The sequence below is a fragment of the Podarcis pityusensis genome, assembly GCF_964106645.2.
Source record: "Podarcis pityusensis genome assembly, chromosome: 3".
Classification (NCBI taxonomy): domain Eukaryota; kingdom Metazoa; phylum Chordata; class Lepidosauria; order Squamata; family Lacertidae; genus Podarcis; species Podarcis pityusensis.
The window spans coordinates 48,736,107-48,808,195 of record NC_138026.1 but is presented as its reverse complement, the minus strand read 5'-3'; positions in this window follow the sequence as shown (position 1 = coordinate 48,808,195).

Here is a 72,089-nt window from a genome sequence, read left to right as displayed (position 1 = left end):
TATTATCCCTAATTACATCAGCTGTTTTGCTGTCTTGAGAAGTCTGGAGGAGTAGAGAAACCTGGGGGGAGGGGATGGAGTTGGAAGCAGAGTTTGAGAATACGACTGTGGGATGATCACAGAATCAAAGATTTGGCAAGGACCTCTGAGGGGCATCTAGGCCAACCCCCTGCAATGGAGGTACCTCAACTCAAGCAGCCTCAACTTAAAAGAACATAAGGCTTTCCTGCTCCAATATGGCTTCTGCAGTTCCCGGCCATCAGGGACATGCTCTTGTTCACACGCTCTCTCACGCTCAGCTGCCTGGCTCCGCACCAGCTCCACCGCCGCTCCAGTTGGCTGAGGGGATCGAGGTCATCTCACCCCTTCATGCCTTGCCCAGCAGCGAAACCCCGCATCTTGCTGTTGGAGATTCATTCCCCTTGTCTGCAGTCATGGGATTGTTGTCTATCACATGACAGTGTATGTTTTCATTCCACAGTGTGGGAAGTGACAGAGATAGGATGTTTGTGTTACTGTGTTCCGTGAAGTGGAACTATTGTCCTTTGTTCTCTCATTTTGCTGTCTGATGAGAAAGAGGCAGGAGCTAAGTCAGAATCCTCTGAGTGTATTATATGTAAATAAAGTAGATTAGCCAAAATGCTGTGCTATTGGTTCTGTTACGCAAACTGCAAATACTCTGCGGATCCCTAAGTGTGCTAATGCCTTTTGGCATTAGTTGCTGTGATGTTTGGGCAGAAGAAAATTTTTGAAGCTCCCGAACGATCAACCAGGAGGGAGAGAACATGCCAGTTGGGCATGTGTCTCTACCAGGGTCCTACACGAGAGTAGGATGCTCCTAACACTTGCACCCCTCCTGGGCAACTGCACACTGCCCACCCGTGACTCCTGAGCCTCCCCCAATCTCCTGCCCCCTTTGTTTTGACAGATTGGGGAGGCTTCAAACCCTATGTTACAGTAGAGTGCATTCTGCCTAGGGTTGCCACCCGTCCCTAGAAAAACGAGAAGGGTGGGAAGATAAGTTTTTGTGCAGGCAGAGGTGGTGGTGGGGAGATCGAAGAGTGTGAAAGAAGGGCTTGCACCTTGCCCGGCAGAGAAACCACATGCCTTGCACCCCTCCTGGGCAACGGCACGCCACCCACCCATGACTCCTGAGCCTCCCCCAATCTCCTGCCCCCTTCCCCCTTCATTTTGAGAGTTTCACAGGGTGCGAAAGAAGAGCTTTGCACCTTGCCCAGGAGAGAAACCATGTGCCTTGCACCCCTCCTGGGCAATGGCTGCCCACCCGCAATCTCTCAAAACAAAGGGTGAAGGGGGCAAGAGATTGGGGGAGGCTCGGGAGTCACGGGCAGGCGGCGCGCCGTTGCCAGGAGGGGTGCAAGGTGCACGGTTTCTCTTCTGGGCAAGGTGCAAAGCCCTTCTTTCACACTCTCTATCCTCCCCCACCTCTGCCTGCGTAAAAACTATCTTCCCACCCCTCCAGCTGCATATTACTCCAGGAGAGTAGGGTGTCACGTTTCCCAGGGACATTAAATGAAATCCGGGGACATTCTGGGAATGGAATTTGTATGGGGACAGATTTGCAAATCCAGGGACTGTCCCTGGGAAACGGGGACATCTGGTAACCCTTTCTTAAGATATATTAGCTTAAGATCACAATGAATGACAGGGCAATGCATGCGCAGTGAGTCTTCTTCTATTCTTCTGAAGCTAGGAGATTAATGTGAACTTGAAAAACAAGTGACTGCTTGGGATTGGGATTTGGGTGCCTCTAACCTGAAAGAAGGGCACTCTAAGCAACTGGCCTGGATTGCTTTCACTCTCTTGCCCTCGGCAGGGTTTCTCCAAAACAAAGCAACTCATCTACTGAATACTTTGCTTCTCTTAAAAAGAAAAAGAAAAAAAAGGATGCCTAGCTGTCTAACCTCCTGCATGCCACCACAGGCCATAACAGGTATATCATGAGCAAATTCAATAATATTAATATTTATAATTGCACTCTCTGCTAGGAAGACAAGTCTTTCTGCCCTCTCAGATCCACACATACAGTATAGTTCTGTGGGACCCTAGAGCGGGAGTGGGGAACCTTTCCAAGCCAGTGGGCCAGATCTTTGGGTTACCCAGCAACCACGTGGGCCATTTTGACAGGTGGCTGGGATTGGCTCCTGTCAAGTAACTGACATCACATGTCACATTTTCCTTTGCCTGTGTGGTATGAAATGCTTGGGCAAAGGCCCGGGGGGCTTTGCAAATGCTAATGATCAGTGATCCCTTCATGTTCCACTTTAGAAAGAGTTTCTAGGTGTAGGGCAAGTGGGTATAGTTTGTGGAATATTGTCTCATGGGCTATCTTGTGATGAGTTCAGAACCTAATTAGACTCAAGGAATACTTTCTCCTGCATCAGCACATAGCTGCCATCCTCTCTCAAGGCGCACCAGAGAGTGTCCTGACACACAGCTATGATCTTCTTCTTGTGGCAGCAAGAATTATTATGACTAGCAAAACATATTTTGTTCATTACAAGCCTTCTGAAAGCATATTTCATACACTAGTACGTGTGATGGTCTCCCACAGAGAGCTAGTTGGGCTTCTACTGCCTGTATTACTCCCTTTGCTCTTCTCGACTCTTCTGGAGAAGAGACAGACAATCACACAGTGAAAGACGCCCATAAGCCAGAGGGGGAAAACAAAATCTGTCATTTCACTGGCATAGTCTGTGGAGCATGAAAGCATACACGAAAGCATCAGGCAATTATCCTTGGCTGGAATAATTACCTTGTAGTAAAGAAGAATGTCAGGTCTTATCACCCCAACACTTACTCAGGTGAGTGAAATTTATGAAAATAAAGCCACAAAAATGAAACGTGAGGTTATTAGCATGCGAGGGGATATCTCACAAGTGTAGAGCCACAGAAAATGTACCGGTTTGTCTGCTTTGCTCTGGCTTTTAAAAATCGCAGCCATACCCCTTTAAACTATAAATTAAATACCCCATGCTTTTTATCTTTAAATTCTAAAATGTTGACTCTGGAAAAATTGCAAAGAGGAAAGAAGAGAGTCAGGGCAAAGAGAAAGACCTTTTTCAATCTCACTTTTGTTTTCTTTACCTGATCCTACATAGGGGGCAGGGGGTCTACACCAAAAGCTTGATACTATATAAACTGGAGGTGAGTAACAGATGCATTAAATGGAGTGCATCTAAATGTCAATGTTTTCAGTGCAGTGTTTGTTGCACACCCAGGATGGGGATGAGGATCCACATGCAAATACTGCTTCATCCTCTCCCTCCCTTCGTGTTTATAGGAGGGGCAGTAGCTCTGTACTTGGTCTCCTGGGAAGGCAATACAAGAAGAGGCTGTCTGCAAAGCCTTATGCAGCTAATTGGATATCATTAGAAATCCCACCTTTCCTGACCAGGCTTGGCCCAAGACATTTTGGCACCTGAGGTGAACCACAAAATGGCGCCCCAACCCCCAGCCAGGCAAGATGGGGTGAGTGAAGCTCTACAAAGACATTCCCCTCCCCCACCTCCAGATTATGGCTTCAGCCCAAAGATGTCTTGTGTGAGCAGAAAGACACTTTCATAAAACAGTGCTGCTGAAAAGCCCAAAATTCTCCATCCTGCCGCAGGCCCCCACTGCCTCATCATCACATACCATTGCAGAGGATCCCTTCACTCTCAGGGGGCTGTAGTGTCTTGGGGGAGGAGCCAGGAAAGCCCTGTTGCACAAGATGAATTTTAGCAGGGAGAAATGTAAAGTATTGCACTTGGGCAAAAAAAATGAGAGGCACAAATACAAGGTGGGTGACACCTGGCTTGAGAGCAGTACATGTGAAAAGGATCTAGGAGTCTTGGTTGACCACAAACTTGACATGAGCCAACAGTGTGACGCGGCAGCTAAAAAAGCCAATGCAATTCTGGGCCTCATCAATAGGAGTATAGCATCTAGATCAAGGGAAGTAATAGTGCCACTGTATTCTGCTCTGGTCAGACCTCACCTGGAGTACTGTGTCCAGTTCTGGGCAGCACAGTTCAAGAAGGACACTGACAAACTGGAACGTGTCCAGAGGAGGGCAACCAAAATGGTCAAAGGCCTGGAAACGATGCCTTATGAGGAACGGCTAAGGGAGCTGGGCATGTTTAGCCTGGAGAAGAGGAGGTTAAGGGGTGATATGATAGCCATGTTCAAATATATAAAAGGATGTCACATAGAGGAGGGAGAAAGGTTGTTTTCTGCTGCTCCAGAGAAGCGGACACGGAGCAATGGATCCAAACTACAAGAAAGAAGATTCCACCTAAACATTAGGAAGAACTTCCTGACAGTAAGAGCTGTTCGACAGTGGAATTTGCTGCCAAGGAGTGTGGTGGAGTCTCCTTCTTTGGAGGTCTTTAAGCAGAGGCTTGACAACCATATGTCAGGAGTGCTCTGATGGTGTTTCCTGCTTGGCAGGGGGTTGGACTCGATGGCCCTTGTGGTCTCTTCCAACTCTATGATTCTATGATTCAACCCTATGACTGGGAACCAACATTGTGCAAGCAGACCTTTGGGTCTTCAGCTTCTTTCCCTCCCAACCCCAACCCCCAGGATCATTCAGAGTAGATCAGGGAATCCTCCAGAACAGTTTTCTTTTTTCTTTTTATAAGATATTTATTAAAGTTTCAACATATTACAAAAATAGGCGAAAAAAGAAGAAAAAAAGAGAAAAAAATGAAAAATGAAAATACAAAATAAAAACAATTAAAAAAAACAAATTAGTCTTTCCATATCTTATCTTTCATTTGCTTGTTTCCCCGACCTCCTCACACCTCCCTTTTTTTGTATTCCAGTTCAAATTAGTTAATTCAGCAAATCCTTTCCCTCTTTGATTCTATCTTAATCTTTTATCTTAATATATTGTAGCTTTAGATTATCACCTGTTAACAATCCATTTTTACATATTCCTTTATAACATTGCTGCTAGAAACCATTTAACTTCAATCCAACATTATTCTAACATTCATTAATTTTACAGTATTTCTGTAGATAGTCTTTAAATTTCTTCCAATCTTCTTCCACCAACTCTTCTCCCTGGTCTCGGATTCTGCCAGTCATTTCCGCCAGTTCCATATAGTCCATCACCTTCATCTGCCATTCTTCCAGAGTGGGTAAATCTTGTGTCTTCCAGTACTTTGCAATAAGAATTCTTGCTGCTGTTGTGGCATACATAAAGAAAGTTCTGTCCTTCTTTGGCACCAATTGGCCGACTATGCCCAGGAGAAAGGCCTCTGGTTTCTTCAGGAAAGTATATTTAAATACCTTTTTCATTTAATTATAGATCATCTCCCAGAAAGCCTTAATCCTTGGGCACGTCCACCAAAGGTGAAAGAATGTACCTTCAGTTTCTTTACATTTCCAACATTTATTATCAGGCAAATGATAGATTTTTGCAAGCTTGACTGGTGTCATGTACCACCTGTAAATCATTTTCATAATATTCTCTCTTAAGGCATTACATGCCGTAAACTTCATACCTGTGGTCCATAACTGTTCCCAGTCAGCCATCATTATGTTATGTCCAACATCTTGTGCCCATTTAATCATAGCAGATTTCACCGTTTCATCCTGAGTATTCCATTTCAACAGCAAGTTATACATCTTTGACAAAATATTGGTTTTGGAATCTAACAGTTCTGTTTCCAATTTTGATTTTTCCACCTGGAAGCCAATTTTCTTATCCAAATTATATGCCTCCATTATCTGATAATAATGAAGCCAGTCTCGCACTTTATTTTTTATTTTTTCAAAACTCTGCAATTTCAATTTATCTCCCTCTTGTTCCAAAATTTCCCAATATTTCGGCCATTTGGCCTCCATATTGAGCTTTTTCAGAGCCTTCGCTTCCATCGGTGACAACCACCTTGGGGTTTTATTTTCAAGTAGGTCCTTGTATCTTATCCAGACATTAAACAATGCTTTCCTGACAATATAATTTTTAAATGCTTTATGTGCTTTGACCTTATCATACCACAAATATGCATGCCATCCAAATACATTATTAAAACCTTCTAAATCCAAAATGTCTGTGTTTTCAAGAAGTAGCCACTCTTTCAGCCAGCAAAAAGCTGCTGATTCATAATAAAGTTTAAGGTCTGGCAGGGCAAATCCACCTCTTTCCTTTGCATCCGTTAGTATTTTAAATTTTATTCTAGGCTTCTTGCCCTGCCAGACAAATCTAGAAATATCTCTCTGCCACTTCTTGAAGCAATCCATTTTGTCCAAAATTTGCAATGTTTGAAACAAAAACAACATTCTAGGCAATACATTCATTTTTATCGCAGCAATACGGCCTAGCAGTGAAAGCTTCAAATTTGACCAAATTTCTAAATCTTTTTTCACTTCAGAACAGTTTTCAATGAAGTGCAGGGAATTATAGTGGAGAAGATGTTTGAGAACAGTATTTGGATAATGCACCTTATCAGTGCAAGGATTTACAAATGCACAATAGGGCTTTCCTCCCTCTTCTTCCTCCATGCCCTAAATACATTTTAGGTGTTCCTGCAATGCTCTGAAGCAGATTTGCGGTGGTGGGCTTTGTGTGTGTGCACGCACACATGCAGGGAGAGTGGGGAAGTCCCACTGTGCAAGCATAAATCATTGCACTGACAGGACATATTAGTTGGATACCTCCCAAAGTGTGTTGAGCAAAGGTTTGTTTCATCTGTACATTGACGGCATTGGATATAGCCCTAGATTTCCGTAGATTATGACTGCTGCATTATGTGTGATAAAAATGGGGCAAGTGCTCTTCTATTCAGGCATTTCATTGTTAACTATGATGACCATTAATCCTGCGGGCACAAACCATGAAGAAATGACAGTCTAAAACATTTCAGGGACAAATAAACTTTTGTTCATTCTATTTGCTGTAACACAGAGAGATGTGATTAGGCGTGATGTTCAACTGACTGTGAAGAAGGTGTCATGTATCACTTTTCACAGTTGTGATAATGATACATGATCAATTATGCCTTGCACAGTTGCTTTAGATCAGTTGTATAATTAATCTGCCTGTGTGCAATATTTGCTTCCTTTCTGGTGTGATAAACATATTGGCATTACTACCCTATACAGAAGGCACTTAATTTAATTTTGGTTGTTTGCTTTTTATAGATTCTGCAGCAAAGAATACATTTTGCAAACATATTTGATTTTGTCTAAATGAACGTGAGATCATTTCATCCAAACTAAAAGCTCAGTTGTGCTTTTCCGTGACGATGTTCGCAATCTGCTGGGGTCTCTTTTCAGCAACTGCGGCTTCAATATGAGCATAGTCTGTACAGAGCTAGATCTACCAGTGTCTAAATCCTTGGTTAGAGATCTGCGGAGACCTGTGGATACACATGCAATTCAGTATTCATACAGTTTTTAATATTCATATTGCTTTCCACTGCTGCCAAAGCGCTACCCTTTGTTAATTTTATGTGTTTGGTGTCTTCTGCCTTTGTAGCCTGGTACTTGGGATGCCAGGAAAAATTTGCTTCGGTTCACATTTAAAGGCAAAACCTAATTTGCACTTCCTGAAACTGTGTGTGAATCAAAACATAGACATCCTTTGGAACTCACAGGTCTCCAGATTTTGCAATGCAGTTTTCCAGCCGTGTAGTATGTACAAAATTGCATATGCTGGGATAACACATTCATTAAAACACATATATTGGTGAAAATAATGTATAACTCATTATGTTAGGTAAATTGCTCTGCAAAAAATGGGCAAAACATTTTATAAACAATTGTATACTAGGAGAACTTTTCACTAAAATGCTGATGAATTTTCAGGAGAACTTTTTAAAAAATCTGTATATAAAAACTGCAAATGTAGCAAACTGGAATTATGATTGGAAAGTATGAGAAATTAAGAGAGCCCAGAATGGATGGATCCACATACCTCCTTATTTTCAACACAACAGTGACATTTAAAAATAAAAATAAAAATCAGTTTTCTTGTTTTTTGTTTCTGGGGTTACTGGATGCGAGGCAGGGCAGGATGGCTGTATATTTTATTAAAGGGATGGGGAACCAGAGACCCTCCAGACATTGTTGAACTTTAACTTCCATCAGACCCAGCATGGGCAAAAGTCAGGGATGATATCTGGAGAGCCAAAGGTTCAGCACCCCTCCTTTAATAAATGCATAGAACAGTGGATTGAGGTGAGAAAAGTCATGCTCTTCTATACAACAATTAGAAGTACAGATGGCCTCTTTCTCCCCACCCCTTTAAAATAATGGTAGAGATGGCACCACTGTGACCCACCTTATGCTAGGGTCCCAAGGAGCCCAATAATCACGTTGAGTATCAATTCCAATTGCCAGATGCTATTCAACCTGATCGTCTCCTTCAGTGCCATACAAATGATATTCAGTGGGTTCAGAGCAGAGTAGAATAAAATTCAGCTTGCCAGGAGTTGCATTCATGAGAAAAGACATTTTATCTTCCTTGTTTTCAGATGGACACTTTTAGGGGTTTATATCTCAGGATCAGCAATTGTTTGTCCAGATTTAGAGCATCTGGTCAGAGGAGGATTTTCCATTATAGCTTTATTTAAAGCCATATATGAACATGTAATGAATATGGGTTGCTCGTGCGTAAGTTGCCGCCTCTCCTGGCTTTGTTGCCTGGTTAAACCTTTCAGTCTGGACAGCCCTTCACATCGTGGCTGCCTCAGTCGCTAGCAGAATCCGTCAGTGGGCGTTTCTTAAACCTTTTCCAACATAAAAGTTGTTTGACACCCAGTCTCCTCCTACTCTCTCTGCGCGGAAGTCTTCTGCGCAGGGAGGGCGTGGGTAGCGGAGGACCCGTGCTCTCCCCGCTGGTGTCCGGTGAAGAATCTGGGAGCCCTCTTGCCGATTCCCCCATCTGCCCCCCTTTATTCCTGGTGTTGCGCTGAATTGCTTCCCCATCTGCTGAGCTGCCTCTCTCCCTGCTGGGCCCTTCTCCAGCATCATTTGAGAGCCTTCCCTCCGCCTCTAGCTCCAATGCCAGTTCCCTGACAGAACATGAATCCTGATTTTAGGCAAGTCTGACCTAATAAATACATTTTATATGTTTCGGAAGAAGATTGCAAGGTTGAGGAATCTGGCAGTTGGGATCTAAACCACTGAGACTCTTGGGCTTGCCGATCAGAAGGTCAGCAGTTCAAATCCCTGTGATGGGGTGAACTCCTGCTGCTCTGTCCCAGCTCCTGCCAACCTAGCAGTTCGAAAGCATGCCAGTTCAAAGTAGATAAATAGCTACCGCTGCAGTGGGAAGGTAAATGGCGTTTCCGTGCACTCTGGTTTCCGTCACGGTGTCTCGTTGCGCCAGAAGCGGTTTAGTCATGCTGGCTATATGACCCGGAAAGCTGTCTGCGGCCAAACACTGGCTCCCTCGGCCTGAAAGCGAGATGAGCACTGCAACCCCATAGTCACCTTTGACTGGACTTAATCGTCCAGGAGTCCTTTACCTTTTTAAAAATACCTTTATTGGTGATTAGACTTATTTCTCTATTGAACTCTACCGACAATATGTTGAGAAGTTTTTTTAAAAAGTTTAAAACATTTCTGCATTGTATCAAAGTTCTCTTTTTTTTGTACCAGCAACAGTGAACATAGTGCACATTGCTGTATTATATTGTAACAGTTTCTTTCTTTATTTTATTGGTTTAAAAGCTTTTCTAAACCCCTTAACTTTTGTTAATTCCTAAGGGTCATAGCAACCACAATAATAATAATTGTGGGCACCGGGCACCCATAAAGTCAATGAGAAAAGCCGGCAGGCAGCAGCAATGCTGCCTCTGACAGAGAAGCAGTTCAGCTCCACCCTCCTCTGCCAGAGAGTGAGGCACACTTTTTTGGGAGAGGGGAGGGGGCTCGGACGTGGAGCCAGAGTCTCTCTGTCTCTGAGTCCGAGTCCCTTCCCATGGAAAAGCTTGCCTCGCTGTCTGCGGAGAGGACGAGGAAGAGGAGCTGCTGCCACAACACGGACATGTGACGTCACACACACACACACACACACACACACACACACACACACCTGCACATAGTGCATGTGATGGCACACGCATTGCATGCAGGTGTGGGTGTGTGACGTTGCACATTCCTGTTTCAGTGGTGGGCTCCCACAATCCTGAGGGCAAGATGGCACACCTGCTGAGTGTTTTCCAGTTCCTGACACTTACACTGCTTTGTTGTTGTTTTTTGATTAGCGATTTCTCTTTGTGCTCTTAGGGTCTTAACACACCAGCTGAATACATGGAAGGCCCACTGAAGTGTTGGTGATAATTGTTTTTCAGTGTGTAGAACTGGTAATCAGATCAAAGGTGTAATTGCTCCTGAATAATCACATGGAGCCTTCAATATTGGTGAAAGGGCATCTTTCCCCACATGGCTATATAAGCCATGGCATTGGACAGATATAATATTCTATCTTTCTATCTCTCTATCTCTCTATCATCTATCTATCTATCTATCTATCTATCTATCTATCTATCTATCATCTATCTATCTATCTATCTATCTATCATCTATCTATCTATCTATCATCTATCTATCTATCATCTATCTATCTATCTATCTATCTATCTATCTATCTATCTATCTATCTATCATCTATCTATCTATCTATCTATCTATCTATATCTATCTATCTATCATCTATCTATCTATCATCTATCTATCTATCTATCATCTATCTATCTATCTATCTATCTATCTATCTATCTATCTATCATCTATCTATCTATCATCTATCTATCCATTATTTCTTACATTAATACCTCACCTTTCTTTCATCATGGAACCCAAGGCAGTGTACACCTGCTTCCCAGGTGGTCTCTCATCCAGGCACTGACTCCAGACCTGCTTAGCTTCAGCCTCATGTGCTTTCCATGTCACTCTTCAGTTTGAAATTTTGGGATAGTTTACAATAAACAATCAAAACAAAATAATATAAAGCAGTGCTAAAGCCATCACAGTTTGTGGCTGTGGGGAACATGAATTACTCCAGAATTTAAAAGGCAGAGAACAACTGGTTCCTAAATTCATTACTACAGGTATTAGGGAAGCCTCGCCAGGGAGAAAATTCACATACAGGACACCACAGGACACCACAACTGAAAAGGCCATGTACCTATGCACTTCCTTTCAGATGATAAGGTGCTCTGAGAAGGGCATTTGAAGAAGGGCTTCTGAAGAAGACATTAGTGTAAGGGATAGTTGATATGGGCGAAATGGATACCCTTACATTTTAAGGTTCTAAACTTGGTAGATCCTTAAAGATAAGCACTAGAACTTTGAGTTCTGCTTGGTAAGCTGATGAAGTGCTTTGTTGTGAAGCCCCTAAGCCTCAGCAGTTCCATACATGAAAAGATTTCTTTGGAGAAAGTCATACTCAATGCATGGTCACCAGAGGGTGGAGCTCGCATGATGATGCAGGGCAACAGGTATAGCTCCACTACGCCTTGAAAATTAGCAGCACAAAAATAGGTATTTGCTAGTGGGCAGAAATTTACTGTGAAATTGGTCTGAGATATTCTATGGGAAGTGGTTCAGAAATAGATTTGCAAGCAAAATAGTATACAAACACAAACACATAAACTAGTTTTTTTAAGGATTGTAGATGAATTCAGAAACAGCGTATTGAACTCTGTGGAACAACCCAGAGATGAGAAGAAAGCATTTCAGAATAGTCAAAGAGAATGCTTAATTAATTTCCACCACAATTTTTGATATTAAGGGTATGCATTTAATAGGTATTTGTACTTTTATATAAAAACCAACCAACCACAAGTCGATCAGAAAAGCTTTTTATCCTAAAGCTAACCTTAGTACAGGAGGGTAAAAAATATTAAAATGGAACAAAGAATGAAAGTTGCATTACTGGTTATCACAGATTTTTAAAAGTATCACCAAATTCGGTGGGGGTGGGCATTCTGGCTTAAGTGGTGGGGTGGTTGGGCCATGATGACAGCAGGAGAGGGGCAAGGCCTCAGGTGCTGAAATGGAATGGGCCACCCCTGGGTACCCCCCACCTCCTCAAGTTATTCAGCATTGGGGTAGAGGAGGCAGCATCTTGATTGTCACAGCAACAGGACCATTTGTCCTCGCTTTTCCAGTCCAGTCTTACTCAGCTGAGACATTAACCATGTTGCTAGAGCGATTGAGCTGTTGTGGCAGGAGCAACCCAGTGGTGGGGCACTTCCTGGTCAGGCATACATACACCTGTGGTCTCAGTGATTCTCTGACGTGCTGCTTCTGCTGGTATCAAACAATGCTTTTGTGTGGCTTCTGACTTTTTTCCCAAGGTAGTGAGAAAGGAGAACACTTAGAGGGGTGTGATTCAGAATCCTACCTGTCAGATTTTCTTTTGCCCCTGCTGTGGAAGAACCAAGAAAACAATAGTTGCTACATTCTTTCTCCACCCACATAATCTTATTGAGATTCAATTGTTTCGCTTTTGCTGCTGGGAATATATAGGATCCAGCTGGGATAAAACAGGTGTAGGACCAGGGCTTTTCTTCAGCTGGAACCCGCCAGAACTCAGTTCTGGCACCTCTCAGTTGGGCACCATTGCCATTCTAAGAGAATGAGGGAGGTGTTCATATTGAGTTCTGACACCACTTATTCTAGAAAATAAGGGACCATAGGATTGGCCTGGCTGCCCTCCAGATATTGCAGCTGTTCAGCTGCAGCTGCAGATTGTCCTGGGTATTGCTCTTCTCTCCTTATCTCCCGGGGTTTACATTTGTATTCCAAGCCTGTTTTAAGCCAAGAATTCTGTGAAGCTGCTCCATCAGACTAAGGGTAAATGAGCCTTATAAGAAATCTCTCTCTTTCTCTTTTTCATCACAGTCAGAAGATGCTTTATTATCAAGATGGGCTTCATGCAAATAAGAACACTGTTTTGCTAAAGGTGCGTTTAATATTATTGCCGTGGCAATAATAACATTTCACTGCAAGCACCAAATGCTTTATGTAGTTTGAAGAAACTTTACTGTTATTTCCAAGATGCAGCGCTGAATAAATGGAGGTGAACGGGGTTTTGTTTTGTTTTGCCTCTGTGTGATAAAATATGAATTCACCAGAAGGAAGGAAGGAAGGAAGGCAGGAAGGAAGGAAGGAAGGAAGGAGGAAGCTTTTCATTGTAGATCCCTTCCATCATGTTGCTGCCTTTGGGTACAGTATCTGTGTATTATTATTATCATTATTAAGTATTTTAAAGCGCCCCATGCTTTTCCACCAAGGCAGAAAGCAAGTAGAAATCCTAAAGAATGCAATCTGAGTAATTGCTTTCTGCCAAGTAGAAAGTTCAGGTATAGACATAATAATAGACACAAATGATCTTTGCTGAATCCTTGACCGATACTTTGTTCCAGGAAAAGTTGCTTTGTGGAAGACAACTTAGGAAGTAGGAGATAGGGAAAGAGTTAAGCAGACTCCCCCTGCTACTTCTCTACTCCATTGCCTTCTCTCAAAGCTGCTTTTTGTGAAAATAGAAGGGTTACAGTGGTGCCTCGCAAGACGAAATTAATCCGTTCCGCGAGTCTCTTCGTCTAGCGGTTTTTTCGTCTTGCGAAGCAACCCTATTAGCGGCTTAGCGGATTAGCGCTATTAGCGGTTTAGCGGCTATTAAAGGCTTATCGGTTTAGCGGATTAGCTGCTAAAAGGCTATTAAAGGCTTAGCGGCTTAGAAAAAGGTGGGGGGGAGCGAAAAAAAAAATCTCAAGACTCGCAAGACATTTTCGTCTTGCGAAGCAAGCCCATAGGGAAATTCGTCCTGCGAAGCGCATTGAAAACGGAAAACCCTTTCGTCTAGCGGGTTTTCCGTCTTGCGAGGCATTCGTCTTGCGGGGCACCACTGTATTGAGGTTTAGTTATATGTGTTTGTGTGCAACATACAGTTAGGTTTAGAGAATGGAAGGAACATAAGGGCTGCCTGTATTGGATCAGACAATGACTCTGTTACTCCAGAGTTATCTTTCCAACCAGAAAGATATTCAGAAGTAGAGCAAGATGGCAAAAGACATTAACACTGCTTAGTGTTGTCATTCAGTAATCACTTGTACACAGTGGTACCTCGGGTTACATACGCTTCAGGTTACAGACTCCGCTAACCCAGAAATAGTACCTCAGGCTAAGAACTCTGCTTCAGGATGAGAACAGAAATTGCATGGCAGCGGGAGGCCCCATTAGCTAAAGTGGTACCTCAGGTTAAGAACGGACCCCCAGAACGAATTAAGTTCTTAACCCGAGGTACCACTGTACTAGGAATCCCTGGAATTGGTCTATAATCTGATTCTACAATGAAGCAACCTTTCCCAGCCCCCTCTAATGCAGTCATGTTCCAATCCAATGGCTTTTGCATTTTAAACTTTTTCATGATATGCTTTGTCTCAGCAACCATTTAAAAATAATAGCCCTACATATGAATTTACACAGCTGTGTCCACAATTTGTAACCATCACATCTGCCAATCCTCCTTGCCCTGTTGTCCCGGTTGTGTGTGTATACAGGTGGAAATAAAAGTGTTTCAAAACTGACTCTGAATTTTGTTCATGTTTCAGTTTACAATAAATGCTGCTATGTTTTCCAGTACAGCAGAGGTAGGATAGGGAAGGAAGAAAATATTAAAGATGGCCCTTATTTCTAAAAAGATATGCAAGCCCTTGAGTGTTAATTTGTAAGTTGTCTGAGCAATGCACCCATATTAAGTTTTTAGTAATGTGTAGATCTATTATTTTAATTTTAATCAATTAATTAATTAACTGGTCAGAAGTCAGAAAAAATATTTAATTAGTCAACTGCGTTAATTGTCTTGAGTACATTTCATTGGTTTGTTGTGCAGCTAACTATCAAGTACAAGGCAGATTACCATGGAATATTAATAGGAGCCTTTTCAAATTGTAAATAAACATGTTTGCAGCAATCTAGATGAAGAGCATAACGATAAAAAATTGTTATAAAAATCCAATTAACATTTTAACTGTAAAAAGCTTGCTGCTTTGATGCCGCAAGAGAATAGTGTCAGACAGTAGATAAAATTAAGTATTCCCAAGTGCCTTTACAAGAAACAGTGTGCTATCAATATTTAATGGATTGTGGCAGAATTTAGTGCCATTTGGAAGAATGCAAATAAAGGTTATTGTAGAAATCACCTTGACAGAATCTGGCACAAAATTCAGGGCACGTTTTCTGTATCTAGCAAAGGATCTGTGCCCATATGTGCAAACCACACAGGAGTGGAGGGAATCCCACACGAAACATAAGGAGTGCATGCACAGCCTCTCATCAAATGTCTGATTGGCATAAGGCTGCGGTGAAGATAGAGACTTGTTCTAGGTATCCTTCCCTTTCCAATTTAGCATATATGTCAATACTTCTGGATCAGAGCTGCACTCTATTAAATATTCCCAGTAGCACCATGATTGCTCTCTCCTACCCTTTTATGCTAATTAGTTAAATCCGGTAAAACGTCAGAAAAAGTATGTGCTTCTTCAGTGCAGAATACTTATGCCATTTTTCAATATAATAGTACAACTGGAAGTGTGTGTGTGTGTGTGTGTAAATCCAGAACTCACTATAAAATGATTTAGATAGAATTGCATGACTCTGGTACAAGAACACTGTGGTAGATCCAGATTTCTCATTTAGTTATCGGTTAAACTTCCCCTAAGCATTCATTTTCGTGTTCTGCGCTCTTGCCTGGAACGGAATGAATTTGGCAGGTTTTGATGAACTTTGGTTCCTCCTGAATGCTTCTCCGGTATTGTGACCTAGGCTGGCAGTGCCCTGAAGGCACAATGGCGTCATGGCTGACACACATGTGCTTAGGAAAAAGAAAGGAGCGCAGCAGTAAAAACACAAACAGAGAGGAGACCCCAGAAAGCATTGCTGTGGTATAGTGGATAATGTGTCAGACCAGAATATTGTCCTCCTAGGGTTGTTATGACAACAACAAAGGGAAGGGTAAATGATGTACATCACCTTGAGCTCCTCGTAGGAAAGTGAGATAGAAATGTGATAATAAACAATAAAGACAGTGAATAATTTCATGTCTTGCTGTTCTTCTTCAATCCATTTAATTGATAACTTAAAAAAGTCCTCTACAAAATAGTATCAGCATTGCACTGCTGGGCAACTCCATACTCCGAGATTACAATACTTCTCCATCGAGCCACTCTATGTTCTGTCGGATCTTTCAGTGGCATTTGATATCATCGTATTCTTCTGTCCCTTCTATCTATAGGGTTGGAAGGCACAGTATTACAGTGGTTCTGGTCCTTGCCTGATGGTCAGTTCTGGGCTCTAAGGGATTCCTGACCATTTTCTAGCCATATTGGGTCATTTCCATAAAAGTATGTGGCTGGTTAAATTGGACACCATTTAGGGATTTTAACGAGTCATTCTGGCCTTTTTAACCCATTTTGTCCAAACGCGTTTTTCAAAGTAATCAGATAATGATTGTATAAGAATACATACCAGAACAATATTAGCTGGATGAGAATGAAGACAAATTGCCAGATTTATCAGCTGTTTGTGACTAGTAAGTTGGTAAAATAGGACTCACTACAACTCTGGACATCAGTGATGTCCAATGTCTTTTTGAGCTTCTGTGGTTATCAAAACTATCTGGTCACCGATTCTTCTCTGATCACATATGAAAAGCTGCTCAACACCACAGCAACAAACCCCCAAGATCAGGGCTACAAGAAGCTGGGCCCACTCTTTTGCATGCATATTACAAAAAGTGAAGTTATAATTATTGGTTATCACCTTACCGTACCTGCAATTTACAGTATTCATTTCCTGTGCATACACATACCGTAATTTTCGCTCCAAAACACACACTTTTTTGCTCCTAGAAAGTAAGGGAAAATGCCTGTGCGTGTTACGGAGCGAATGCACTCGACCGGAGCCATGGCTGCCGTCAGTCAAGCAAAGCGGGAGCCGCTTGCAGGGCTTTGCACGGCTCTAGCTTTGCTTGCTTTACAGCCAGGAGGAGGGGGAGGAGCTGAGGAGGAGGGAGGGAAGGAGAGCCATGGCAGCAAAGTGGGCAGCAGCCGCTTACATGGGAGGAGGGACAGACGGGAGCCATAGCGAACCGGAAAAAGCGCCAGTAAAAAAGTTTTTTAAAAGGCTGCTGGGGACAGGAGGGCACGGGATGAGGGAGAGGGGGAAATTACGATTCTCCCAGCGTCTCAGCTGATCCGCTGAGCAGGACTTGGGTTGCAGGGGATTCGCCATTAGCTGCGTAAAGCAGCAAAGAGGGAGAGAAGGAGGAAAGCGGGAGAGGAAAGGAGCTGCTTACACTGCTGTAAGTGGCTGCTGTCCGGTTGGCTCCTTTAAAGCAACAGTGCTCTTTCCCTCCCCCCTCCCCGCTCAGGTCACCAAAAAGCTCCTTTTCTACACACCCCACGCGAGCTCATTCTCCCCTTAAACCCCTCTCCTGCATCATTAGCAGCATCCTTCTCCACACACCCCATGCGTGTTCCTTCTCTCCATAGACCCCTCGCCTGCATTATTAGCCGCATCCTTCTCCACACACCCCACACGTGCTCCTTGTCCCTTGAATGCTTTTCCTTCCCTCCCCACTTAAAACGTGGTTACAAAGCACGGATCCACATGGATCCTCAGGATTTTTGCACTGGGTCACCCCAAGTTCACCATCAGATCACATAGCATATCCATGGCTACAGCCTGCACCAAAAAACACACACGCACCCACTGTTTCATGGGGCTGCAATGGCGCAAAAACGTGGTTACAAAGCATGGATCCACATGGATCCTCAGGATTTTTGCATTGGGCTACCCCAAACTCACTGTCAGATCACGTCTGTGGCCACAGCATGAACCACAAAAATCATACACCCACTGTTTCGTTTAGAATATTTTTTTCTTGTTTTCCTCCTCTAAAAACTACGTGCGTGTTATGGTCAGGTGCGTGTTATAGAGCGAAAAATACGGTAGTTCTGACTGCAAAACAGATTTTTCCTCCTCTAAATCTAAAGGCAGAGCAGAGGGCTCAAGGCTGCTGGTATAATCAATGCTAATGTTGCTCTTTAGCCAGCTTAAGATAACAGCTAAGCTGTTCCTATGGAGTCAGAGATTCTGAAATAATAACATCTACATTTCTTAGCACACAGCACATTGTTTTTAGCCATGCTTATTAATTTCCAAATGATTTCAATCTTCCAAATAGGTGTCTAGGGTTTTGATATTTTCTCTCCACAGATGCTCTCTTTACAAGGTTGGCCCACAGCATTTTTAGAGGCATTTTAAGAAATGCCTCAAAATGCAAGACCTGAGCATTCAACCTGATTAGTTTGCCCAAAGACTGCCGGAAGGTCAAAAGACTGAGGCCATTTCTTGAGCACTGACCCTGATTTGGTTGGAAGGAGGTTAGATGATGTTGCATCAAAGCAATTGTTATATCACACTTTGCAGCTCATAATCCTTTCACTTCTCTGATCACCAAAAGTCTGGTTTCTTTGGGGGTGGGGAGTGGGTTTGTTGTGCAAGGATGCCAAATTAGCTGTAACTGGGCAACAATACTCTGCCAGAATATGACCAACACCCACCCAAAAATAGTTCTACTCTGGAACCACCCTAAAAAAAATGGATCCAAATGGTGATGGTTGGCAAAAGGGAAGAAGAATAACAGCAGCTCTTGGTGTCTGATCAAACAGGGTTTTTTTTTTTGAGGGGGGATGCACTGGATGGAATCTCCAGCTGCACATCCCTGACCCCCACTTCCATCGGCTCCTGGTTGTAGGCAAGCAGCCAATTGGTTAACTAAAAGAAGGATTGGGAGTCACTGATGGTGTGAATGTGATTTTGGATTAAAGGGTTGAGGGATTTTTGCCTTTTTCTCAGTGAGTGGCAGCAACCTTTGCTAGACGTTCTACAGCTTTTGTCACAACTCTGTGTGGAAGTGGCATAAGAGGCCTGAGGGAAGATAGGATCATGGTATGCCCTCTGCTTGCATGAGGCTTGGCCTTGCCTAAACCATCCTCCAGTTGCCTAGTGGGATTCTGGTTGCTTGACCTGCACTGCATCAGGCTCCAACACTGGTCAGCTCCCAGGGGTGTACTGAATGCCTCTCAAACAGTGACCAAAATACTATTCCAATAGCAAGGTCTGATGGGAATGACAACCAGATCCTTGCCCTACTGCACTACCAAACCTACTTTTATGCAATATAACCAATAAGGCTGTGGCTTAATTTTACCCAACACCATTATCTAGTCGATATAATTCCACCACAAATCTGTGACTGCTGCACAGAGAAGTCTATATCACTCTCTGTGTGAAAATTCTCCCTTGAGCCATACAGCCAGCTAACTGGGTGTCCCAAGACCTACAATAGGAGCTTACAGAGGTGAGAGATTCACACACACACACACACACACACACACACACAAAGACACACACAATATTGAGCATAAAAGTTGAGGGGCAGGAGATGTTTTATTTGTCTCTTCAGGATTCTGTAACAATTCTCCAATAATTCCATTTTTAGGGCATGCTTGACAGCGGAGTGTAACTGGAAGCAGAAAAGGTTGCTTCAGTTGTGGCAGGTATATTTGGTGAGATTGCGGTAACATGACAGGGTTCTATTACGTTAAGTAACACAATTCCAGAAGTAACCTATGCGGAACATATTGCTTCTGCTTGCACATGTCAGGCAATGGACTTTGATCGATGTTGTTGCAATACAAAACTACATAGTAAAACTTTTTAATTATGATGACAGTGTAAAAGGGAAGAGGGGTGCTCGCTGGCAGTGTTTTCAGGCCTTTATAATTAACAAATGGACAGTGCGGCTTAATTTTGCATGCTGCTCATGTTTTACAATTCTTTCTAGTTGCTGCCATCAGCATCTCTGTAAGCAATAAGGCATGACGGGGGCCTAGTTATCATCACCTCTAGGGTGTTAAGAAGCATTCTCTAGGGGTGTGATTATTTCATTATAACTGCACCACCTGGAGATACCATATTGCTGCTATAAAAACTCATTAATACGAGAAGGGGAAAAAAACTTGTATAGTTTTGCTAAAAGATGAAGTTTAAGAGTTTGGAATGTTAAGCAGCAGTATATGAACACTTGGTTGTTGTTTTTTGTCTCATCATCCCTGAGATGTTTAATCGGATGATTCACACATGAGTCTTCAGGATACAAGTCTTTACTGAGATGGTAAAATGGTGTCTGGGGGTGCTTGACTTCAGGCTGCAGATAATGGAAAAATGATTAGAGCCTTGATTTCTCCCTGAAATGCCAGTTCTGTAGGGATAATTCTTTTCATGGGGAGGGACATTCCATGAAATAAGCCCTCAAACTGTGATCTGAAGTGATAAAGTCCAAACTAGGCCGAAGGGAGTTGCCACATAAGACACACAATGACTAGAGATAAGTAATCCTCCCTGTGATAATTGAAGATGATCAGCATAATTGGCCAGGGTGGTGTGCCAACTCTTCTTTGATCACATATTCTGTAAGTTTTGTAGTGCTTTGAAACCCTACAGCAGCTAGACTTTAGCAGCTGCCAAGACCACATAACACCGGTCTTGAAAGAGCTACATTGGCTCCCAGTACGTTTCCAAGGACAATTCAAAGTGTTGGTATTGACCTTTAAAGCCCTAAACGGCCTCGACCCAGTATACCTGAAGGAGCATCTCCACCCCCATCCTTCTGCCAGGACACTGAGGTCCAGCATCGAGGACCTTCTGGCGGTTCCCTCCCTGTGAGAAGCGAAGTTACAGGGAACCAGGCAGAGGGCCTTCTCGGGTAGTGGCACCTGCCCTGTGGAACACCCCCCCACCAGATGTCAAAGAAATAAACAACTATCTGACTTTTAGAAGACATCTGAAGGCAGCCCTGTTTAGGGAAGTTTTTAATGTTTGATGTTTTATTGTGTTTTGAATATCCTGTCGAAAGCCGTCCAGAGTGGCTGGGGAGGCCTGGCCAGATGGGTGGGGTATGAGTAATAAATTACTACTACTACTACTACTACAGAACCTGCTTGGCCAGAGGTGACAATGCACCTAGGTCTGTTATATACCATGGGAACATGTGTGCTCTCCTGCATACCGATAGTGTGAGAAAGGAGGTTAATATGGGGCTGCACATTGGCCAAGAAGAGTAGCCTATAGATCATTCAGATGAACAGCTCCTGTTTTTAACTGTCCTTCCAAACTAAAAGAGCCCACTTGCTGTGGTATGTAATGTATTCATAACATGCCCATCTTTGGAACAAAACATCCCAATATAGGAAGTGTGCAGCTGATGCAGATATCTGTGAGATGAGGCCCCATTGAATCTGATGGATTCTCAGTTCCTGCCATTGTAGCATGTGATATGCCACCAATAAGAAAAGATGTATCAGGACCCAGGTACGAAGGTTCTTCAAATACTTGCAACACATTATTGGCTTTATAAATAACAACAATGTATAAATTATATCAATCTTCCTCTAGTGGCAAAAATGGTCTGAAACATAGGCCCTGTTTCAGATGTCCAGCTTTTTAACATTACCTAAATTTGTTAATGTCTATTTAACATGCAAATCTTCGCCATCAAGCAAGTAATACAAGTGCAATGAAATTCAAGATTAGAAAGGAGTGTCTATTATTAAAAAAATTAAAGGGCTACATTCCAGCCCAGAACAGCATAGAGGAAGTATTTAATTTGAATGTATTAGAAAAGTGTGAAATTAAGCGTAGGGAAACACAATAGTTCATTCACTTCTGCTCTCCTATTTTGGTGATAGTTTGGACATATGTGCTAATGTAGCAAAGTGCTATTTTATATTGTAATGACTCTTATGTTAATGGGCTCTTTGCTCAATGACCTTTGCAGAACTAGGTCTATAAGTGCTTTTTCTTCCTTTCAATCTTTTCTGCACCTTCCTCCACCCTCTCAGCTCTCTGGGTGTCTTGTATTAGTTTCTCCTCCTTTATGCCTCTTTGTTTGCATTTAATTTCCCCCTCAGCAGGTGGGGAATAACACACTAGGAATATATTTGGGCTAAAAGCTTTAGATATATGCTATTAAGGTGGAGTGTTATTTTGTTGGTAGAAACTAAGTAACTGTAAAATGTGGCTATTTTCTATGGTGGTAGTTTTCAGACTGTCACTCTGAAAACTTGTCCTTCTGTAGTGAACTAATAAATCCAGACCTGTAGGTTACTGTTCCTTAGAACTAAAGTGTCATGTGGGATAGCCCATCATCCTGAACCACAGTTCCCATGATGATCATCACCTTTCGCAAGTTCCTATGATTGCTGATGGTTGTCAGAACCCATCCTTGATCTCAGCAATGGTGTGCCAAGACTGACAATAAAGAATCATTTCAAATATACTGTTTGTGAAAATCAAGGGCTGGCCCTACCATTAGGTAGAAAGAGATTGCTGATTTTGGGTGACATGGAAAGGGCAGCAAGCTGTTAGTTATTTTATTTTTTATTATTGTATCTTTACCCTGAAGAAAAAGGTACTCTTGTGTTTTTTTCCTTCAGGTAGCAAAATATTTTGACTAGCCTTGGATGCTTGGGTTTTTGACTATGGAGAAGGGAATACTAATTGCTGGTCCACCTCAGGCAGCAAAATGTCTTGAAATGGCCCTACACACTCACAACCATGTGTAAGAAATTAGCTGTGCAACGGATACATGTATTTATTCTTTGTATCCCCTTTAAATGTTGAAAGATCTTGAATACTGCATAAATGCAGGTATTAACACATCTAATTAACATTTCTTCTGCATGGCAGCCCTACCAATGGATTTGTGAGCACCATCTGTAACAAAAAGTGCCAGATGCACAATTGTGTGAACTAGTTCACAGTTTATTTTTAACATTTGGTAACCATTTTGTTCAAATGTGTGTGGGAAGTCTCATAAGAATAGATGGTTGCCAAGTGTCTGTGGCAATAAGTGCAACTAAGAATAGCTTAAAGGTATTAAAAATGTAGGATGAACTATCAAAATGAAGTTTTTATACACATATAGCACAAGGTGGAATTCCTTCACAAAAATGCAATTTATGTCAAGAGTGAACTGGAGCATCTTTTGCTCGGATTGCATTCTCATTTATTCACAAGCACCCCTGTGCTTGGGGCACAGAGTCTTCTCTAAAAGTCTCTACCCATATCTGGATGGGTAACTCTCTTCTTGCAAACCACAGGACTTTTCAGTGTGTGAAACTTGCGCCCCATGCTGTCCCATTCTGTCTTAATGCTCTTTTCAATGTCATCTTGTTCCCTTGCCTTAAACATGTCCTGTGAAATGTTACTTTATTCAGAAATTGGTCTTTTCAGCTTTTGTGTGTGGGATTACATGGTTCACGAGTTCTGCCTAGTGAGATTTTCCTTATGCACGCTACGGCTCATGGTGAGCTTCACAGGTTTTGAGCATCTATACCTTTTTGATTGATGTTGCTACATTTCCTTAGCGGCTGATTTTTTTATTAGTTTCAGAAGATAACAGTAAAGGCATCCATGCACTTGGATGAATGTATGAAGGGCAGCATACTGAAAGTTTAGAAAATGTCTTCACTCTGTGGCCAAACAACGCGACATGTCATATTTCCTCCTGGTATTTAAATAAAAGCAAGGAAAGGTCTGGACATCATGCTGAGGCAAAAAGGTACATTAACTTTTATTTTACCCTCCAGTCTCTAGCTTCCTTGCATGGTACTCATGCTGCTCACACAGTATTCTTATATAAGGTGAAAGGTTCCAGCTTGGATGGCTTGAAAAGAGGGTTAGACAAATTCATGGAGAATATGGTTGTTGATGGCTACTGCCCACAAGGGCTATGTGTTCTATCTCCACTCTTACCAGTTGCTGGGAAACGTAAGTGAGGACTTCCCAGAGGCATCTAACTGGCCACCGTGAAAACTGATCTTTGACCAATGTGGAGCTCAAACCCACCACCTTGAGATTAAGAGGAACCATGACAATGAGTAACAACACAAACGTGTTAAGAAACATTTTTTATTAGTGCTGAATGTTGAAATACCCTATAAAGCTCAGGGTAGACTATCTGAGACCAGTTTTATGCCAAGGATGATTCTGCTCTGCTGACATTCTATTTTGTGGGCCTGCAGATGATATGTAATCTCTCAATGAACTTCTTTATTCACTTAAAAATCAAAAATATGAAGCCTGTTCCTGAGCACTTTTGGCAGAGCATCAATGTGGCAGAACTTACTACTGTCACCCTGGTGAGACTTCCAGTGCCAGTTTTCCCATTTTGTTGGTGGAAAGGGAGGTCCTTATAGGGAGCATAGGATTTCTCCCTTAATGGAGTTACCTGTTGGATTATGTGTAGGACTGTATGTGTAAAGATTACAGTTTCCATTGTCCTTTCATAAACCTTTATGAAATATATTGATATCTAGGATCCTAATAGTTTTATTTACGATCTCCCTACTCATTACGGTTTATTCACGTTCCAAATCCTGCCACCCATAAGCTGTTTTGAAAATCCATTTTATGAATAAACTTTTTCGGCACAGCTCAAGCTGTTTACAATCCTTATCCTTCACACGGAACGAATATCGAACTGTGATACCTTTAGCTTTGAGATAAAACTTCCTTCAGAAGATACTTTACAACATATACGCATGGGAGATTTATACAGAGATGTTTATGTAAGACAAGAAAGAGGAAAGGAGATTAATGACCCTTCTGCCCTGAATGCCTTCTCTTTCCTATCTACACGCTGCTCCCATTTCTGCTTTCCCTGATTAGAAGTGATGTTCCAGAATGTCAAGACTTTCACTAGGTTGGAAGGCCACCAAATGGCAGCATTTCCTTGTTGCCTAGTTTTCATTCACAAGGAAGCTAAAAAGTAATACAGAGGAACAGAGGAAGCTGCCTTAAAACTGAGTCAGGCCATTGGTCCATCTAGCCCAGCATTTCTACACAGACTGGCGATGCCAGGAACTGAACCTGAGACCTTTTGCATACAAGTAACATGGTTTACCATGGCTCTGTTTTATACCTATAAACACAGGGGTGATATCCAAACGTACTGGTTCCATTAGAGAAAAGACTTTTGGTTCCCACTCCTTCCACCTTGCCGTGCTCCCCGTAAATCTGTCTTGGGTGCTTCCTCAACAATCTGGAGCAGATTTAGGGAGGGCATGGTGGATAAACAGAGAGAGCATTTTACTGGACACCTCCTAGATATTGTACACTTACAGATACAGCCATAGGACCAAGGCAGGTGGAAATATTTGCCCCTTGATGGTTCCAGCAGTCTTTCCCTGCAGCAAATGTAATTGTGTGGGCTCCAATATTCATATTTTGCAGACATAAGATATTCATAAAAAGCTTTGGGAATGACTATTTCAAAATACTTGTTACAAGATGCCCCACTGCCTCAGACCTGCAGCTTACCACTAGCCAGCCATAAATTGCGTTGCTTTCCATTTCTACATACTGATTACTATGATGAACTTTTAGCAGCCTTTTACTTCTAGCTCCCAGGCTGGGTAACTATGTGCATGGAGACATGCATGGAAATGTGGCCATCGATGTCTCTGTCCACTGTTGCATCTGCAACCTTGCCTTAGGTCCCTTCCTTCAGTTACATTCAACTGTATTCCATCTTAATACTCTTCATCATGAAACTTCTCAGTGAAGGTGCATCAATCGCTGGATGGATTAATCGTCACCACCACCACCACCACCACAACAACAACTTATTATTTATACCCTGCCCATCTGACTGGGTTTCCCCAGCCACTCTGGGTGGCTCCTCAAGTGCTTCTCAAGCTATCTGATGCGGTGGACTGGTGATTCCTCATCCTACTATGTGCCAGGGACCAGTACCATATTTGATCCCTGAAGAAACCCACCCAACATGGGCTATGGTGGAGTTGCTGCCAACCAGCACCCGAGGACTTGTGGGCTGCCATCAATCTGTGGACCACCACTTTGAGTAATGATGATGATGATAACAATAGTAGTAGTAGTAGTGGTGGTAGTAAGCTAAAGATAAAGGTAAAGGACCCCCTGGACAGTTAAATCCAGTCAAAGGTGACTATGGGGTTGTGGCACTCATCTTGCTTTCAGCCCGAGGGAGCCAGTGTTTGTCCACAGACAGCTTTCCGGGTCATGTGGCCAGCATGACTAAACCGCTTCTGGTGCAACGGAACACCGTAACGGAAACCAGAGTGTATGGAAACGCCATTTACCTTCCCACCACAATGGTACCTATTTATCTACTTGCATTGGTTTGCTTTCGAACTGCTAGGTTGGCAGGAGCTGGGACAGAGTAATGAGAGCTCACCCTGTCACGGTGATTTGAACTGCCAACCTTCTGATCAGCAAGCCCAAGAGGCTCAGTGGTTTAGACCTCAATGCCACCCACGTCCCTAGTAGTAGTAGTTTATTGGCATTGTTGGACTGTGGCATTGTTCTAGACTTTATGTCCTCCAAACTGGGCACCTCCTCCAACACTCTTGCACACTGGTCAATCAGTTGCCTATATTCCATTCACCACTTCCTGTATGCTTCTAGATGAATGCTTCTAGAATTTCATCCCACAATGCCATGGTGCTTCTCCCCCCTGGCATGTGTTGCTGGTGGCTATGCTGCATCTCACAGTGACATCATATTTAGGTGTGACTGCCCATAGGCAAGCTAGGAAGCAAGTAGGGTGGGTATGCATCGCATCCCTACAATTGAACAAGCAACCCTCAAATTTGCATCAATTACTAGTTAGCCTAGGTAACATTTCAAAGAGGTTGGCATACAATAGACCAGAAACCACCAACCTGGAACCTTCCATATGTTGTTGGACAGCAACACCCTTCATCCCTGGCCACTGGCAATGTTGGCAGGAGGGATTTGGAGTCCAACAGCATCAAGAGGGCATCACATTGGCTGGCCCTGCAGTAGGCAAATGAGCCAGTCAATGATTGTTCTTTTATTCACATTTAGATTCCTTTCTCCATAGCAGTGCTTGATACTACCTATGCACATTTCGATTGCAAAATGCTGCTGCAACGCTTCATGTGCAAATAAACTAAATTGGCTGTTTCGAATGTGGGAGAGTCCCTCTGGTGTCCTCAACCCCATGGAATTGTTTCATTGTGTATACACGTATCTATTCTTTCATGGTAAGAAGAGACCTTAACTGTGATTATTAAGTTCTTCTGGGAATTGTATCGTAATTGAAATGCTGAAGAGGAAGCGGGAGCAAAGGGACCAGATTGAGCAGGAGTGGGGTGGGGTGGGGGGACGACGTTTCAGACTCAAATTGTATTTTCTTGCTAGAATCCTGCATTTAGATAAATGTTGCCAACATGATTCTCAAGGATCCTCAAGAAGGTATCAGATGATAGAAATGGTTCTAATCATTAAAGCAAAATTCCAAAACGGCCGAGTAGGAAAGTGGTCCTCTGTGAATCAAAGGCAGGTAAAGCTAATAAATCCATGCCTGACAGCTCAATGCACTGGAATGTACAAATTATATGCTTTTATCCGTGGAGATTTTTCAGAGAGAGATTAAGGTTTTAATACAAATGCCTTCTTCTGACAATTATCAGTTGGAAGGAACTGCATTATACGTTGGAGCAAAGGCACTGTAAGCTAAGGTCACCAATTTTTTCTCCCTTCTGCAGTAGAGTCACTTTCAAGAGAAAATTGCAAGCCTTATTCGAAACAAGGAAAACAGAAGCAAACCAAAGTGACTGTGTGAGGAAACAAAATAAATGCCTCTTTTTTTTTTATTAAAAAAAAAAACAGATCTGCATCAAATGGCACATCGAAGGGAAAACAGCTAACAGAATGAAATAAAAATGACACATCCTATTAACATTTGTTTAGGTGTTTTTGAAATACAATTACATTTTCTTTCCCAGGCAATTGTTAAAGTGTGAGGGTTGCTAAGTTTCAAAATGAAATCATCATACAGAAAACACAATCTCTCTCCACCCCCCCTCCTGCTCCTTCCCCCTCCCAGCATGTTGTCTCTTGGCTGCCATGATTAAAGTACTTCCAGCACTTTGATGTTTTCTAAATTCTAATTCCTCTGTTGTGATTCTTATGGTGCCTCTTGAAGGTTTCTTTGCAGGGCTGTTTTGTGTATTTCCTTTGCCTAATAGTTTTATCAGGACATGCTTCTATTATGACTGGGGTGGCTTAAAAGAAATACATTCTTGAAATACAAAAGAGAAGGAAGGAAGACAAAGTAAAGCCGGAGTGTCCTGGCTGCTTTGTCATTTGAAGGCACAATAGGCGGGCTTTAAAGAAATAAATAAAAATAAAAGAGGCTAAGACAATGCATGTCAAAGATTCATCAGCTTAGCTTATCTGTTAGCTGCATTCTGGCGTAACCTGCACTGTGCGAACAATATAGATATTGGTTTTTGTGTTTTTGTTTTTCTTCCTCTCCTTCAAATGCATGAGATCAAGAGTTTATAGCTTAATTTTCATATCTCAAGCTTTTAAAAAAATGATCAGCCCAGCTACATTGGGAAAAGCCTGTTCAAAATCTCTATTTCATGTCAAGAGGATCTTAGTCATGAATCAGGCTTCCCCTCTGCTAGGCCCTATATGCAGATAATAAATAATACAACCCCTGCTTTAAAGAGCTTATGATCTTAGTGTACGATGGGAGAAAACGGGAGCAGAGAACAGGCAATTGTGGGAGACGAATGAAGGGCCGGGTATCAGCAAGACTAATCTGTCCTGTAAATAAGCTGCCGTTTCAGCACACCAACTGCTGAGCTATTGTCAGAGGTTTTATACAATCCAAAGGAGCAGCTTCCTTTGCTCTTCCTCTACCAAAAGTTCAGTTTCTGAAGAAGCAAATGTACACAGAAAGCATTTCTTACAAAACCCTACAAATCCACTTCTGTGATGACAGGACAAATGAGTGTGTGTGTGTGTGTGTGTGTGAGAGAGAGAGAGAGAGAGAGAGAGAGAGTCCAGTCAGAGTCCAGTCCAGGGAGTTGCTTGGGGCAATGGGTACCATCTATTCTGTGAAAAGGAAGAAGAGAGTGAGGAAGACAAGACAAGCAAGGACAATATCAGGGCCTGGTCTACTTGGAACTGTCTCCTTCCCAACCCCACAGAGTCAACTTACAACAACTGTCTTCTGAGAAGGAACTTCTAATACTGGTTTCTGTTCCATTGGGACTGGTTGTTTTGTTTTGTGAGCATAAGGTTCTTGGTGTATTCATTGTGTTTTCTAAATGATATTAGAGGTTAGATGCCTATCAGAGCTGCATTTGGGCCTGCAAATTGTTTTGGGAAGTGTGAATTAGGTAGGTTCACCTTCCAGTGTGAACCAAACTAAATTCATTCCCCAGCCCTAATTCACACATACAGTGATGTGGCCAATGTTTGTAAAAATAACTATGTGGTAGTTGCTGTTTATGTGAGTGGTGTTCCACATAGTGTATTTTCCTAAAAGTATAAAACTAGAAAGAGAAAGAGAAAATCTGAAATATGTGTTTCTGCAGGCAGATAAAACTCACACCATTTCTTCATTGGCATGCTGATTTCTTCAGCTCTGTAAGAACAGAAGATGAGGTTGCAAACATGTTTCTGGATTGCACCATTTTAGACTGCAAGTGGGAGATCGCACTGCTGAATGCTTAAGCAGGAAAAAAGATTTTGTATATACATACCAAACTAGGGAGATGATACATGCAGGGAGCGAATTGTTCACTTGGAGCTATCCATGGTCCTTCAGCTTCCAACCAGCCTTGCTGCTCGGTGGGATCTAATATCAGACCTGAAGACATCAGTCAGTGAGAAATGAACTAACATTTTGCATTTTGTAGAATGGCTTGTCCCTTTTACCCTGCTTAGAAGTTACTTGCTAAGGCTGCATGAATGGGGATATGTTCTCTAACCAGGCAACTTTGTTAATAGGTCAAAGAACCTTTTCTGCAGGAGAAATACAGAACCTGCAACCAGCCAAGCACCTATCGTACTCCCACCCATTAAAACCAAGGACATTTAATTCATTTAATGGGGTGTTCATGGTTGCTTTTCACATTCCCAGCTAAAATTACTGGAGAATGCTGAGTGTCCATGGTGATCAGTTTCTTAGGCCCATCCAATGGTGTGTAACAAAACATGTATTGCTGTTGTGAAATGCTCACCTGCTCCACACAGGTTCCTATATTTAAAGGGACATAATGTAAACTTCCATCTTATTTTCTTAGTACCATTTGGATTCTAGTATTTATGTTAGCTAAAGATAGCTCCTCTACTGCAATCTAAAAAACCCCTCACCCTAGAATACACAGCCCACACTGCTGAAATATAGCTTTTCTTAAGAACAACCACACATGGTATGAAATACAGAATGAGGTTCTGAATCCCTACTGTGCCCAACTTAAATTGTGCCCCCAGTTGTAGGATTTGAGCCTAAGAATGTTCAGACTGACATCTGACCAATCAGATGTTTCCACACCATCCCCATTACACCTGCCCATTCAGCATTTTGCTTGCTGAGCTATTGTTACAGAGCAATATTTCCTCAGCTGTAATAAGTACATACAGTCATACCTCAGGTTACAGATGCTTCAGGTTGTGTGTTTTCGGGTTGTGCACCACGCCGAACTCGGAAGTACTGGAACTAGTTACTTCCAGGTTTTGGTGCTTGCGTATGCGCAGAAGCACTAAATTGCGCATGTGCAGAAGCACCGAATCGTGACCCGCGCGTGCAGAGCTGTGGCGCTGCAGATTGTGAACACTGTGGGTTGTGAATGTGCCACCCGCACGGATCACGTTTGCAACCCGAGTGTCCACTGTATTCTTGTCTAGACACAACGAGATGTTAGTGATAAATGGCAACTGTTTTTTCTGTGATCAGGTATAAGTTATAAGATATTAGGTTTTAAAAGAGATACATTATATTCATATAAAATGAGCACTTCAATTTTTCCTCTCCTGTAACAACTAAGATCAGTCCCCTCCTCATTAATGAACTTGTCTGGAAAACATAAGCCTCAAGCTATAGTACAAACAGTGCCATCCAGCAGATAGTATAGCTTCAATATTTGCACTGAATCATTTATTTCTGGAAGTTGATGACTCATTTTATTGGTTAAATGGTGTTTGCATTCCCCTGTCACTGGGTTCTTGTTCATAAGATTAGACAGGGTCCTATAGTCATACATTTTGCTTCTTTTCCTCATGAACAAATAGCCAGTTTTAAAATATTTACAGGTGGGACTATTTATTTTTCTAAGTATTTTGGCAGGTACTGCTTCTTGATTTCAAAGGTATATGTTGTCTGAGTCTGCAAGCACACGTACATGCTGGACATTTAAGCTGCAATTCTCTGTGTCCACTGAACATGGTGGGACAGTACCGATGAAGCACACAGAGGGATTTCCTCCATCCCTGAAACCATGGCTATTCTGTCTTCTCTGCAAAAGTTGTTTTGTTGTTTGATGAGTGCCCAAAGGTTAGTGGCAGGAAATAATAATATTATAGGAGCTGGGTGACCAACCTTTGGTAAGTGGGTTGCTTCCTTATTGTCATAAAGAGATGATCAGTGGATTTGCCACTAATGGTTAGGAGATCCCACCCCCACCCAATGGGCAATATAGCTTCAAGTTGGGGTACACTGCTCTTCAGGGGTGTCTGTGCAAGGAACCAAACAGCAGTTGGCAGTTTTAAAGTTGACACAGATGGAGGCAGAGAGAGGCTGCAGACATACCATGCATTTAAAACACATTCAAAGCATGTTGCACACAGCCTAAGAATCCTAGGATTTGCTGTTTTCCCCTCACAGAGCTACAATTCCCAGTGCCCTTAACAAAGTATACTCTTCACAATTCATGTGTGTGTGTGTGTGTGTGAGAGAGAGAGAGAGAGAGAGAGAGAGAGAGAGAGAGAGAAAGAGAGAGAGAGAGAGAGAGAGCTTTAAATGTATGGCGTGCATGCAGCCAAAGGTGTGAGTTGCAAACAACTGGGGGTGGGGAAGGGAGGTATTCTTGCTGTAGATTTGTTGAGCAACTGATTCAGAATTAGTGGCTGTGCTCCCTGCTGCAGGAGTACCTGTTTGTCTCTATTTTTTTTTTTTTTTTGAGCAAACAAAAAAAGCCCCAACACCTTAAGCCCCCAGAAATTTCTCATCCCAGGCATCTAAATCTTGTAGCGCTGTTCCTGGGACTCCTCACAGCTGAGGGAAGGTGGGGGAAGCACACGCTAACAGCAGCCATGGAAGAGAAAGGGCTTGGATTTAGTCTGCATCAATTAAAGGCAAGCCAGAGATGCAAATGCCACATCAGCACCAATCTTTTCACTTCAGAAGTTTAAGATCAGAAGAAATTACCTTCAATAGCACCTTGTTTTTATGTGTCTACCCTTCATAGCCTTGGTGAGTAACATGGCTTACCCCATAATTTACACTGACATCTAATTTCAGCAGATCTGCAAGCAATCTAACTGAAGATGGAGATACGGAGGAGTGAGGAGTCCGACTTTATCATTGCAGACATAGAGATTCATTATTTTTGCTGATTCAGAAAGTAAACGGTAGAGAAGATTTTTTTTAAAAAAACCACACCAAACTATGCATGCTGCCTGATTTTGTATATATTATTACTAGATTTTTTTGTGCGCAAGTGTTTTCTTTTTTTAAAAAAACTAAATTAAAAACTGCAGCGTCTCAAGAGCTGCAACCAGTAGAGCTGCCATATTAAACAGAAAATATATGTGGGACGAATTAGGGCAAGGAGAGGATGGATAATTCATTGATAATTGGATTCTTTGAAAGGTGGAAGAAACTTGGTAAATTTCTATTGTGTGTTGAGTCACAGCATTAGACTAAGATTATTTTAGGCTATGCTTTTATCATTTCCTAACTGGTGGGAAGGGGCAAACTTGCCAGTTTGACGTTTCTGTATAAAACAGTAATAAATAAATAAAAATGCAACCTTCTAGTGAGAAGATTAATGACTCGCACCGGCTCCCTCCTCTGCAAATCCCCAAACTTGAATACAGAAAACTCATAAGATCTTTACACTATTATCCACCATCCTATTCAGGCCAGATTAATACCAGCACATCATCTTTTTGTATAAAGATGCTCTCTGGGTAGAGGTATTTGCATATCATATCACAGTATGGAAGGCTGTACAAAGGCAGGGCTGGTTCTAAGAGTGTTTTGAAACCTCAAAGTAGCACTGCAACAAATAACAGGAAAATGTGCTGTTGCAAGAATGAATGAGATGGGCCTTTGTGAGGCATTTGGCACACAATGCATGTGCCCTGGTCCAAAGCACACACCGTGCTCCAGCTTGTACAGCCTACCTGTTCATTTCAATAGAGGATGTAGTTCCATGTCTGCAAAAGAATGAAAATGCAGAATGGCAACTACACTCTTGATTGATACATGCATGTTATATAGGTGCATGAGTGCAAATTCAAACACATAAAATTTTATCCAATGCTAGTCATGCTCAGAGTAGAACCTATTGAAATCAATGGGACTTATGTGAAATAATTCTGCGGGAAAACATTTGCTGCTTGAAAGATATAGGTTGTAAAGAAGAGCTTCCCAGGTCATTTTCCACCCCAAAGATTCATGGATAACTTGAGTATAGTCAGGCACCATTTCTTAAGGTTCTCTAAAAATTCTGGCTCCGACCAAGCTTGACCTATTCACCAATTTACTTCTTCTCCTTCTCCTGCTTTCTCCCCATTAAGGTGCACTGTATCTATGCTAAGATCATACATATGAGTGCAGTAATACATATTATCATCTAAAGGGTGTGGGTGTGTCACAAGGCCATTAAATCCAGAGTCTAAAATTGCCTGATGGCACCACTGTCTGACCCTCCACATTGAGTCCAGATTCCACACAAGAGATGTGTATAGTGAAGCCACAACCATACCATACATTTCAAGCACTATGAAACCATGTTTAACAGTCATGGCTCCCCCCAAAGGATTTTGGGATCTGTAGTTTGTTGTTAAAAGACCCCTTTCCCACTCCCAGAGCTACACTTTCCAGAGTTCCCTGTTAAATAAATTAGTTGTTACACCAAACAACTTCCAGTTGTTACAGCTCCCAGAATTCTTTTGGGGAAGCCATGGCTGTTGAAAGTGGTATCATGATGTTTAAATTGCTGGTGTGAATGTGGCTTCACTTTACACATCTTCTGTGTGGAATCTGGACTCAATGAGGAGGGTCAGACAGTGGTGCCATCAGGTAATTTTAGACTCTGGGTTTCTAAGCATACCCTGGTTTATCTGTTTCTCAACTCAGTATAGCAGCCTTTGCCATGATGTCTTGTACTACAATTCCCATCAATCCTGGCAATGCTGGCTGGGGCTGATAGGTGTTGTAGTCCAAAATATCTGGAGGGCCCTGGGTTGTCGAAGGCTGCACTATAGCACACCAAAGCAGCAGAAATATACTCAATACTTTTGTGTTTGTGTGTCCCGCCTCCTCCGTTTCAAATGTTTCAAAATCAAAAGTCTTTCAGGCTGCAAATGAAAAAGAATTAAGTGACCATCCTTTCTAGTTTATATTTAACTCTGAGAAAGCACTGCATGGAGCAAGTCTCAACACTTGAACCTTGTTTTTGAAGTTAATCATACAGCAATAACCATGGCCCTGGAAGAATTCTCAAGTGCATCAGCCTGGTATAAATAACAGCAGCAGTTAGATTTCAAGATTAAATTAGGGCTTTTAATGTGTTTTGAGAATATCCCACGCTTCGTGCCTACCGTCAGCAAGCAAGTTCTCTGCAAAGAGCAAAAGAAAAAGAAAAAGAACATTTCACAAGTGAAAATGCATACTAGGCTGATAAAAGCATAAAAAGCAGCTTTTATTTTCAGCCGCCTAAGAAAACTATTGTCCTTATTTTCCTAAAGTTTTTTTTTCTAAAGAAGAAATGTACAGCAGAAAGTTTCCAATATCATAGCTTCATCTTACATTTGGGAAACGGGGTACATTTTGGTGTACAGCAAACTAGGATCATTGCTCCTTAGCTAGACTCTGTTATTGGGTGTTGTGCACAAAGGAATCCATGCAGGGTGTGGAATTCTGAGGTCACACATGCTAAATGAGGGCGAAGGAAGGGATACAGTCATGACTGGGGAAGCTTATCCAAGCCCATTAACATCATAGAAGCTCATATTCAACATCACTGAAAGTGGATTACTTATTACACAACAACCCTCGTTGCCAAGTCAGTCACTGCTGTTGCAAAGGTGGCACTGTGTTTATTTTGCTTATTTTACTCTAATTGAATTGTCACCATTGGTACTTGTTTCATTTCACTCCCCTCTGACGCCACTGCTTTGGATCCCCTCTGTTTACAACTATATGCATGTACAGTGGTACCTCGGGTTAAGTACTTAATTCGTTCCGGAGGTCCGTTCTTAACCTGAAACACCACTTTAGCTAATGGGGCCTCCTGCTGCCGCCACGCTGCCGGAGCACGATTTCTGTTCTCATCCTGAAGCAAAGTTCTTAACTTGAGGTACTATTTCTGGGCTAGTGGAGTCTGTAACCTGAAGCGTAAGTAACCTGAAGTGTATGTAACCCGAGGCACCACTGTATATACACATGCAACTGAAGACTACATTTCATGCATCTGATAAAGGGGTCTATATATAGTCCATGAAGGATTATACCATAATCACATTTCTGTTGTGAAACTGACCTTAATCGGGACCTCTTGGACTTGTGTGCTGATCAGAATGCAAGAATCCCTTTGGATTTTGCATTTCTCCAAACTGAGTTTTCAGGTGATAAATAAATAAATACAAAAATGTATTAAAATGTATATTTATGAAATGCATATGTTGTTCTAAAAATACAAATTAGCATTGGTTTTTGAGCATGTAAATATGTATTTAAATATTATTTTTTGGTGGAGTTTATTAAAATAAAAAGATGCAGAAATGAAATGCATCAGACTTATGTATGGAATGTGAAACTGACACTGACGGGAAATGGACTGAACTGTCCATCCCTACTTAATATTGTACTGAAGTCAATGCCATTTGTAAAGGCAGGTAATGAGTAACCTGAGAAAATGAATTCTATCTAAAAGACAAGAGGAAGGAGCTGCCTTAAGGTTCAGATAAAAAAAAAATAGACAGGTGTCATCACCTATCCTTATTCAAACTCTCTGTCTTTTGCAGTTCTGTATATTGTGCTAGACTCCAGATTCCAGACTGCTTCCTTCTCATTTCTTACCCAGGGGGAGAAAAAAAAAGCAATTACTTTTTTTTTTTTTAAAAAAAAAGACAGACAGAAAAAAGAAGCCATTTAAAGGACAACCAATTTCACTGCAAGCTTTTAGGAGCCCAGCAGTTTAGCATGACTCTGGCTGAAATGACTTTCTGTACATTTCTGTGTGGGCTGCGACATGCCTCCTAGTGTTTTCTCAAATTTTGTGGCAGAAACCGTATTACTTACAGCCTACGGAGTTCAAAACCCTATTATAGTTGCTGCCGTCACATGGCATGTTTCGCTGTTTCCCAAGCTTTAAAGCAGCTGAGTATCTCCCGCTTATTGGATACAGAGATTTGATGTATGTGGATATAAAAAGAACAAAATACCACTACCAAATGCAGGACAGTCTCCAAAATGGGAGAGTCTCCCTTGATACTGCCATGCGTAGACGGGCAAGAAGACTATAGCAGTCAGGATGGAGCTACAGAAGCCCAAATCTGTTAAAAGCCTGAATAAAAATTTGCGAAAACAGCAGGCTCTTGCACTCTAAAGAGGGTGCTCTGAGATCCAAGCAGATCTTGGATATATAGCCACAATTCATTGTGGGATGAGAATAGCTTCCCTCAGAAGGAAGAACTCTTAGCATGCGGGGATTTAGGGAAAATATGTTTATCTTTACCGGATAAAAAGAAATATATTAGGAAGCAGCAGGCAATGCAGGCAGTGCCGGATTTATGTATAGGCCAAGTAGACTGAAGCCTAGGGCCTCTAAATCTAGGGGGCCTCGCCAGCCCTCCTGCTCCCCAGCGGACAGTCTCCCCCCTCCCCAAATTGCAAACCCAAGACGTCATGCGAGGGCAGGGCAACTCAGGCCCAGCAACTATGAGACTCAGGGCTAGCCAGTGGGGCCCAATTTGAAGCAGTGGGGCACAACTTTTTTTTTGGTAGGGCCCCAGTTCACAGCCGAAGTCTGCAAAATTTTATAGATATAAATAAAATCCATCTAGATTGCCCTGGTGAGGGGCCCCCTTAGGAGTGGCACGCAAGGCCCAATCTGGCCAAATTGCTCTAATTGTCTTAAGGTCAGCCCTGATGATACTGTGCAGGGGTTGGACTGACTAGCCCTGCACCTTCTAGGTCCCTGGTATCAGTATTCAAAGTACAGACTCAAGGACTTGTTATGGAAATAAAGGGGGGGCACTTACTGGAAATCAGTTTTGTCACCTCTCCCCCCAAACCCCGAGACTATGAGTCCAGTCACCTTTTATTCACAGTCGCATAAGCACTACACTACAACATGGCCATAAACCTGTACGTTCAACCGCTGAAATACACACCCAATATGTAGCAATGGAGATTTATATTACTGCTTTATGAATGAACACGGTGTTTTATGAATGGACTCTGTATTTTGTGAATTACCTAAGAGCCACCAATAGGGAGCTCTAGAATCTGACAGCTAACCAATTGGGTACTACCAAACAGCAACCCCTATTACTGAAAGCAGGTAACCAGCAGGGAACGCTTCAGCTCAGCCTTTGCACTGTTGACTGAACACCCCCTGCTGTGCAGATAATGGAGAAAGCTCGTAAATTGTATCCCTTCTGGCATCCTGGCCAACTCTATTATGCTGGTGTAAACCCTGGTGCACCAGAAGCCCAGAATAGCAGCAAATAAAATCCGCTCATATTTCAGCGACTGATAAGACTTGTCAACCAGTTCTTCCAAAGTCTTCCTAAATTATAAACCTCCAAAATACAGGCCAAAAGAGAGCAGGTCTGGGAAGAGCAAGGCCTACATTGGGCACCACCAGTGAAAAGGCCCTGCTCTGTGTAGCTCCTGCCCTGTCATTTGATAGGGTGCCCACTTGCCCTCCTTCTTGACATGGAATGCTCTCTATTGGAGTCTCCAGGTCCAGTACAAAGACCATAAGAAGGGAGAGCAGGGACCTTGAAGATCCCAACAGCTGTTAAGCAAGCAAGCAAGCAAGCAAGCAAGCACACAGGCCACCTTTGTCACAGTCAGGATGCCTATGTCCTGGCCAGGCCTGCGCCCAGTCTTGTTTTTGTACAATCTTTTTTGTTCTCAGTAACCAAAATTATATTATCAACATATACAAGCAGAATGTTTTCCTTCATTTGCAAGGAATCGTACAAAACAAAGTGGCACTATTAAAAAAGTTCCAGGGTGGCAACAGAAAGTAAATTAAAAATGCTTTTGCAGTTCATCAAAACTATCCAGCAATTTCAAGTTATAGGAAAACTGGTGTTATTAACAGTAATCCTTATAGTTGGTTAATTGGTTCGGCAACTTCCATGCACATGACGTGTGATGCTAATTATTTCCCCAAAGAGTTAAATGATAACTAATAAGAGGCAGCTACAGTTGCAAATGGCAACAAAATATCTGTGAAAGGAAGAGGAGCAGGTTTGCTCAAGTGTGTTGCAGATAGAAATACTGTTTGTAATGACGTGAGAGCAGTAGTTTACTTGCTTGAATTAACAAATAAGAAAGTTTTGAGAATTTAAATTCTAGATTAAAATTGATTACTTAATTGAGAAGGGGATTGTAACAAAAACACTGGGGCCTAATTTGAATAGTAGAGTGCTGGGTATCTGGTGGGCAATCTCATCCTTTATTTCCTTTATTTCCACACTGTGGCTGCAGACCAAATCACCTGTCAGGAGAGTTATGAGATTCCGGTGAGGGTCAGATGCCTTGTCAATCCCAGCAGGTATATAAGAAGGAGACTGCCCCGGCCAGGCCTTCACTTATGAGCATTTTTTAGTACAACTATATCGTAAATGGTTTTGAATCAATGTGTATGTTTGAACCACCTTGAGGGTGTATCTAATTATTCTAGGTGGAAAAGAAAGCCTTATATAATGTAACATTATTTTAACAACCGCCCAAACATGGCCTTTGATATCCTTGTATAGGTTATGCCCAGGGCTGGTACCACTATCTAGTTCCAAAATATTGCATCACTCATGACCAGTAGCATCACTCATGACCAGCCTAATGCACTGCTTTTGATTCATTCCCTCTGACATTTTAAAATGTTTAAATTACAAAAAGTGGAACCTTTTTTTTACTATAGCAATATTCTTCCTGTACCTTTCCCCCTCTTTTAAGGAAGCACATATTCCTTTCAAGGAAAGCAGAATCTGACTCAAATGCACATCTAAAACCTCTGTGCCATGAAGCCTGGGACATTTTCTTTCTGCTCAAATAATCAAGAATGCAAGGAGACAAATTGTAGCTGACAGTCAGAACTTCCAGACATGATGGAGACAAGTGAAAGGATGCTGATTGGCTTAATGGCTTCATGAAAGATAATATTAAAAGTCTGAGCTATTGCATAGTGATTTATACTTTGAAATACTCACTGGCAATCCAACCTTCTTTATTGGCTGCACTTTCAAAATGTCCATTTTGCAGAAATGCCCCTTCAAACCTTTATCAACTATTATAACAGCACTTTAGGAAAATGGGCATCATCGCTGGGTAAGCTAGTTTTTCAAGAAAATATAGGATAAAATAACAAATGTTGGTTCATCATTGTGAACTAGGAGCTTTATGTTTGCTCTATGAAAGACAACAGCATTAGAGGTCGTGCAACAGGTTTGCTGGAAGGGTATTACCAATGGAAAACTATTTGCCTTTGGAAACTAAACTGAATTTACTTTGTTTTGTAATGTGAGCAACCCATTTTTTAAAATGACAGTTCTATCCTATTGCCCTGCAAATTATAGAAAGAAGAAAATGAGCTAAAGTCTGGAGAGGTATCCAGCATTCATTGAAGTGCAGAGACTGACTCCTATATAGAAACTGGTGGAAAGTCAGTAAAATCCTGCCAACCTAGCAGTTCGAAAGCACGTCAAAGTGCAAGTAGATAAATAGGTACCGCTCTGGCGGGAAGGTAAACGGCGTTTCCGTGCGCTGCTCTGGTTTGCCAGAAGCAGCTTAGTCATGCTGGCCACATGACCTGGAAGCTGTACACTGGCTCCCTCGGCCAATAAAGCGAGATGAGCACCGCAACCCCAGAGTTGGTCACGACTGGACCTAATGGTCAGGGGTCCCTTTACCTTTACCTTAAGTCAGTAAAAGCCCTTCCATGAAGCATCATTATTGTTGTTTTCTTATGATAGTCTGCACTGCCTTAAAAGTGCAATAGGGTCCTGAGATTAGAACTTCCATAAAACCTTCTTGGGGCAATATAGTCACTGCTCCTTATGCAGATATAAACCAGTCTGGGCAAGTTTGAACTGCTCCCAGCTGGTTATCCATTGCAGTGGACTTCCCTTGCAGTCAGCAAAGAAAGGGCTGTGATATGGATCCTGTATGTGTTGGAGAACAAGCAGAGACACAAGCAACAGGAAGCAGCTAGAACACATAGTCACTGTACTTGGATATGCAGTAGTTCTTTGTGGGGGAGTGAGAGAGAGGAGTGAGTGGTGCCACATGAGTGCTTTGCCAGTGTTTTTGCCTCAGTCTACTCCATGAGAGAGAGGAGGTTGCAGTGACTTATTTTGTAGTAAAATACTATGCATAGAGTGACTGTTGCTTCTGCTCTGTGCATCTGGTTGTGATGATGCAAAGCAAAAGTGTACATAACTATTTAGTCAGCATTGGCAGTGTCTGCAGGACAGAGAGGTTGCTGGAGAAAAGCAAATGCATTTCCTTCTTTTGAATTTGTAGTTAGTGCATGTGTTACTTTAAACCACATGAGTAACTTCTTTGTGTAATTTCACCCCTAAAAGCTGAGCTATATTTTTGTTGTTGTTCTCTATGGACAAGATGTCTGCTGTTTCTCTCTCTCATCCCAACTCATTCTGTGAATAGTTCCTGCGTGAATAAAGCCTTTGAACTCCAGAAACTTGTAAGGGATTATGCCAATCTAATTCACCAAAGCTGCAGGGTCTAGTAATGGAGCTTACCTGCATGTGAAAAGGAGGACTTCCCCTGTGTAAGAGTGATACTGCTCTCCATGGCTGGGAGAAACGAGCACCCAGGCAAGACACACCACAGCTTTCTTTGTGATATATGCTACACCCACACTGATCTTGCTAGCACAAATAAATAAAAAAATATTTTTTTGTGTGCATGCACACTTATACCCAGAACAAACTTAGTTGGTCTCTAAGGTGCTACTGGACAAATTTTTTAATTTATTTCAACTGCATCAGACCAACACGGCTACCTACCTTGCTAGTACAGTTCAACTTGCAATGAATGTCATGGCTGGCATTTGGCTTGTGGAGATTCAGCATGCCAGCATATATTGTGTCAGTGTGCACAATGATAACTGACGAAAGCCAACATCTGCCTGTAATATATTTTTCATTCAAACTGCCTGCTCTGTGTTAAAGGATGAATCACAGAAAAATGCTCCTGCTTATTTCCTTTGTTTTCCTCTGCCTTTGATAGTTGTAATATCAAAGCCATACCATGCAGCTGCTTCATAATAAGACCCACAGCATCCAGTCCAGTTCTCTCTGCCCTTGGTGGCAGATTTCAAGTGCAGGTTTCTACCAGGTCTTGCTAACTGAGATCTTTCTACCTGGAGATGGTGGGTACTAGAATTTGATACCTTCTGCATACAGTACAATGCATGCATTCTGTCACTGAACCCTGAACCCTTCCAGAAATACAAGGATCTGCTTCATAGCAAATCAGACCAATGCTCAGGCCGGCCAGTACTGTCTCCCCTAGCTGTCGGTAACATTCAAATAGAGGTCGTTCCCAGCCCCACTACCCACAATCCTTTGCAGGAGATATAAAGGACTTAACTTCTAACCTTATAAAACATACTCTCTGCCACCAAGCTACAACCCCTGCTTCCTCACCCCCCTGTACCCTTACTTCACTAGATCAAAGCAGCCTCAGCACTTCAAGCAAGGCCAGCACCCAGAAGCACCTAAAGGGCAGCACTGCTCTACTTTAATCACTCAATTACTTATTTTACAGAGGCACTGCACACATTATTTCATGTGGTAATAATGTCTTCACTTCCCTCCTTGACAAAAGAATTATTTAGATATTTTATGATGGAGTGGCACGAAAACCAGCCATGTGGCACTTTGAAATCTAACTGACAGAGCAAAAAAACAAAGCCGAAGAGGATCAGATGCCATCACATTACTCTCACTTGCCTGGAAAACGCATAAAACATTTGTATTTTAAGGAGCAAGGTCAATTGAACTGTAATCTATGAAGATTATTGACATGGTTTCTACAAAAGATGATGTACTTTTGTAACTGGAAAGAAAAACAGCTAATTGAGAATAAATAAATACAAAAATCCCCTTACTAGTTTGTAACAAGCCCCACCCCATTCTGTCCATACTGAAGAGTCTCTCTCTCTCTCCCTCCCTCCCTCCGTGTGTGTTTGTGTGTGTGTGTGTGTGTGTGTGTGTGTGTGAGAGAGAGAGAGAGAGAGAGAGAGAGAGAAATAAAAAATAACAACCTGCAGGAGGCTAGAAAATGTGGCAACAGCTGGCTTTTGCCAAGTGCTGAGCACCCATCCTGCCCCTCTAAGTTCAATATGTGGTTACTTGGGCTGCATGCAAACTGTGCATTTAAAGCAGATTTCTCCCATCCAAATCCTGTTTACTTCTCACTAAACTACAATTCCCAGCACCTTTAACAAATTACAGTTCCTGGGAACATGCTTTAAGTGTGCCTTAAATAGATGGTATGTAGGCAGACTTTGGGAATGAGGACATAAGTGGAGTATGACTGGGTCAGACCAAAGGCCAGCCTAGTCCAGCATCCTTTTCTCACAGTGGCCAACAAAGTGCCTATAGGAAACCTACAAACAGGATTCATGCTCAAGAACCCACTCCTCCCTGTGGGCTCCAACCACTGGTATTCAGAAGCATTGCTGCCCCCGACCATGGACACAAATCATAGCCATCATGGCTAGTAGAACAATAGACATCAAAGGCCTTGAAGTTGCCCATCAAAAACAGCACTTGGACCACAGACTGAGTAGGCAGGAAGTTGCCTTGCACTGACTGAGATCATTGGCTCAGTATTGTCTACAGTGATTTGACAGCTGCTCTCCAGGGTTTCAGACAAGAGACATTTTCCAAGACAAGAGACAAGAGACACCCTCCTTGCAAGTGCCAGGAGCTGAACCTTCGGCATACAAAGCAGATGTTCTGCTGCTGAGCTTACTATCATTCTATTTAATGATAGTAAGCATTTCCAAATGTTCAATCATACCTCTAAATTAGCATATGTAATTGGTGTCCTATTTTTGTTGGTTACGCATTTCTTCTTTTTTGACCTTGCATGACCTTAAGAGTGGGGTCTTGGAGTCTACCCTAAAGTCTTGCCCTGATATCACCTCTGTATCCTGGTCTGGTGCACACCAGTGAGTGTGGCAGGAGGCAGAGGAGAACATGACTGAGGAAGAAATGAGCAGGAAAAGGAAGCGATAGCTTTCTGTGCACCAGGAGATGCAAAAGTTTGGTGAGCAGAGCCTGAGATGTAAGCTGGCAACTCCCCATTCTGCTCCCTTTCCCGGAAAGTGTTGAATATTGAAAATGATTTCCTCTCTCACAAATGATGGGTCTTCCACTTGTGACTCTGAGCCCCATTAATTCATCTATCATTCAAAGCAACCTAGCCAAGGTGGTTCCACAATTTAGTTTCTGTGAAGCCACTGCTGGAGATGCTTCCTCCATGCTGAAGTTCCTGGGTCTGTAACACCTTTAGACAAGAGGGGATTTGTAGAGGAGGAGCCTCTCCCAGCTCTGGTGTTACCACCCGTGCCTGTCAAAACTTCCCTCTTCTTAAAGAAATAGCATTGGATCAAACCAGGGCTGACCCAAGATGTTTTGCTTCCTGAGGTGAAAGGTGTGTAGCTCAGCAAAAGAGCAACTGCTTTGCCTCCAAAAATGGTTCCAGATTCAATTCCTGATGCCTCCAGGTAGGGCAGACAGGATATCCCCTGTCTGAAACCCTGGAGAGGCACCAGATGAGGCAGAGGGATAAATAGATCAGGCTTGGTATAAGGACGCTTCCTATGTTCCTATGAAGGACGGGTTGGCATTCGCAATCTTGAATCTTGCTTCAACACTGGCAAAGGAGCAGTGTCTGCTATGGTACTTGAGGGCAGCAATCTACCAGGGAAGCACAGAGTATCCTAGGCAGCTCACTTCTCCAACATCCCTTCCTGCCACTCTCAGCAGCCATTACTTGGGGTGGGGGCCTCAGTTTGTCTAACGTTAAAGTCAGCCCTGTTTCAGCCTCACCTGAGGAAGGCTATATGGCCACATTAATTGTGGTCAAATATTATTGCTCCCCGCACCCCTAGTTTGACTCTGCGTGTCTGTAATTAATTGAGGAGACAGGGGTTGGACATCCAAGGAAAATTCCTTGTTTGTCTTCCACAGTGTGTCTCCCAAGGGTTTTTCAAGAGTGCTTTTAATTAGAGAAGACGACGAAAAGGAGGATCAAGGAAACCGCATGAAGAGTTTTCCTCCTTGCATCTGCCTAGGTATCAAAAAAGGAAGAAGTCTTTTTCCTGCTGACTGGCTTATCAGCTTCCAAAAACAATAACTATCTTCTTCTGTGGCAGTGAAGGAAACCCTTATCACTGAGGTTCAGTATTTAAAAAGACCCACAAGGGGAATTTCTTGTTTAATAAACTGAATTCGGAAAAGGGCTATTTTTAGTCAGGAAGTAGCACAGTGTGCCTTCAAGTATAATGAGCAGCAAGCATGCAGTTCAGGGTTATGCAGCCAAACCAGTAAAGAATTTAAAGGTGGAAAGGTTTATGTTTGTTATGCATGCAATCCAACCACGCTCACTTAATAAGAAAGTGCCATTTCTCTCTCTCCCTCTCTAAATTCTTACCTTCTGTGTACAGAATATTGATGCTTACTTGCTACCTGTACATTTTGGAGGCACAATATTTTCTGTGAAGGCGAGAACTTCCCTAGCATAGACTGAATTTGGAAATGTGGAAACTTTTATTTTGTTGAGACTTAATGGTTTCAGGTGCCATGAAGCCATGTTTTCTGGGCTGTTACAAAACATTTATGATGAGGCCAATAAATACATTGGATGGAATATGCTCTTGGAGTGCTCACCATAACACTAAGGGTATTACGCAGTTACATAGAAGAATGGGATTTTCTATTGGGCACTGATTTCTGCATTCTGAAAACAACTGCTTCATGCTTGAAAATTTAAACTTTGTGCAAAGTCGTCCCTTTTGTTTAAAGTGCCTTTCCCAAAGTGCATCAAATGGAAGAATCTGTTTTATTTACAGTGCCAAATTTAGTTGATAACAAAAGTTATTTTAGGGACGTATGCAAAGTTTGCTTGTTTGTAGAGAACTCATATTCCACACTTTCACTGTAGCCTCAGTGCTCAGGACAGTATGCAACAAAAAAATAAATAAATCATAAAACACAACAGTAAAATGAAAACACAAGCAGCAAAATGAAGATAAGATTTTACTTGATTTTCCCTTTGAAAGACAGAGGCTTCTATCCAATGGAGACTCTCTGCTAGCAGAAAGTGGATCAGCTTATGCAAAGCAGTTCACCCAATTTCTGTAGAATTTCCCCACCCACTATAAGTCCCTCCATCCCCCCCAAAAAAAACTGCTCCTGACTGTTGCAGGCCTATTGGGAGGATATGGAATATGTAGGGAGAGCTGCAATAGGTATTTCCTTTATCTATATATATTAATTTAAAAATAACACCCCTCTTTTCACTATATTTACTAAATTGGCCTTTCACTATATGGGTCAAAGGTAGTGTTCAGGGTGGGTGGGGAGCAGGAAGGGATCTGTGAAAATCAGTGGCATCTGGTAACTACTGGAGCTGGTGGGACAATGAGCAAGGTAACTCATGGAACACGGAGGCAGGCGCTCCCTGGAGGAAAGTCAAGTTATTCTGCCTTTCTCTTCATCCCACCCCCTTTCAAAGATACAGTGGACACTAAAGCAATTCTCAGACACAAGCGGCAGATTTTTGAGACCAAAGAGAAAAGTTGGACACCTAGAAATTGTATATTTCTAGAAGTTGGCATCAAACACCTAGATATTCTTGTGATTTCTTAGTTTGGCTTATACCAGGAGAGAGAAGGAATGCTCCAGGGAGTCTCTGAAGGAAAATAAATATATGGATGTGACTGCAGTGCTCTAGCCATGGATTTTTAGGGTGCAGAAAAAAATAATGGTGGGGATCTGACCTACTTTTCCCTAGGGCAAGCTTCCTCAACCTCGGCCCTCCAGACGTTTTTGGCCTACAACTCCCATGATCCCTAGCTAGCAGGACCAGTGGTCAGGGATGATGGGAATTGTAGTCTCAAAACATCTGGAGGGCCGAGGTTGAGGAAGCCTGCCCTTGGGAATAACCTTCCCTGGTGAATATCAGGTTCCATGCTTTGCACGAGCACTTTCTGCTACTGCAAAATCAACACTGGGTACCATCTGTATTGTATACTTAATGTCATTAGCTGCATGTGGCTTAAGATGTAATAAATATATGGATTTCTAGAGTCCAAAAATAGAAGCCTTGATCCTGCTGAAATTAACTCCTTTTTCGTCCCATTGATTTCAGAGGGAGATGGTTAATTTATCCTATTGAAATCAATGGGATCTAAAATGGCTTAAACTTTGGGTGGATTGATCCTCATTTTTCCTCTCCTTTCAGTGTCATCTTAATTATGAGCAGAAACTTTGCTGCGAGTTTGACTTTCTCATATATAAAGCAAGTTACTTCTCATAAATCACTGGCAGGCGTTGGCAACCTTAACTCTGTTTTGATACAGTTTTGTCTGGAAATTAACAGCAATAAGAAAAGTTATCCAGGCTCACTCCTCCTGTTATTTATCAAAAAGGAAAGAGAGAACCCAGACGGCAAATTAGTTTTGAGCCTTTAAAGCTGACAGGTATTGTCCGTAATGAGGCCGAAACCTTCAGAAGGTCAGAAAGTTTCTGGCAAAGTGTTCGCTGCAGTTCCCATAGTGCCTGTTTGATGTTTGAAGTACATTAAAAATGTACTTCTCCAAATGTCAGTTTAAGAATGTATAAAATAGGAGTTTAAAGACCACTAGAGGAAGGTATTTTGGTTACATTTCCTGGCTCTGAAGCTTTTCCAGTTCTTTCCTCCTTGAGATTCCTTGTCAGAGGGCCAATGCCAACACACTGGACTTTTGTACAATGATGGCACTACCAGTGATCCTGAACTAACAGATGCTCACATGTGATGGCTATTCTGTTTAAATCCATGCTTGTGAAATTCTAAGAAAATAAGCAAAGTGGGGATATAACTCAGGATGAGCCAGTCTGTGCTGGATCAATTCCAATGGAGGTTTACCTGTGGATTCAAGTTCTGATGCATCCTGCTGTTGGGAATATTGATGCACTGCATGTACATGCATATTGCAATGCACAACTGACTTCTGTTGAGCTGGCCAGATGCTATGGCAGGCATAGGTAAACTCGGCCCTCCAGATGTTTGGGACTACAATTCCCATCATCCCCGACCACTGGTCCTGTTAGCTAGGGATGATGGGAATTGTAGTCCCAAACATCTGGAGGGCCGGAGTTTGCCTATGCCTGTGCTATACAGTATATGCACTCCTCTGGACCTACTGGTTATTGCACATATGTACTGTAGTTGTTTACAGCCTTTGCCGAGCCTCCTTTACAGATTCAGGTTCTCCAATTGTTCAAAACTATATTTCTAATTCCTGTGTCTCCTCATCCCTAGATTAAGGGAAGGTGCATAGCTCAGTGACAGAGCATCTGCTTTGCATGCAGAAGGTCCCATGTTCAATCCCCAGCATCTCCAGGTAGGGCTGGGAGAGAACCTCACCTGAAATAATGGATTACCATTGCCTATCAGTGTAGACAGTGCAGAAATAGATAGACCAATGGTCTAACCCAGCATAAGGCAGCTTCCGATGGCTTATGATGACTGCACCTAGCAGGAGTGCGAACTTGTCCCCGTGACCATGGGTGCCTGGGGCCGTGGGTGCCATGCAATGTGCATGGCCCTGGCAATGAAATTTGTGAGTGCCCAGGCCCTTCATGGGGAATTTTGTGGGCGCTCGGGCATCCAGGGTCCCAGGGATGCTGCCCTTCATCCAATGATACACGACCATGTTACCCCAATTCAGTTCAGGTGCTTCAGAGGTAGTTGCTGCGCTCACTTCACCACCTCTGAAGCACCTGAACTGAATGGGGGTAACATGGCCCTGTATCATTGGATGAGGGGCAGCATAGAAGTTAGATGATAGATAGATGATAGATAGATAGATAGATAGATATAGATAGATGATAGATAGATAACGCTCCTTCTGATGATACCAGTTCACAGTCTGGGCATATTCCTGGACTCATCCCTGAGCATGGATGGCTAGGTATCTATGGTTGTCAGGAGTGCATTTGCGCAGTTAAAGCTAGTGCGCCAGAAGTGCCTCTTTCCTGAAATGTCTGATTTGGCCACAGTGACACACGCCTTAGTTGCCTGCCATTTGGATTACTGTAATGTACTCTACCCGGGGCTGCTGGCTAAACAGCTGCTGCCAGATTGTTGGCTGGGGCTGGTTATAGGGAGCGGATGACTCCCTTGCTGGAACAGTTCCACTTGCTACTAGTCTGTTTCCAGGAACAATTCACAGTGTTCGTGAAGACCTATAAAGCCCTACATGGCTTAGTTCTAGTGGTGTGCGGACAGTGGACTAGGGGGACTAGGCTAGTTCTCTAAATGTTCCCAGTAAATTAGAGTATTGAAGTATTATAGCCTGGTGCTCCCTTCCTGGTGCCCAGGAAGCTTCTGCCCAGCTTAGGGAGGCGCGATGCTCATGCGCATCTCTGGCCCTAACTGTTCCTCTATGAAAAAATGCACCGCATGCCACTGCTTAGTTCCAAGCTATCTGAAATACCACATTCCTTTATATGAACCTGCCTTCTCAGTGGCTGCTCCCGGACTTTGGAACTCCTTTCCTAGAGAAGTTAGGGAGGCTGGCTCCCTCCTCGTTGTTCTCCTGCCGATAGGTGAAGACTTTCTTCTTCCAACAGGCTTTTGGGAGCTGGCTGCTTTTATTGAAAGGGCTGCTGCTGTGTTGTTTTTATTGTAATTATTGGTATGCTTAAAACAGATTTTATATCTGCATATCATTTTAATTCTGCCAATATTTAATTGTCTTTAAATGATTTCTTTTACTGTGTTTTTAGTGGTTTTTAAATTTATCTGTAAGCTGCCTTGAGTCCTGTCAGGGAAAAGGGTCTCTCATTAGATTATTGCATCCTTTAACTGACAGGGGGATGACTGGATGGGAAAGATGCTCATGATTTCTCCCTCATATGGGGCTTTGGTATTTTTGCATATACTATGGGATTACAACTTGGAGGAGTGCTGACTGTACATGCAAATCAGATCATTTGCTACTGGGATATGGGGCTGGGGGTGCGTGGGGAGAAAATAGGATCCAAATGTGGATGTCATCATGAAACATCAATGAACAAAGTTGTGCATTCTCAATGGAACACATACTCACTCTGCTATTACATTCTTTTTCCAATAAATCCTTGACCTTTTGTGAGTTTACTGAGATTTCCAAAAAAAGAGCAAACAATGTAAGAACAATGTTTATGGATCTTCAGACTCCAAGAGCTTTAATAGTTCATAATATTAACATGAAAGGTCAAAGAGTTCACATAGCTTCTGGCTTGTATAGTCAAATAACATTTAATATTTCTGTCAAATTTTGTCGCTTAATTTTGCTATTACAGTTTCCATTAGGAAGCTACATTTTGCAGATGTTTTGCATACATAGCATTTGTTGTATAAAAAAGCTGTATTTTTTGAAATGTACGCCCACAGGTTTTATACATTTGTCAGTATTATTTGATATGAAATTACTTTATAGCCATGCATGTATTTTTTTTAAAAAAATAAACGAACCTCTGTACAGAGTTGAAAAGTCTTATTTCATGTGTTTGTCATAAGATATTCTCAGAGCTGAAAGCTTTTTTTTTTTAATCATGAGGACACATTTTCCCCTCACTAACTCCACATCCCCAAGGTTTAAAGAACAGAAGGAACAAAAGATACTCAATGACTTTACAAATTACTTTTCTTGACAGAAACATGCAAGTGAAAAAGTGGCCTTTCTTTAGAAAAAGTGGATGCCTCCCATACAAGTTTCAGGAGGAAGGAAACTCATTGACTCACATCCTTCAGATGTTATTGCTAAAAATTAATGAGCTACATTGAGTGACAATGAAGAGTTCTGATATGACTTCTTTGATTGAATGGAACCTCATTAGGAAATCAAATCATTTTTGTATCATAATGTGTTTTGACAATGAGCATGAATACTATTGTATCAGGGGGATATCACTCTTCCCCTCTTTTTTTTAATAATAAAAAAGATTAATCTTCTGAAGTCCGGTGTCCTAGTTGAAAACTGAACTTGCCAAAATAAAAGAAGGGAACAGTATTCACTCTTCCTTATTCTACCATTTTAAATACCACTTACTTATGCCACCGGGAATTTTAGAACAGCCTTTCACTTTGATTACCCTCAAACCTTGTGAGTCAAAGTAACAGAAAATCCACTACTGTGCTGCCCTGGAGGCAGAGGACAGGTTGAATCACAATGTAGTCTTTTAATATCTTCTGGCTGCAGCAATGAGGATGCAGAACAAAACTTCAGTTCACTTCCTGGCTTCTTATTTATTAACAATATTATGCTTTTTTTTCAAAAGGAGCACATGCCAAGGAAACCTTTTGGATGGCTCAGTGGTTAAAACACAACGGCTGAGTTTTCAAGAGACTACTGGTATGTCCCACTTCTGGGGTAGGGCTTCCTGACTAGCCATTATGCTACACTATGTGTAGGTCATTATACAGTACATACCTTCATTCTCCGCCTTCTCTCCAACAGGGATGGAGCTTAGTAATATGATGCCCTGTGCAAGGCCAAAATTTGGTGCTGCCTTTGGGTAAGGGAGGCACCGGGCTTTGGCAAGGAGGTACTCGGGCTTTGGCAAGGAGGTACTCGGCTCTGCTGGGTTCTAGAGTCCTCCCACCTCCTTCTCAAAGCCCAGCGCCTACTAGGCATTGGAAAGGAGGTTAGAAGGGACCCCCTTGGCCCTTGCGCCATGTGGAACTGGTCGTATTGCCCTAAATCCATCTCTGTCCACAACCCGGTAGAAGACATCAGGTTATGTAAGAACATTAATTAATTAATTAATTAGATTTATATACCGCTTGACTGCAAAAAAACAAACACACCTCAAAATGCTTCACAAAAAGAATTAAACAGAAACAGTTAAGCTTAAGAAGACTCCTGCAGAGCTGGACCAAAGGGGCACTGACCTGGGACACCCCCTCATCATCTCTCAGCTCAAAATTCTCCAAAGGTTTTCCTTTCCTTTCTTTCAAAACATATTGAGGCTCCATTATGAGCTTCATACATAACGCATTTTATTTTTTAATATAAATTCTTGACTGATTGATAACACAATATGCCAGACTAATTACATGTGAAGTCAATTCTGCAGTTTTCAGATTTAGTTAATTCATTCTCTTTAGGTCCTCCTCTGATTCACTTGAAATACTGTGGAGATATTTTTACCTCCAAATATATCTTGTAAATATAGATAACAGATGTGTTTTACAGAAAATATAGGGTTTTGAAGACTTCAGGCTTGATGTGAAAGTAGTGTCAAGGAGATAGTGAGCTATTATTCTTTTTGACTCTTAGAAGAATTATCTATCAAACTAATCAAGTACTTAGATCTGATTTATTTTTCCAATTTAATTTCCAAATGAATAAATTGACCCAGTCCACAGTTTCAATCAGCCAATAGTGTTTTAAGTTGTGCATACCACATTTGTAAAAGATAGTATGACAGTAGCTGACTCGAACTGTTTGTTATGGTATCCTAAATGAAATTAAGCACAATCTCACTCCCATCTAATGACCCACCTTCCATGATTTATTGGCTAAGCAAAGTGAGGCCTTGAGGTTAAATTGATCATCCAACATTCCTTTTCATAAATTTCTTTGTAATGTGATAACTCTTGTTGAACACTGAGATAGTGGAATATGCTATGGTGCATAAGTCTACACCTTTGGTTAGAATATCCAGGTCCAAAGTCAGCACTGGGCTTACTGGGGCATTTGTAGACCCTCCAAGTGTCCCTATTTTCCAGGCAATAGTCCTGGATTTACAGAAGCTGTCCCAGTTTCTGGTTTGATCCTGGAATGTCCTGCTTTTCCTTAAGACCTCCCTATTTTCATTGGAGAAATATTGGAGGTTAGGGAACAGGAAATGTGTACATATACAGTCTCCTTCCAACTACGAAGTTCTGTGCATTGGAACACAGGGAGCTGCCTTGTTTTGAGTCAGATCATTGGCCTATCTAGTTCAGTATTGTATACACTGATTGGCAGTGATTTTCTCTGGGGTTTCAGGCTGGGTTCTCTTCCCATCCTTTATGGAGATGGATGCCATGGACTGAACTTGAGACTTTCTGCACATAAAGCAGATGTTCGACAACTGAACTATAGCCCTATTTTAGAAATAGTATCAGGGGCTCTGAAATCCGTTCGGTGTGCTGCTGTGTTCTCAGTGTTGAGGTAAAACTGGCTGCATGTGACAGCCCACGTGACTGAATGCTCCTCTGTACAAAAAAGAGAATCTGCTCACAGAAAACTAATTTTCAAGAAGACAGACAGGTTAGAACACTTCTTCCTTAATCTAACTTTTTACATGCAGGGATTGTTTTGTATGGCTGTTCATTCTATCTTGTGAGCCTCTAACTACAGTCTGATGGGACTGCAGACACAGTTTTGCCACCACACTGAGAACTAGGCAAAAGAAATAACATTTTCTGATAGAGTTTTCCAGCATTCCTTTGATATTCTGATTGAATTTTGGAGGCTGGAATGTGGAAAACCAATCTGTTTCCTCTTAAATGAAGGATAGGGAATGAGGGAGGCCAAACAAAGGAGTACTAGAGCTGGTCAAAACCAGTAATATTCACCAACAATAAAAGTTTTTAGATGCTCATCATTGTTCAAACTAGATTGAAAAACCATTTAGAAAATATTCACTAAATCTTGTCTGCAAAATGTCAACCAGAAATTTATTTACTGAGACTAAGGAGGAGGAAGCTGGCAGCCACAGCCACCCTCTGGACGGGTTATAAGTAGGAAGGCCAACAGGTGAGGGCTGGATGATGTCATGCCTGGCACTGAACTGGTACCCAGCACTCAGTACTCAGAAGATGAACCAGATACCCCACAGCTTGAGGACCATGAGAAACAAGCAGGGCCTCCTGAATCCAATGCTCAGTATCTCCTTGAGGGGCCTTCCTGGCTGATAACAAATGAAGAAACCCTGGAACAATCAGAGAAGGAGGAGGAGCTGCCTGCATGTCCTTTGAAGTGCTGATGCCAAAAACCTCAGGTCTCAGCCAAAGAGCAATGACACAGTCTGCGTCTATAGGCCCAGAGTCATTGGTCTACTTGTGAGCAGGCAATCCCTGATACTCCTTCACCGATGTTGTTATGGTGTAGTTTAGGAGGCTAAAGTATATAAGGGTCGAGTCTCTTGAACCTTCCAGTTGCTGGAAAACAACACAAGTTTCTGGTGCTTGACTTGTTTGGACTGTGCAGCATCAGCAGCCCTGCTGAGATTGGTGAGCCAATGCCCCATTTCCCCTAATCTACCAGCCTCCAGTGTTAAAAATGCTCTTGTCACCTAGCAGTCAGAGATCTCTGCGTAGACTTTGGCTGGTGAAGAATTGACGAGAGCCCTCTCACCCTTCTTGTGGAATTATTGAGGGGCTGGAGATGAGATATATAGATGGGTGTGCATAACAGGTACCTGAAGTCTGAGACGTGGTAAACCTCCTGAGACTCAGACAGACTTTTGAAGCTTTGTGGAAATTCGGCCCCATGCTGTGATGCTCCTGATGATTTGCCTGGGAATATCCATCAGAATGATGGTTTGTACAACAAACTGCTGTGGAGAAGTGGCAAAGAAAACTTTGATTCAGTTGTTCACACTGAAATTGTGTGATTGGCACTGCAAAGCTCATCATCTGTCCAGCAGATGTGTGCATTATCCAATCCAAAACAGGGGATCATGGAAGTGCTGCCCAAGGCTTTTCTGTGGTATTGTTGGGAGCGGGAAAGAATCGAGGCTTCATACGTATGGCTAAGCATCGCTGGCCTGTTTGTGTCACTTAGGTTTAGCATCCTTGGAGTTTGGGGTGTTTGGCACCCATGGAGGCAGAATTTAAATAGGAGCAGGCTGTTAGCCTTTGTCAAGCCTGACATTAGCTTGAAACACCCACCCACTCACCAAAACAAATGTGGCCATTTGCAATTTGTTGACACTTGAGAAATGTGTTGCTATGTGTTGGTATATAAATGTGATTATTCTAGTAGAAAGTCAGACAATGGTTATTTATAGGCTCTCCCTTGCTTTGATAGACAAGTTGTTTCTTCAGCTCTTTTGTATAAAAGAGAGAAGGCAATTGTTTGGAATCCTAACTACACATTTCCTAGGTAATATTTTGTTTATTTACATGAATGATATGGCATTTTAGCTTTCTGAAAAATGTCCACCACTATTGTTTGTTCTGGATTATGCCATCTTCATGGTAGTTAGGCTGCTAGATGCAGCGCTAATTCCCCCCCCCCCCAGCTTTGCTACAGGATGTGTAAAGAAGTAGGCTCTCTACTCGATGGTGTTGGCATCTATCTAGCATGTCTATCATTAGCTAAAGCCCTGTGTTAACAGGACTTTCTGGATGAGACATCCCTCTGAAATGTTGTGGTGTCCCATTCTTCCCTACTCTCCAAGAATAACAACGGTGTCCAGATTGCTCCTCAGGAAATCTGACAGAGAGCCCAACAGCCCGTTGAGAAATTAATCTCAAAATAAACTTTTGTGAGCTGGAACTTATTTCTTTGCTACATGTAGTGGCCTGGAATATCTGAAAGTAGTATGGAAACAGTTTTGAAAATCTCACATTCGACCCTTATTCAATGTTGTTTTTAGGGGTGCAGCCTTTATTTTATCCCTTGAACAGTTGCCCCAATGCATACTGTCATGGTGAGCAGGGGCTGCTCTGAAGGCAAGAACCAGTACTTTGACATCTGTCTCAAGGCAAGAACCAGTACTTTGACATCTGTCTCAAGGCAAGAACCAGTACTTTGACATCTGTCTCAATAGCCTATGAAGTTCCAAAGCAGACCTGAATCTTCAGGTCTAGCTCAATTCACTTTAGACCACTTGGGGGGAATTCTGCTTTGATTCAGAGGTGTTCCAAATATCCTTGAAACAGCCCACTTTGGTTTGGTAATTTGGGCTTCATCCAAAGCCAAAGCACACTTCCATTTTTCATGAGGATACAAGATCATCAGAATGGAAGGAAGAAATAGTGTATAATCCCATCACATCTCTCTGCCTTTGGAGGGTTCTCACTTTAGCAATCCATTTCCAAGGGTTCCCCCCTCCCCGACTTTCCCCATGAAAACCTGCTCTTTAAAGCTGAATCAGAACAAATGTTAATTCTGGTTTTCTTCAGACTGACATTTGCTCCAATTGAGCTTTAAAGAGCTGGTTCTCATGGGGAAAACTCTGGAGGGAAAAAGAGAAGTGTGTGTGTGTGTGTGTGTGTGTGTGTGTGTGCGCGCGCGCGCGCGTGTGCGTGTGTGTGTGCTTTGGACACAGTGTTTTAAATCATGGACTGTCCCTGGAAAAAAGCAGAGGAAAGATAAGTGAAAGGTGATAAAACTACTTCAATGAACCACCAATCACAGATGCCAAAACAACATATTCAGAAATATGAACAAGTGGGCAACAAAATATTGCAGCATGGAGTGCTCTTGTTAAGGATTCCTCATCCAGAACACTATTCCACTATTGTGCCTTCCCCTTCTGCCCTTTCTTCTCTCAATAGTCAACCACAATTCTACAGTCAGTCCTTGTTGTGCAGATTCTTTCCTTTGTGTGTGTGTGTGTGTGTGTGTGTGTGTGTAAATATTTTTTGCACTTCCACTAACTTTGGATATCCCTTAAACCCCTCTCTTGCATGTAGATGGTGCCATTCTGCTTTACATAAGAGGCAGCACTCAGGAAATGAGTTTGCTCTCAGTGCTTATGTGGAACTATATGTAGAATGGTTCCATGTCAGAATGCAACTGGGCTTCATATGCTTTCCCAAAAGGCCATCACCTTGCTTAGACTATCAAGATGAGGTGTCATAGTGCAGCCTTCTCCCTAGCTTTCTGTGCACTATAAGATGCATGTGAGGGATTATAAGCAATGTTCCACCCATGGTGTGAAGTGATACAGTCCTGGGAACACTGTCCCAAGAATCATTCCAGCTCTGATCTAGAAAACAAGCCCTACAATAATCTTCATTGACAACAATGTATCCATATTTATCCAGTCTATTATTGAATCAAATATTGTCTCTCGAGGCAGATGGATGCCAACAGTCAATCATCAGCTATACTATAATCAGATCCATTCACATGCATAGACTTCAAGTGACATATCAATTCTTATGCAACAAAGCCCTTTTGCTCTTCAGAACCATCAATTTACTGAATTATAGTGTCTGTTGAAGAGACTCACAAATAACAATATTCCATTGTTAACCTAATTTTAATGGGGAGAGGGAATGAAGTTTTGGGATGCATAAAAGTGACTGACTTTGGACTAAACCAGACTTTGCATGTAACATGCAGGGTTTTTATTTATTTATTTTGTAAGCCTCTGGGGAGGGGGCTGATAATTATAGAGGGGGGATACTTCTACTTCAGCAGTCCTCCTCTTATGGTGCTTTTTGCATCGAGTGAAAATCACCCACTGATGGCAAAATCAATTCACTTTATTAAGAAATCTGTTCTGACCTAGTGTAGCCAAAGACTCCGGTGGAACACAGGGGAAAGTAGGTTCCATATGAGGAAAAATGTAGTTAAGAGAGCTCTAGACTATGCTAAACCACCAGTGTCTCAAAGCACATGACACAGACTAGCTGTCTTCCAGAGTCTACTGTCTTAGAGTCTTCAGATTTTGTGCAAAGTCAATGATGCTCTTTTTTTTAAAAAAAAGATTTTCCTAAATTGCTATTCCAAACCAGGTATTTTCAGAATTTGGTTGTATATTGGTTGAGATGATTTCATGAATTTGAACTCCTTAGCTTCTAAACTTAGACAGTTGATGAATACTCAGCAGAAAACAGTAGGAACAAAACAGTGTACTAAAACAGTGGTCTGTATTTGTCATCTCAGTACAAAATAAGCTGAAATAATAAATCACTTCTAAATATGGTGCACTTTTCTCACTAGAGTCCCCAAAGATTACAGTTCAAAGTAAAGAGTAATATTCTGCCCACAGAAAGCATTTCAAGGACAGAGAATAAAACTCAGTAAAGCTGGAATGTTAAGGTCAAAATGTGCAATGAAATATAGATGAAAACCCTTTGTCACAATAAGTTTAAATATTAATATTGACTTCCTGTCAATGCAACATTTGTGTTGACATTTTACAGAGTTACAAAATATGTGATATTTCCACATTCTTATGGATATCTCTGTAGAAAAAGGTATCAAGAGGTATCTCCAGATATCTCATGAGAAAGGAGTATTCTCTGTTCAGCATAGGGTGTCATACATGGCTTGGCATTCAATCTTAATGTTTTCACATTTTGTTGCGTACAATAGAAACTCACCTGTCCTACTGGTACAACCTTATATTCATATAAATTGTATCTAACTTCAGGTTTTTGAAATCTGAGAGGGGATGCACTGATTACATCTTTGTAATCTGGAGCAGTAGTGGAGGAAGTCTGGAGCAATTTAAGAACCATATTAATTCCATTTATCAAACTACAAAATGTACATGCAATAGCACCATTGAAAACCGGGCACTGCTTTTCCAGATAATCTCATCATCAAACAAATCAAGATAGCAATGGATTATCTACATATGTTTACATTTACTTAAATTGGAACATTTCTGCCATCCTGTCGGAGCACAAATGGCGAAGTTTAGCATAAAATAAAGACACAGAGAGCCAGCAATATTTTCATGATGGTAGGAGCAGCTCCCTTCGGACTTTCCTCTCCTCCGGTCACTTTTTATTACCCTTTGTTCCTCTCTCCAGCCGCATGGCTGTTTGCCAGTGTCTCACGTTACCTCATCCGGTCAAGGCTTTTATTGCCCCCTTCACCATATAGGGCATCACTGCCCAGAGGAACACAACTGCATTACATTCCAATACATTGTAAAGCTCAGAGTGCTGGTCAGCCGAGGTCAGGGGGCACCCTGCAATATTACAAGCCTTTACCGTGGCTTTATGACTCCCACATGCCCTCTTTCTTTACTTTATATCAGAGTCAATACGGTTATCGAGCACGATAAGCGACTCTTGTGACACCGGAAGCGGGCTGCGGACTGGAGAACCATGCAGTACATATAGAGATTATAGAAAGAATACATTGGATACAGCAACACAAAATAATGCAAATAACTACTATAATGATCACTAAAATCAATAAATGTCGAAGCCAACTTCCATCCGGAAGCCAAGAATATAACCATGCCCATGGATCAATGGAAGGCGGAGGAGCAAACGGATTGTGAGCTACCATGGTTTCCATATGATCAATCGTCGCAGATATGCTGACATTATTATCAGGAATAAACATACAACAATGAGAATGAACAAGTGCACAAACTCCTCCTTTTGAGGCTAAAATCACATCCAAGGTATAACGATTCTGTAAAACCACCGCTCTCATTGCAGACACCTCCTGGTTGAGATTCTTCAAAGCCTTTATGGTATCATTGAATAATCCTTCAGTCCAATTCGCTAGCCGATGGAGGTCCCTATAGTTCATTGCTGCGCCCACTGAGGGCAGCAAGGCCCGAGAGATCTGGGTACCGATATATTGGTTTAAGGGCGAATTAACCTCCCGACGATTTCGTAGTCTAAGAGAAGATGGTAACTTATCAACCTTATACAACAATGGAACCACGAGACCCAATGTACATGTGCCTGTGAGGTTTCGAGGAATGGCTTTGTATGCTTTTTCGCCACAAAGCAACCATAACTCTCTTTGGAGTAAATAGCTGATATTACTACTCTGTTGGGACCAATAAAAGGCTGCAGTAAATAAGGAACTGATATGAAATTGCTCATCTGTGGCATTTGCTAAGCCAGGGATAGAAGAATTCAGACTCCAATTTGCATGGTAGGATTCTTTCCTAGTTTTTAGCCATGCACTGGTATCGCTTCTATAGCACTGAGATTGGTCACTGTATATTCCTGTAAGAGAACAAGAGCTATTAAAAGTGAAATTCAATGTATATTGACAGTTTGGATATATGCCCCATGATTCTTTCCCCTCTTTAATTTGAAAACAAATGGGGGCAGGCTCATGGAGGGTCAATTGTACTGGAGGCCAAAAGGTTTGCTTAGGGGATATAATATTAGTAAATTGAAAAGATCCATTGACAGGCACACCATGAAGCATTATGCCGGAATGACTGGCAAAGGGCGGCATGTGCATACACAGCCAACACTTAGAAGCATGCAATAAACCGGCAAACATAATCATATCTTGTACAAAAATATCATCCCTCCATATCTTATAATTTTCTCCCCTAAAAGTCTTATTCAACAACGCTGTTCTTCTAGTTCAAAAGTGGCTGAGCCGTGGATACTGCCAGCCAGAGTAGGAAGCTGACGACAGCTGCTTGCCAGCCGATGAGGTGAAATATGGTGGTTTCAACTGGACTGGGTCGTCTGCTGGATCCTTGTATAACGGTGCAGCAAAGGATGGCAAGGCAAATGGTTAGGAAGGCAAACACTGCCAGATGCAGTTCGTGTGCAGCACCTCTAGGTGGCGCATGCGGAAAGGTTTCAATGCTTCACCCACAAAATGTTGACCAAGTGTAGGGGAGTTCCGCATGCCTTGAGGCAGGACAACCCACTGATATCGCTGGGTGGGCTGCGAATTGTTATATGCTGGCAATGTAAAAGCAAACTGTTCCCTGTCTGCTGGAGCCAGTGGGATGAAGATGGTTCAATGTGGCTGAAAGTCAATTGTTCAGAAATAAGCTGGTCAGAGATAGCTGGTGCCGCTGCTGCGGATTTTTCTTTTGGTAGAGGCCACTGTTCTACCCCCCCCTGGGGTATCAGTGATCCTGGTTTGCCACACTGGAAACAAGTTGTATCGGTGGCTACAGGCTGGTTTTCATTTAGCGCTGTTGCCAGCAGATGAGCCTTGTGGGTGGCTGTAACTACAGACTGACAAATGCGAAGCATGGCTGCTGTGTCTGTGGCAGGATTGTGTATTATCGGTCGCAATGCAAGTTTACAATCCTCACTGGCATTTTCAAAGGCCAATTGTTTGATAATTATTTGTTTGGCTTCAGGATTTTCAATTTGGCGACTCACTGCTGTAAGCAGCCTGTCCATAAAGGAAGAATATGATTTTCTTGCCTCTTGCCTGATTGAACCCCACCTTGATTGAATACTGGTGGGTTCTGGGATTTTTCTCATTGCTTGTTTAGCAGCAAGAGCAGTGTCCCTCAATAAGATTTGCAGCAGTGTGGCTTGCACTGAAGCTTGAGTGAAGGGACCACGCCCCAACATGGCATCTAAGACGTCTGCGAGGGTAACATTTGGATTATTTCCTCTGACTTGTTGTAACAAGGCTGGAGCATAAGCACAGCAGGCAGTTTCCGATTCGTGGGCAAACAAAACACCAGCTGATGGGGGTAACACTGTATGGGCCAAAAGCTTGATGACCTCTGGAATCAAGAGCTGGGCTAATGTGGCTTCTAACAGCGCCTGCGTATATGGGGCTTGTAGTCCATTTGCCTTTACTGACTGTTGCAGCTCTTTCAAAATCTTAAAGTCAAAAGGTTGGTGTTGGGCTTGAGTTCCTGCTGGAGCACCAGCAGGGGGCACAATAACAGGGAATGCCATAGTATCCTGAATTAAGGAAGAGCCAAGGACTGCACGTTGAAAAGGAGTAGCTGGTTCTGCCACTGAAAGATTAGGATCATTGCCAGCCAGACCATGGTATTTTTGCAGGATTGGGTCCTCAGGTGAGGAACTGTAGTCCGGAGGTTTGGGGTCTGGGGCTGCTGCTGGCAAAGCAAGTATTGGAACAGTCTCTAACACAGCAGGCTGAATTAAAGAAGCTGAAGGTTGTGTTGGCAATGCAGCCATGGAGATATTTTTTGGTGATAAAGAGCCCATGGCATAACGAACCTTGCACCATGCATTTAGAATCCGAACACTTATGCTGGGGTGCCCATGAAAATGTTCCCCAATCTTGTCCCAAAGTTTTAATTCCCAAGTCCCATCTGCAGGAAACCAGGGGGAATGCTCTTTGATAGCCAGAATGAGCTGTATTAAATCACCATCCGGAACTTCCAATTTGTTGGAGGAGAGGAGAAATTTTAAGTCTTTTAAAAACTTCTGTTGGGGAGCAGACAAAGAGCTGCCCATTTTTCTAAAATCAATATAAATAAGGGATCGGAACTCACCGGGATCTTTTTAAGATGAATAGCGCTTGAAGCCCTTTCCGGGCGTAGTGAGCCGATGATATCCTTTGCTAGGATCGATAAACCTCACACGGTTTCCTTTTAAAAGCCTCAGTCTGCCTCAGACTGTTTTCTTTAAGTTGCCTCACACACCATCCAAATCATGTCAAGAAACATATTTCGTGCAATTTGGCCATCAGTTAAAAATATCTGCAACAGTAATTCAACCATTCTTCTCTATAGTGTCTTTTTGCCATTGAGTGACATCTACTGGAAAGCTATTCTATTCAGAGAAAACTTCTCCCAAAGATGAGGAAGATGCCCTCAAAGAACATCATATCCTGTTTATACTGAATACTCATCTACTATCTTTCAAACTTCACTTTATAATTGTGGATAAATATCCCTTCATAGCCAATTTATACCATTTTGCCTCCTTTCATTGCTTCCTATCAGCTTCCAGACCTATGCACACTACTGCTGAGAGCTAAACTAAAACTACCTTTCATCAGTCCTGGATCATATTGCTATGAATTCTTTAGTTGTATCACCTGTACTTATCTTAATGAAACTGTCAGCACTGAACATCGAGTGACTGGCAGACCATATTATATTATAAGAGAATATAACCTGCAAGTCCAGAAATGTAATATGTAATAACACAAACACCCTTGATGTTACTTTCAGTATCTTGAGAAAACTACTACAGACCATTGTCAACATTTCCGAAATCACAGGTCAACCTTTGCAACAGAAAGCTTTTTAAAAGCTGCAGCAAGACATTTTAATTTAGATAACTATGACCTTACAGACTTAGAAATATTTGCAATAGGAAAATCATCTGATCCTGCGGCACTAGAATTGAGAGGGAACTTTTGACCTGCTTCCATACTAGAGCCCATTAGTGCTACTGAGGCATTTGTTTCCCACAATACACTGGAAGCAGAATTGTAACTGCGGTTCCACAGGACACCTAATACAAACACCTTATTATCCAACAATGCCCTTCTCATGATCATGATCCTTCAATATCGTTTGCTCAGAATAATGTTCTGTTGAGTAAAGATACCATCGAATTAAAAAGTTCCTGCTTGAAATGGTGCCATTCGGAAGGTAGAAGTCCTTGTTCTCTTCTTTTCATCAGTTTCATATTTGCCAGTCTGGACCTCCTCTAGATGAGGAGTAAGTGAGATCTAAGTTAAATTGAATAATTTTATAGTGAATGGTCCAGAATGACGGTAATTCCAAAGGCCATATGTTGCTGAACTCTCTCCACCAGTTCTCTTTGCCAGATTTTATGTAGGAGAAATGGATTGTGCTTACGGATGAAAGGCATTCAGTGCAAGAGCCATTTCACAGGGATCTCTGAACGACAGGAAGAACAGCCTTCTTCACTTACAGAAAAACTTACTCTAATGAAACTTTACTAATAATCATTTGGGTGTTGAATATATAGTATCTGAGTGCTTCTAAGAGGCAAATGAAGGAAGAGAGGGTTTGTGTGTGAGTGTTCTAAACAGTGCAGTGCACAAATGGCTTCAGCAATGGTAGAACAACAACCTTATTTCCTCTTTCTTTCCTTCCTTCCTTCCTTCCTTCCTTCCTTCCTTCCTCAGCAATTGCATTGGCAACCCACCCACCATTTTGCATCCTCCACAATGCTCTGGGTCTAGCGATATTCTAGGACATAGTTTGGGGTCAGGGAGAAATGACGACTGCCACAAAAGAATGCTGGAGACTACTGAGAGAAAATCCTGCGAAGTGCCTTTCATTTTCTAGGGTCTCTTGGCAGTCATTTGGGCAGAGCCATCCATACCTCTAACCCACCATGCGGGAGAGCATTTGGATGGAGCAGAGTTATTCCTCTGCCAGCTTCCACTAGCTGAGAAGCTCTGCCATTGGCAGGGTAACCCCACCAGTGAACTGCCAGCAGTAGCAAGCGGAAATCTGACCACATTGATCCATGGTTACATTTGATTGTATATCACTGCATATAGATGTACCAGAAAGACATGTTTTGAATAAAAACATTTTAACAAATAAATTGGTGTTTTGGGAGCAAGGCCAAGTCAACCCAAGATCTGCTTGATCTTGAGCTGACTTCGTTGTCATCAAGTGATGACAATGGGCCTGATCCAGGCCTCTCTGTCTAGGGGCTGTCACTGTGAAGAGACTTTTTTCCTACCCCACCTACCACCCTGGCCCTTGCTTACTTGTTGCTTTATCTCTTAACATGAAGCACCACTTTAGCTAATGGGGCCTCCTGCTGCTGCCATGCCACCAGAGCACGATTTCTGTTCTCATCCTGAAGCAAAGTTCTTAACCTGAAGCACTATTTCTGGGTTAGCGGAGTCTGTAACCTGAAGCGTATGTAACCTGAAATGTATGTAACCCGAGGTACCACTGTATATAAAGCATGGCATGTTTACCTGAAGTAAATCTTGAGAATGCCCCTGGTTATCCAGGTAGTCCAGCGAATGATCCATTAGTTGCTAAACTAGCAAAGATGCTCCAACGTTTATTGCATTATCTACTGTTATATCTAGAAGTGTTTGAAATGTTTGAAAGTAATCCAACACGTGTTCTCACTTTTGACAAAATGGAGCAAAATGTGTTTGTACATGTGTGAAAAGAAAGATTGCAAATGTGTCGTTAATCTCAAAATAAATCAAACTATTTCCTTGAGGCTAACATTTAAAGCAATCCATATTTTGTTATAGTTCAGCTTGGGGTTTTTTTTTTTTTAAAGAAAACTGAACTTTCTCTATCACCAACAACCTATTTTCACTCAGACAATGAATAGGATACAAGACACAAAGATCAAATTAAAATAAAAAAAATTAGCCTGGAGCTAGCATCTAGGTTACTACCTAGTATAAAACAATATTGATTATATATCAATTTAATGCAAATCTATTTCTTGCAGCACTCCCTGAATGTAGTAGAATTAGCACACCACAACAAAGTCCTCTTCCTGGTGTGCTAATTTCAACCAGCAGGAGTATGTTAAAGTGAAAGACCATTCAGAATAGGACGCACAACTATAATGTGAAGTGATACATCCAAAAATTCTACCTGGTCACGGGACCTTTATGGTAAAAAAAAAAAATGTATAGAAAGGCTCTGAAACTTTGGTGACAGGGAAGTATACAACTAGTTCATGGGCAAATTCTGGGAAGTTGAGAATGTTTAGAGATTGTAATGGTTTCTCACTAACTTGATAGTTCTTTCCATAAAACCTTGAAGATCAAATCATAAAGTTGTGCCTTGAAGCACATATTGAGACTCATGTTTCCTTTGGGAAGAGCAATGTTCTGCCGCTTGAATTGGCTAAGGAATACAGTAACCAGTTAAGGTAGGCATTTTTATATCTACTCTATTGAAGGTTTATAGAGGTTTTTGTGTGTGCCCATGCCTCATTCTGCAGTAAAATCTAGCACTAATAATAAAATAATATAGCCATTATAGGAAGAGAGCAATAAAAGGTGTAAGGGCACCTGCTGTCCCTTCTGTATATGAAAATTTGGGACAGAACCAAAATCTGGCACTGCCAAATTTCTAAAATATACTTAAGGCTGCTGTCCCTTACCCACTTGCCTAGGAGAACGCCCTATTGAACTCCGTGGAAGCTACTTCTGAGTAAATTTGTATAGGACTGCACTGTAAAGCTGCAGTCTTCTAGTCACATAGCTGGGAGAAAGTCTCATTCCCACTGAACTCCATCTAGCTTACTTCTGAGTAGACATGAATAGGGTTGCTCTGTGAGTGAGCAAAGATTAAATCACCCCGAATCTGCTTTAAACTAGTTCCCTTTTCTTTGGGAGGAGGTGGCAATTTTCAGTTGCTTTTGTACCACCAGATTGCTGAAAGTTCACTGTCAGGCTTTGTTCTTCTGGATCATTGATAGGAATGTACCTTTTCGTTTTGATTCACATTCAACAGATTGGCATTGTTGGGCATCTGCTGGGACCCACCACCCACCAGAGGGCCAGCTGCTGACCCTTAGAGTGCCCTGGACCTGCTCCTCCTCCAATTTTTCTTCTGCCTTTTCATCTGCCCCTCTCCATGCAGGTGAGCAGTGATGGGAGCAATAGGAAGGAGTAGCATCCTTTACATGCTTTGTCCAAGGGCAAGAAAATGGGCAACAGTGATAGCAGAGGGAATGGTATGTGCCCACTCAGTGAAGGGGGAGTTACTGAGGCATCTTGGCAAGCCTCCCTGGAAATCTAGGTCACCCCCCTCCAGCTCTGCTCTATATTCTTCTTGTTCAATTGAGGTGCAAGGACTGCACATGCATAGCAACTCAGGAAATATGTGATAGTTTCAAACAACTGTTTAGGAAGAGAACTGGGTGGCTGAATTTAGTTCCCATTCCCTCTTCCCCACAAGCAGCTGATCTGTATAATCTCCCATTTTCTGATAGGACTGCCTGCATGACATTCATCTCAATGTAGTGTTTTGAAATGTGCTTCTTGCATTCGTTTCTGCAAACTAGCATGTAGCACGAATTGTGCTTCAAATATCTGAAGATGTGGATTATGGAAGAACACATACAAAACGATGGAGTTGTAAAAGAGTTGTATTACAGAGACCCGGAGGTCATTTAATCTAAATGCTATTTTGAGGTGGGATATTTCATTCTCCACAAGTGGATCAGCACACACTATCTTAGTATAAAACATACACATGCATCCGCCAACACACGCCTGTGCTCAGTTGTCTTTCTCATTAATGCATTTTGGAATAGGTGTGTTAATTTTCATTTAATTTTGCTAGTGGCAGCTGGATCATCTATACAACCTTGGATAGTTTTATAGAAAGGAAAAAAATTAAGCCTCCTCGGTAAAGGCTGCAACTTACTCCTAAAATGTTATGTGATATAGTTGCTGGTTTCAGTAGCCGTAAGAGTGATTGTAATTTGTTACACAGAGGAATTTGGAAACAAAGGGCCCTCCTCTGTCAGATCAGAAACCAATATAATTTATATCTTTGGGAAAGTAAAAAACTTATTGCAGTGCAAATATTATGCAAATGCCCCAGCAATGCAAATTGGATTACTGGCACTCCTGAGAGGAATGAAAGCTGAACAGCATTTCTAATAGAATTTAATTTATTAGAGCATTAGAGGCAGAGCTGGTGGATAAAATAAATATGAATTTGTGAATATTCGTGCTAGTCTTTGGAATTCTTCATTTATTTATCCCCCTACTAACGGGCTGTCTGAAATACCACCACCGCCCTAGCTTATTAGAGGAGCTCTCCCACTTTACAGCAGAAGGAAGATGAAAGCTACTTGCTAGAGTGTCATCTAATCCCCGAACAAATGGAAGAGGCAGAGCATTGTTCTTTGATGATTTATCATTTCAGCCCTCTGACCACTAGGAACAACTATTGAAATTGACATTGAATTTGTTCCCTACCTAGCATGTTTTGCAAGTAAATCAATCTACTATCTAGATTTTCTCTCCCCCTCCCTTTCCATTTCCTGCCTGAGCAAGAAAAATAGAAACAGCTTGCTTGCTGTATTATATTGTTTGGTCAAATGCATATAGTTGATCCATGTTCCTAGAGGATGTACCGTGTACATTCATTTAGTTCACACTGGCACCTGAGGGGTCTATCCATTTCAAAGCATGTGTTTTCAGCAGCCACTTGGCAGAAAACTGGTAAAACTGCTATCCCCTGCTAGTTGTATAGGTTGCGAATGAACGGAGCATAATATCAGCCTTGACGTAAACCCCCCTTGAGATGGTGTATAGAGCTAATAACAGTCCTTTTGTCAGTAGGGAAACATACTTAAATTGAAACTGTGTTCATTCTTAGCTCTCCACACTTTATGCAGCAGACATAATTGGTCCAAAAACAGTGTTGTTTCTGAAAGTGTGGGAAACACACTTGTATGCAGACAGCTGGGAGTGCTGATTTGACTAGGACTTCCTTATGCAAGCGCCTCTTTGCTTACAGGTGTGGCACAGGGAAGACTGTTGTAACCTCCGCAGTCATATCTACGATGTTGAGTGTGGTAGATGTTTTTGGACACTGTGTTCTTGGAGGCCATTAAAAATCTTGGCCTGTGGTGCTTGTGACTGCAAGTCATGGGTATGATGAATGTTGTAGGAATTTCTGTTCTTCTGGGTATGTGTGGAAGTTGAGTCCTGATACCTTGTGACACATCCAGTTACTTATTAGCTTTGTCATTACAAAGCTTGGAAGTGTGGATCTAAAATGTAGTCAAATGGCAGAGTTGCCATATTTCAAAAAGTAAAAACCAGGACACCCCAAAAATTGCTGAGCTTTTTTAGGATGTCTGGGGAAATGGTAGCCGTACAAATGGGAAAAAATGAGCAAATGTAGCAACAAACAGCTTTTATTTTTACTTCATCTGTAGGCAGATTTTTTTTCTTATCAGATAATTGTCCCCCTTTCTCTCTCCTTTCTCTCCTCTTAGGTCCATTCTGTTGAATGGTTTCTTTAAATGTAAAGGTTCATCATTGTTCCACTCGATGTGTATATCTTTAAGGGGCCAGAGCAAGGGCCAGAGCAAGATAACGAGACCCAGCTTTACAGCTGTGAAACATAGCAGGTGCTGCTGAGTTGTATTGATTAAGCTGTGTTGGCAATTGGGTGTAGTATATAAGGAGCAGCACCTAGCTCTCCCATTACCCTGGGGGATGGGTTGGTGGTTGGGTCATGTTTGTTTGTTGATGTATTTAGTGTAAAAGGAGTTTTTGTTTTTGTAATTAAAGCCTTGTTTAAGTTATTTTTGAGTCCCTTTGTAATGCATGGTCTCCCCAGCAAGCTCTCTGCAGCGCTACCATACTGCAAATAGCCAACACATTCATGGGGCGCGGTTATTTTGAGCCCATTAAGGGACATGATCTCATATATTTGTGCTGTTATCCTGAGGTGGGACATAAATCCAAATAATTAATAAATAAAGCAGAATCCAGGTACTTTCCATTCCCCAGATGAATTTTTTCTTGGCTGGTTTGACTCCTGTGGAAGTCCCAGATTAAAACTCAGGGGCACAAATAGAAGAGTCTAGTGGAGGCCTTGATTAGCCAAAACAGTACTTACATCAGTGAGGTTTAATGTAAAAACAATTAAACTATTAAACAAAAAAAGCAATGTAAAAACTAAATTGGCAGGAATGCTCATTCTCATTTTAAATTAGTTTTCTTTGCTGTATAAGGAACAATAAGATGTTGACATAAAAGACACAACAGAGGCTCCAAGGTGATTTATTCCTCATGTATGAACACAATGCTCCTTGTCTAAAAATACAGAACCCTACTGATTGCTGATCACTCTTGTTAAATTGTAGATGTTTGCTTAAAATACAGTGGAACCTTGGGTTGCGGATGTAATCCGTGATGGAGGCACGTCTGCAACCCGCAGCGTTCGCATCCTAAAGCGCCGCATCTGCGCCAGCATGATTTAGCGCTTCTGCGTATGCGCACGCGGCAAAGCCCGAAAGTAACCCATTCCAGTACTTCTGGGTTTTCCGTGGTCCACAACCCCAAAACACGTAACCTGAAGCGTGCGTAACATGAGGTATGACTGTAATCAATTACATGTGGAGTGGGAGAATCCTTTTCACTTTGCTGCCCCATAGATATGAAAAGGGATGCTCCCACAATTCTGGTGTAAGGTGTAAAAAGATGATTTTTTCCCCCTTTGCTGAGAGAATTATGAACTGGCCGGACACTGAGGAAAGGGAAGAGGATCCTGGCGAAGGTTGTAGTTGCTCCGGAGTGTGATTGGCACACTCCGGAGCAAGCTGAAGATGGGGAAGGGGAGGTTGGGGACTTAGGAGGTACTCATGGGACACCAGAGGACATTGAGGGGGCAGCTGACAATTCATGGGAGCCAGGGAAGGGGCACACATTACCAGAACCAGAGGTACTCCTGTCACTGAGGCGTCACGAACAGTCGGAATCGGAAGGGCACTCCAGGAAATTGAGGCAGGCAAGGGAACACAGCCTGGCTCCCTAGATGACCAGGTGGGAATCATGGGGCTTGGTAGGTCTGGGAGGAGGTTTGTGGTAACTTAGCTCAGGGCAGGTGAGGATCACATGTCTTGTCAAATGGAGCAGCTGGAGCAAACCCATATGTGTCAATCAAGATTGGAAGGATAAAAGGGAAGCAAAGCAGAGACTCTGTGTCTGCTCAACTTTCCACGTTGATGGACCACGGCTAGACTGCTTCGGGAATACCACTGGAGTGTGATTTTGGGACTGACTCCAGGTGTTCCAGCCTGGCATCTTCTGCAGAGGTGGGAACAGGGCTTTGCTGTTGGACTTTGGATTTTGCTTGTTGTATTGGACCTGGATCAGTATTTGACTTTTTGGATTGTCTGACTACTCTTTAGCATTGCCGTTGGAACTGTGTGCACCAGCAGGACTTACCTCCAGGTATGCCAGGGTTCAGGACAGAACTTTGGGGAAAAGAGAAATCAGACAGGAGAGTGAGTTTAGGTGAGACATTAGAACTGTTTAAGATTTTGAATTGCATAATATAGCCCTATTGAACTGCAAGACTTCAGACTGGAGTGGGAATGCAAATAACACACCAGTATACATCCCTTCATGCAGAAAGCTAGAAAGAGAGATTGAGAAAAACATCCCCACACATTGAAATACAGTGGTACCTCGGGTTAATAACTTAATTCGTTCTGGAGGTCTGTTCTTAACCTGAAACTGTTCTTAACCTGAAGTACCACTTTAGCTAATGGGGCCTCCTGCTGCCACTGCGCCGCTGCTGCACGATTTCTGTTGTCATCCTGAAGCAAAGTTCTTAACCCGAGGTAATATTTCTGGGTTAGCGGAGTCTGTAACCTGAAGTGTATGTAACCAAAGGTACCACTGTAATGTGTGGAGGGGGCTGTGTAGCTTTGTAGCCCCATGACTTGCACCACCACTTTCCCTGACCTATATAATGTACATTGTTTATTGAGTCATTTAAACTAAATAAATATAGGTCTCTCCTCATGAAGAAGCTCTACCTGTGTTAATCTGTACACAGGCAGATCTCATCCCAATGTCTGTATGATTCACAGATGATGGAGCATTATCAGAGCAGCATGTGAAAGTGCTGAGTGGGACTAGGCCTCATGGTTTCAGTAGTCAGAGGGGCTAGATTATGTGGTCCCTTCTGTGCATTTTTTTGTTTTAAATTCACAGAGGATTTGTGTGAGATACCCTCCCCCTTGCTGTTGTTCTTGTCTGTGGCATATTGTTTTTCAAGGGCATCTTTATCATTATGTTAAAAATAGAGTATTTTTTAAAAAAAGAATTCACATTTTTTAAAATCCCAACTATGTTGCCCAGTTAATTGCTTGTATCCTTACAGTTGATTAAAATAGCTTGTTATCAATTTATCTAAGCAACTGTTTGATTGAAGGTTGCACCCCTAAGAACGAGCAGGACATCTCTGTAGTGCTGCATTTACAGTGCGTACAAAAACCTGTAAGATGAAATGAGAAGGTCCCGGCAGTTACCCTTATCCACACCTCATGAAACAGAAATAAAAGCCGCATGGAACTAACTGATGCACGGTGCTGAATAGAAACAAGAATCACTCACAATCGCTGTTTCTGCTGCTGAACCATGTCTAACATCCAAGCATTCTTGTTTTTATTAGCTGAGAAATGTATTAAATACTTGGTGTTTGGCTTTGTTTTTCCATCTTTATTTGAAAATGTAAGCAAAACATTTGGCGAGATCACTGAGCTGTTGCTGCGACATGCCTTGAGGGAACCTGAGGCTGCTTCCAATGGATGAATGAGTCAAAGTGCTTAAAAATAAAATAAAATGATAGATAAAAGAGACAGTTTGGGGGGGGGGTGAACACGTGTATCAGGTTAGAGTTAGCAGTGAAGGCAAAGACAACATTGCTACTAGTGTCCACAGCAGAATAGGCAAAAGGGGAGTTTTGACCAGCTACACCTGTGATAACAATGTATTTCCAAACGTAGATCATTCCTTCAGCATTTGCAACCTGCGGCTTGTCTGTTAAAAGATGGCGGAGCAGTCTCATCCTTTATCCTGGTTCATTCCCAAGTCTACAGTGAGGCAGACTTAAAAAGATTAAGATAACTTTGCTTTTCCCTTACCTGAAGATTACTTGAGTGAATAGGGGTCGGAGTGTGATTCTCTCCATGTTTAATCAAAGGTTAGTCCCACTGTGATTAACGGGGCTTACCATGCACACTTACCTAGGAGCAAGCACCACTGAACAGAGTGGGGTTTACATCTGAGAAAATATATCTCACTTATAGCCTGATTTGCCTCCAAGCAGTTGTTCATAGTAATCCTCTGACCACATTT